The sequence below is a fragment of the Megascapheus bottae genome, chromosome X, assembly GCF_031878675.1.
Source record: "Megascapheus bottae isolate mThoBot1 chromosome X, mThoBot2.hap1, whole genome shotgun sequence".
NCBI classification, from domain to species: Eukaryota; Metazoa; Chordata; class Mammalia; order Rodentia; family Geomyidae; genus Megascapheus; species Megascapheus bottae.
In genome coordinates this window covers 50,953,745-51,025,833 of record NC_143547.1, presented here as the reverse complement: position 1 = coordinate 51,025,833, position 72,089 = coordinate 50,953,745, and the positions used below count along the sequence as shown (strand labels likewise).

The 72,089-nt window shown below is 35.7% G+C and overlaps 1 protein-coding gene across 1 annotated transcript; it reads left to right on the top strand.

Annotated features, from left to right (window-relative positions):
- The first annotated feature begins 42,443 nt into the window (after positions 1–42,443).
- On the top strand, positions 42,444–48,542 carry Itm2a (integral membrane protein 2A). Its single transcript, XM_090325616.1, has 6 exons — positions 42,444–42,685; positions 46,021–46,152; positions 46,421–46,618; positions 46,855–46,965; positions 47,482–47,632; positions 47,778–48,542. Exons 1-6 carry the CDS (start codon positions 42,575–42,577, stop codon positions 47,864–47,866), a joined length of 792 nt encoding a protein of 263 aa, XP_090181742.1. The 5' UTR covers positions 42,444–42,574; the 3' UTR covers positions 47,867–48,542.
- Positions 48,543–72,089: the final 23,547 nt, after the last annotated feature.

Genomic DNA, 72,089 nt, shown 5'->3' with positions numbered 1-72,089 from the left:
ACAAACATTAAATTTCTGATTCAAAGCAAACCTTGTTCCTTATTCATTTGAGTTTTCAAACACATTCTTTGTCAGTCCTGGGGTTTGAACTCAGGGTATGTGCACTGTCCTTGGGTTTTCTCAAGGCTAGTGCTGTACCACTTGAGCCACAGCAGCATTTCCAGCTTTTTCTATGTATGTGGTACTGAGGAATCAAACACAGGGCTTCCTGCCTGCTAGGCAAGCATTCTACCACTAAACCACATTCCCATCCCCTTCAAACAGATTTTTACCCCAAAACTACTCCCAACAAGATGACATTATATTGTAATGGCCAGACTGTCTTTCTGTTGGCAAGGATTGTGTGCTATGGTTTTGTCAGTAGGGCATTTAAGAAACATTTTTTTTTTTGCCAGTCCTGGGCTTGAGCTCAGGGCCTGAGCACTGTCCTTGGACTTTCTCAAGGCTAGAGCTCTACCACTTGAGCCTCAGCACCACTTCTGGCTTTTTTCTATGTATGTGGTACCGAGGAATCGAACCCGGGTCTTCATGCATGCTAGGCAAGCACTTTAACCACTAGGCCAAACTCCTGGCCCCAAGAAACATTTTAAAAGGGAATGAATGGTGAGTTAAAACAGTTATAACACTCAATATCCATATGTGAAAATGGAACAAAGAACTAGGAAGTTTACAAAGATGAGGATGGGGTAGATGAAGGAGAGATGGATAGCTCTGATCAGGTTACATTATATATACAGTTGGCTATGTTAAGCTGAATGTCCTTTGTTAAGACTACTTGAAGATGACATCATCAAAAGGAGAAAAAAAAACACAAAATGGAAAACTTAGAAATCAAATCTGTACAGACAGAAGACACTTACTAGGATAAACAGTTATCAAATTACATATTATCATCATAATGCAAAAATCTCACATAATAGACATATGGAACATATAATAAAGAAAACCTAAGACAACACTGATTTAGTAATAATGAAAGAAAAGAAAAGTTTTCTAATTGTAGCATAGCCATCACAGTCTAATTCCATTACCAGCTTCAGCAACTGAGTTTCAATTTTGTTCAGCCAATTTGGAAAGCAATTGACATTGTCTTGAGTAAAATTGAAATGTATGGATTTCCTACAATTACACTTCCAATATTTATTTATATAACTGCAATGTACGTAGATGATATATATAAAGGTGGTAATTTCAGCACCATTTCTAATGTCAAAAAATTATAAATAAAATTATCTAATAAAGTGGCAGCTAAAAAATGTGTTTATTTGATGGAATACTAAATAGTACCTTGTATATGAATGTACCAAGACAAGATCAAGATTCACAGTATAGTTTCTGCTGAGCACATCACTTTCCAAGCCACTGTAAAGGCAGAAAATGTAAATTGAATCATCATGACCCAAAGGGCATTTGCACATCAATATTATACAAGATCTATAAAACAGGGACAAAAACACATAAGGGGTATCAATTGGTGAGAAGTAATGCACCAATGTAACTGTAACCCCTGTATATGTTACCCCACAGTAAAAAAAAGAACTATAAAACATATATAAAGAAGATCCATTAAAATTTAAATTTAATATTCTCACACAAATTTATGTATCGTATGCACACAGGCATTTAGCCAAGTAATCAAATATGGTGTCACATTTAATTTCAGCAATTACTAAATAACAAAACATGCTATTTATGTTTACTATTATTTTAAAAAATAGTGTATTATTTTTGTATAAACACTAAAATGTGAAGTACATACAGCATTATAAACAAAATAAAAATAAATCTACATTTGTGACTTATTCTATTATTTTTAAAAACTGTTCATTTTCTTGGTAGATGTCGAAGATCCCATCATAGATTCGGTATTTGAAAAACAACTTCTTTTATGGAAAACATCACTAAAAGAATCAAGTTTTCTGAAACTCTATCATCCCTGAGTATTATTTACTAATACAGTAATATTATTTCCTATATCAGGTAACCCAGGCCCAAATTTTCCCATACCATCCTACTGTGTATTCTATTACACCTTGTATATCTGTGTCCATTGTTAAATGTGGTTTGGCACATTTGCATTCATTTATACACATAGCTTGATACAGATCTCCATATAGCTGATGATGCAGAACCAATGTTGATTTTTCAGAATATGTGCCCTCACTTGGCATAGCTGACTTTTGTACTCCTTACTGAACCTATGTGTGGAATCATTGTTCCCAGACTCAGAATCTGCTCCATTAATGCTGTTTGTACAAAAAATTTTTCCCTGTGTCATCACTTCAATATCTTCAATTCTGTATTACATGTAATTAATTCCTGCTTGTATTCTACCACCTTTCTCCCTTCTGTGTTTTTTTTGCCTCTATCTCCTACACATAAACTGCTTTGTTAAAAGGCAAAAATAAACACACACACACACACACACACACACACACACACACACACACACATATATATAAAACCAAAAATTAATATAAAGGGAAGGATGGGTTGGAAGGAGTGGGAGCGAATGTTGAAAGAAGTGACATTGATCATGATGCACTGTATTTATAAACTGCTTCAGTGAAGGGCAACTGCTTTGTACTACTACGTAAACATAATAAAAATACTCCCAAAACTTTATGAAACCCCTTACTATGTGGAATGAATATATGCCAATATAAGTTTAATATATGCAAATGCAAAAAGAAAAAAATCCCTAATAACTTGTCACTGTACCCTTTAGAACAAACTCTAGATAGGTATCTCACTTTGCCAAGTGTAACTGTTTTCTCTGGCATCTTACATAGATCTAAATACATATGTTGTCATTGTTCCAATTTTATCAAGAACCAAGAAGGAAAATATCAATTTCCCTTAATTGAGATTCTCTGTTGTGATTTTCACACCATAATCTTACTCTTGTTACAAATATATGTTCTTTGCTTTTTTGTTGTTAGAGCATGATCTCTTTCTGTAGCTCAAGTTGTCTTTACATTTAGAATCTTCCTGCCCCTTCCTCCCTCGTGCTGGAATTATGTGTGTAAGTGACTATGCCCAGTTTATTTTTGGTTTTCTTTAAAACTGTGAGAAAAATGCAAGAGTTTCTTATTTGTGCCATTCCTTAGGCTTGTACTCAAGGGCTAAGTGCTGTCCCTGAGGGGTTTTTTTGGGGGGGATTGTTTTGTTCTTTTTCTTTTTCTGTCAAAACGAGTGTACTCTCACTTGAGATATAGCTCCACTTCTTGGTAATTTAATGGAGATAAGAGCCTTATGCACTTTCCTGTCTGGGCTGGCTTCAAACATTGACCCTCAGATCTCAGTCTCCTGAGTAACTAGGATTACAAGCGTGAGCCACTGGTGCCCAGTTTCAGAGTTGTTTTTTATTAGAAAACTATTTCTTCCAGGCACTGGTGACTCACACTTATAATCCTAGCTTCTCAGGAGGCTAAGATGTAAGGATCATGATTCTAAGCCAGCCCAGGCTGGAAAGTCTTTGAGACTCATCAACAAATTTCCAAAAAGTCCAAAGCGAAGCTGTAGCTCAAGTGGTAGAACGATAGATTTGAGAGAAAGAAAAAAATAAAGAGAGAGAGACAGTGTCCAAATCCAGAGTTCAATACCAGGATCAATACAAAAACTACTGCTATTTATTTATCATAGTATACATATGTATGATAGTATACATTTACAAAATCAACTGAAGAAAATTTTAAAAATAGAGTTAAAAAATATTTTAAAAGTAAATATTTGCAGTAACCTAGAGTTTTCCATGCCTCTTCTGTATGACCACTAGGGGGCAAGAGGAGACCAAATACGAGGAAAAGCATGTATAAAAAAGGTCTTTGATTAAAAAAGAATTTACAGTTGTTTTTGAACTGTTTGAAAAGGTGATTTATTTCACCACGGGTCTATTTATTTTATAAAACACAGTTTCACTGAACATCAGAGTTGGCTAAATATTAAGTCATTCCATATTCTTCCCTGAATTTGGAGCTAAGAAAATGGCTGTGTTGTTTCCTAAACAGCTTGGTCCTCTTAATTTGTTGGATGAAGAATAAAAGCTAATAAGAACATGACTGCAACTGTCACTTTAACAGACCGGTATTTAAGAAGGGACAGGAATGCTTTGTAAAACTGAGTGTCTTAAGAAAACTGATGTGTGGGAGAGGTTTCTCACTTCAAAAAATTATAGTGCCTTTTCATAATTTATAAAACTACTTAAAATGTCTTTATGTAAAATAATTGCCCTTCAATTGATATTAAATAAATAATAACCGATTGTCATAATTATACATACATCATTCTTTTGCCACTCTTCCTGTCTCACAATTTCATGAATTAAATGAAACAAAACTTGCAGATCTCAATAGATAAATACATTCAGGCAAGACAAATGTAAACAAATAATCTTCTGAAAATAAATTCATGAGCTGTTACCTTTAAATATCAACACTATTTGCTACAATTTCTCACAGAGAGTTTTAATAGAGAAGAGGGCCAGGGAGGAGAGACAACCAAGCGAAACAGAAATTCAAAATGGAAAATCGTTTCAACAACTTTAAAAACAGATATTTCCCAAGTGAAATATGTTCCACTTGAAATATTATACAGGCCAAAATTCAAGCAAATGGTTTTCAACTTTAGGAGAAAGAAGTTGGAAACAAATTTAGACATTTATTTTATAATGCAGCCTGCTCGTATGGAAGTCAACAGTAATTCTTTTTGTAAGGGTTATGGGTAGCAAGAGCCAGAGAGAGATTTTGAGGAATCCACACAGAGAAATGATTTCTTAAATTAATATTTCAAACATCATATCGTTCACAGAAAGTTATGAAAAGTGTACAAGACACACAAATGTTCTCCTTTTTGTACTATTTTGTAATAAATTAAAGTTGGAATTATGACACTACATAAGAGAGTGAACATTGCTTATAAGGAGCCAGTGTAAATAGGAAATTACTTTCCCAAACTATCTGTTTTGTTGTATAAAGTGTATAGCTATATGCTCTATGGCTCTATGGACTTTTAAAGTATATTGGTTTATATTATCATCACTTCTAGGTCAATAACTTAGGAAATATTATCCTTTTGTTAAAAACTATCTCAGACTGAACTTTCTCATATATTTGATTCAGCCAAAACTTTATGGAGTATGAGCTCTGTTCAAGGCAGCTGTGCTTTGGGAAACAAATATAAAGAAATCTCCTGTGATCTCTGTGTGGAAGAAGTCTTTGCCTAGCTTGGGGAGGACAGAAGGAGCTAGGGGAGTTTAAGTTTCCATAAAAAAAAGAATTAGTGAGGAATGTTCCCAGAGATACTAACTGCAGAAGAGATGGAATGGAGAGATTAAGGAGCGGGTAACATAGATTGATACAGGGGAGGGACCTAAGAATTTCGCTTAACCAGGAATTTCTAAATAGATCAACAACAGTAGGCATTTGCAGAATGCCTTCATGACACAGGAGACATCAGTCTGCCAATGGAGATTTCATTGAGGGGTTGGAGAAGGGGACAATATGATTAAAATGACAAGTGACATTCAAGTTGTGAGTAATGGATGACACACTTTATTAGAAACTGGGATAACAAGAAACAATTTTGAACTGAGAAATGAAATAGTTAAAAAAAAGACCTGCAGGCAAGATAAAATTGATAGTACTTTACAAAGTAATTGATGTCTTACAATAATGCACAGGCCAAATTATATGGACTTAGATAAGAATGGTAATTCTGTACTTTGGATCTTATATTTCTCTGAAAATCACATTTTGGAGGCTTAGTCTCCAAGAACATGCTATTGGGAGTTCTATAGGTGACTGGTGATGGACAGTTGAATGGTCTGTGGGACTCTGGACCTTTCCTCTTCCTCATTTCCTGGCATGAGGTAAACAGCTAAACTGTACTGAATGTTCCAGCCACAATTTGCAGGCCTTTCCACAGGCCTAAAAACAATGGAGCCAATTGATCATGGACTAGAACCTGTGAAAATGTAAGCCAAAATAACCTTTTTATCTTTGTGAATTCATGATGTCAGGTATTTGTTACAGGAGTGGAAAGCTGTGGAACCCAAGTAGAAATGGAAACGATATCATTTGAGTTAACCATCCATTAGAAGAATGATATAGTTATTCCAGCCAAACCTTTCGTTTCTACTAGGGCAAGAGAATTGTCTTAAAATAAACATGCTAACAAGCCATTTCTTCTCATTAACAGCTCTCATCGCTCGATTTGCCTTATGGGATACTATGGGAACCAGGATCCGTTTTGTAATCACTCTTCTCTATAAATAAGCATGGAAATTTGTTGATTATTCAGGACAGGGAAACAAAACTAAGATCGAGTGTAGAGAAATTTGCTATGTTGGCAGATCTAGGTTTGATTCCAGATCCTGAGGATGTGTGATTTAGGGCTTCATTCTTAAACCCTTCAATACTCATTTCCTTCCTGTAAATAAGCAATTAATTTTACCTACATATTCTGTCTTAATGATTAATAAGGAAAGGCACCTACAATATCAAGATACATATGGAGCTCCGTACTGTGTAATTATTGTTTATATATAATAGATGGTTAATAATTCTTGCTGACCTAGAATTAAACATGCAAGATGAGTTTCAACTAATTTCTGTTTACTCAGTCTTAATTGCTTGAATGCAGAAAGCTGTACTAGAATACTTTTTAGTCCCTTCTAGTATAAAAATCTCAAATTCTACGTAATTAGAAGTTGTCGAATAGTCTTAGGAAGTGTCCAAAGATTATAGTTTAAACCAATATGACTATAGAGTTTAAAACTGTGAAGGTTACTCTAGAAAAAGAAAACTCAATAATCTATTAGGATTTTAAAATGTGTGCTATATAAACCTCTCTTGAATGATGGGGTTTTTATTAATCTAAGGGTTTATTTTAACAAAGGGCACATTTCCAAGACTATATGTAATAGGATCAGAGTGCTATTGACTATTGCGGGGTTTTGTTTAACATTATCATATAAAATAAAATTAGTCTTAATGTTGTTATGATTTTGATAATTTTCCATTTAATGCAGGAACATTACATGTTCTCAAAATGTTTAATAATTTAAAAGATAATTATACCTGTTAAGTGCTGTGGTGAGTTTGAAAAGTTCAGTTTAAATGGCACCCCAAAGGCCCATACATGTATATATTATATATTCTTCCTGAAAAGATTATTATCCATAAGTTGCTGCTGTTCTTCTATGATGTTAATACCAGATCACTTGCTTATATGAAATTACCATTTACTCATATCTGCTATTTGGGGACTTCGGATGGCTCCCAAATGTTTAATATTTCAACACTTGTAGCAGATAAAACTCTCATAGATGTATAGACTATAGTCTTCTATTTAGGCTTAATATTAACAACCAAATTACTCAAAATATAAAATATATAATTACTCAATATATATAATATATAATATTCTCAAGGGACTGCCATGTTCCAAGAAATTCTATAATCAGATTCTTCTGGAAGTCCCTCTGAAGACAAAATGAAATGCTTAAGAAAAATAATAATATCTGAGTTTCATGACTTATCATCTTGCAAAACAATAGAGAACATTCTAGAACTTGACCTGTGGGGATGCTGGAGGGAAGGTATGCATCGAACAACTTTTCAAGTGTTTCTAACCAAAGATTGGAAGCCTGAAAGATTTTAGAATTATAAAATGTATTATGAGTTGCCAGCCAGAGAATGAGGAATGACAGTACTGGAACAGCCAGTTTTTACTTATATCCAAACAGAAACACTGTCATTCCATTGACTCAGTGCTTTCTAAGTATGACCTTGATTAGATAGTTATGGTTTTCGCTTAGAGAAAATCAAGTGGCAACTCTTTGTTTCTGAACTTAGCATGTGACATGAGCACATGGCAAGAGAATCACAGACATAGCAGGTATCCTAGAAAAGGCAGACTCCAAAAACAAGCAAGTAACATAATCCTCAGGAGGCTGAGATGTGAGGATAATTATTCAAGGACAGCCAAAGCAGGAAATTTTGTGAGACTCTTATCTCCAATTAACCACCAAAATGGCCAGAAGTGGAGTTATAGCTGAAGTGGTAGAGCACCAGCTTTGACCCAAAAATCAAGTGAGAATTCAAGGTCCTGAGTTCAGCACATATACACATAAAAAGATTGAACTTCTGCAGTGTTATTTCTGAGGAGTAACAAAATGTGTTTGATGACTGCCTTCTTTTTTTTGTCATTCCTGGTGCTTGAATGCAGCGCTTGGGCACTGTCCTTGGGCTTTCTCAAGGCTAGCACACTACCACTTGAACCACAGAACCATTTCTGGCTTTTTCTGTGTATATGGCACCAATAAATTGAACTCAGGGCTTTGTGCTTACTAGACAAGCACTCAACCACTAGGTCAAACTCGCAGCTCATGATGGCTTCCTTTTTGATGTTTCATGATGTTTATATTTCATTTCTTTTTCATTGCCACATCAACGTCCAACTAGACTGAAAGCTTTTTGAAGATATGCTATGTCTTAAGCTTCTCAAAAGAGCAAGTTCAATTCATTTTTGCTTTTCCAGACAAAAGATTTTAATAAATGCTACAAGATATAAAGATAAATAGGAGTCCCTTACTCTTTTCTCATCACCAGAATTTAACGAGGAAAGCAAATAAATAATGACTAATACAGCAAAACAAGCCTTTGTTTTCCAATGAAGCCCAAGGAAAACACTGTTCCAGACGACAAAAGATTTGAATGAATTGGTAGCATTCAGAATTGGCTGGAATGATCCAGGTATTTTTTTTTTGGTTATTTTGCCTCCATGTTTTTATTTTCTGAGACTTGAGGGGAAACCCTCAACTGCAGGGCAGAAAATACTTCCTAATCCTGAAAGAGTAAGAAGTTAGAAAGATGGGTTCAATCAATGTTTTAATATAAATACAGAAAGAATGAACAATCTAAACAAGGAAGAAGAAACTAATGGAAACCGGGAAAACTGCTTCCTTTCGTTCTGAAATACTTTGGGACACCTTAGTCATGTTTTACTGAAATGATCTTAATAACATGAATAGCCTTAAATATCTCCAGCGTATTTGTGTAAAGGTTATATATTCATTTGCATTTTTTTGAATTGAGGCATTCAACCACACTAATATTTTCTCTTTAATAGGAATCAAAAGTTATGAATCAAAGATTGTCTTGGTGAACCAGTTAAATGACTCAGGCAAACATTAAGGCACTGGGTTGTGGGTGGAGTTGGAGGTACTTAAATTATGTGGAAATCAGTTCTCTAGTCAGAACAGATTACAGTTGAGAAAGTAGAAATGAAAAGTATTGATTTGCCAGCACTCACTGCATTGGGCTCTCTGCGTTGGCACTATTAACACTTAAGCTCAGATCCTGCTTTGCTGTAGGTACTGCCCTGTGTGTTGCAAAATGACTAGCAGCCTCTCTGACTTTCACCTCTAGGTACCAATAACATCTATCTTTCCAGTTCTGACAGCCAGAATTGTTGCTACACATTCCCAAAGGAACTCTGAATAACCACCACCTAAAAACTGTTGCTCTTAACCTAAAGGATTTTCCCCAAGACCTAAAATACTGCATTATCGATGTTATGTAGCTGGAAAGACCCTTAAAAACAATTCATGCCTCTCATTTATTAAAATTAAGGAGTCTGACAACTCAAAGAGGGCAAGTATTGGAAATTATACAGAGATAGAAATTTTATATTTAAATAGTATCTGCAAATCATCCCAATTAGCAGCAATGATTTGTATAAAACAAGTCCATATATGACTACAGGATATCGTGTCTCTACACGTGTGAGTGTGTGTTCGTGTGCCAGTATGACACTTGAACTCAGGGCCTGGGGCTGTCCGTTAGCTTTTCTGCTCAAGGCTAGAACTCAACCACTTGAGTCACAGCTTCATTTCTGTGGTTTTGGTGGTTGATTGGAGATAAGAATCTCAGGATCTTTCCAGAGGGTGGCTTTGAGCCACAATCCTCAGATCTCAGCCCCTTGATGAGCTAGGACTACTGGTGTGAGCCTCTGCATCGTGATGAGACACAGCCTGTCCATCCTTATCCTTATCCCTCCTCTTTCCGCTTCTTCCTCAACCTCATTGGAGTTTCCTTATTCCATTTTCACACATGTACATATATTATTATGACTCTATTTGTTATTCTACTCCCTCTCTCCAAATTGTTTGTCTAACCCCTCCCACTACTTTTCATATCGAAGGCCAGACATGTTTCAATTTCAAAATATTCTTTTTTTTTTTTCTGCTGGGCATGGGACTTTGACTCAGGGCCTGGGTGCTGTTTCTGATCTCTTAAGCCTAAGGCAAGTTCTCTACCACTTGAGCCACAGCATCACTTCCAGTTTTCAGGTGGTTGATTGGAGAAGAGTCTAAGGGATTTTGTGTTCAAGCCTTGATCCACAGATCTCAGCCTCTTGAGTAGCTAGGATTACAGATGTGAGCCACAGGCACTTGGCTAATTTCATAATATTCTTGAAGTCATTTGAAAATTGTCTTTTCTTCTCTTTGTCTTCACCTCCAGCCTTTTGATGCTCACTTATTCACTTTTACTTATATATTTCCTTATTGTAAGCATTTAATCATTTACTCATTCAGACAATCATTATGTCAGTCAGTCAGCCAGTCAGTCATCTTCATGTTCAAGTTTACTGTTTATCCCAGATTCTCTCTTGGATGACATCCTCAAGTCCCTGCCAGATTCTTTCAGCTGTGAGGTATGAATTCCAAGTGTCATGGAAGGGCAGCCAAGTAACTGCAACAAAACAACAGCAAAATACTCCACAAAATTCTAGCCAACCTGGTTACTTCACTTCATGGTAAAATGAGAGAAATGTATTTTCAATGTATTGATCATTAGTGAATTATTTTTAGAGATTTCTATATTTAATTACCATGATCAGTAATGGCTCATTAATTCTCCTTGTCATCCCTCAACTCCTGAAAGCTTTTAAATACTTTTTTTAACCATAAGTATTTAGCTAGCCAAACAAGTTCAATCAAAATGCTTTTCATTGTACTAAAGGAAGAAAAGAAAATTGTGAACAGTCATGTAGAGTTTAAAAAGCAAGTGTTAGAATCTGTAGTTTGCTAAAAGAAAAAAAGGAACGTAAGTGTTCATTTTAGAAAACACTATACAATTCTTACAAAATCCAACTTGGATAAGAATGAGAAAGATGCATGATAAGATGTAAAAGTATGTTGGATAATTAGAGAAGCTGTATTATAGTTAACATTTGGAAATACAAATTGTTCATAGTGTATCTTTTATGCAGAAAGATATGTAGAATCATAATTATCTCATATTTTAAAATTTGTGATAAAATAAAATGTTTTCCCACATTTTTTCTATTTCAATTTCTCATTTTATTTTATTAAATTTAATTTTATTGTCAAGATGGTACAGAGAGGGATTACAGTTTTATACGTAAGGTAATGAGTACATTTCTTTTCAAACATTTGTACCCCGTCCCTCGTTTATCTCCCACTTTGTCTCTGCCCCAATTCCCTACCCCCAAGTTGTAAAGTTCCTTTCCAACATACTGTCTTGTGAATGTCCCTGTTGGATTTGTTGAACGAGTTATACTTTAACATTGTCGTCTATGAATACAGTGTACCCTGATCAGACTTGTCTCCTCCATCACTCTCCTTCATTTTACCTGTGACTCTTAATAATTCAATCTCAACAGGCTTCACGTTACCCACTTTCACATTTGTGAATAAAGTATTTCAACCATATTCACGTTCCTTTACTTTTTCCTTTCAACCTCAACTCTCCCTCTAGTACCCACACCCAGAAAGACCTGTTCTACATTCCTGTCATTTGTTTTTGTTAAAATTGTTGTTACTGGTTCAATGGAGTTGCAAAATGCTATTTTACACATGTATAGACAGTGTTTTAATCAAATTGACCCCATGCCTTTCCCTATGCCAATTACCATTTATCCATTCAACATAGTTCAGTGGATTTCTCTATGCCATCATTGTTGGCAGATGTAAATATATTTGGGTATTATTTATCCTCTGATGTTCTTTTTTTGTGAGACTTTAAAGAGTCTCACAATTATAAACACATCACATAGATTAGGTAGACAGACAGACAGACAGACAGATGATTCTGCCTATACTAAATTGCATGTGTATCTTTCAGGTGTAGCACCCACATATGAGGGAGGAAAATAAATGACCTTTATTCTTCGGGGCCTGGATTACTAGATTTAATATAGTCATCTCTAGGTACATCCAATTCCATTCAAACACCATAATTTTTTAAAGCAATGTAATTTCATTCTTTTTGTCTAAAATAACACTTTGGATAAAAATAACACTTTGGATAAAGTTAAACTTACCATTAATTATCAATGCTGTAACTATTTTTATCTATTATTATTGGTCTTAGGCATGTCTAATATATGATTTTTATAAATATCCATTTTATTGGATGCTATCTTACTTTAAAGCAGTATTTAAAGTCCTGAGTAAATTGTGTTTTAGTATACACACTTTTACATGCATAATAATGCTAATGTTTGAAGGAAGATCCATTGCACCCTACTAATTAAAAGGCCATCTGTCTGTTGTTAGCTTCTAAATAGTTACAGTGCTCATTACTTTCACATCACTGTGATCAAATAAGTGAAAAAAGCCACCTAGGAGAAATAGCACATTTTTTGTAGGTTGTAAAGCTTGGACTCTGGGCCTAGGCATTGTCCCTGAGCTCTTCAGCTCAAGGCTACCACCCTACCCTTGAGCCACAGCACCACTTCCGGTTTTCTAGTGGTTAATTGGAGGTAAGAGTCTCATGGACTTTAGTACCCCAGCTGGCTTTGAACTGTGATCCTCACATCTCAGCCTCCTGAGTAGCTAGGATTACAGGTGTGAGCTACCATGCCAGGCTAGACAGCACTTTTAACTGAAGGATTCAGCGCATTCTCTACATAGTCATTTCACTCAGTGTTTCTGGGCCTGTTGTCAAGCTGTACATGAGACTGACAGTGAGAACACATGATGGAAATTGTTCTTCTCATGGTGAACAAAGGAAAGATAGTCAACCAGAGACGGAGAAATGGGCCAGAGGAAAATACAGTCTTCAAGGACAAAGTTCTGGGAAGCCTCCTCCTAAAGATTCTACCATTTCCCAAAATAGTGCTACAAACTGAGGACCAAACTCTCAGCACATGAGCCTGTGGGGGACATTTCATATTCAAACCTTAACAGTAGCTAACCCGATACTAAATTGTTTGTAGCTCTCCATCATAGCAGTTCCCTCCACACACACACACACACACACACACACACACACACACACACACACACCACTCTTTATTTCTGGGTAATCTTTTCTTTCCTTTTAGTTGGATTTTTTTTACCATTCCTGTGGCTTGAGCTCAGGGCCTGAGCACTGTCCTTGGATTTTCTCAAGGCTAGAGCTCTACCACTTGAGCCTCAGCACCACTTTAGGCTTTTTTCTATGTATGTGGTACCAAGGAATGGAACATGAGTCTTCATGTATGCTAGGCAAGCACTCTACCGCTAGGCAAAACTCCCAGCCCAAAATCGTTATCTTTTTATGACTGAAGAGAGATGCAAAGAAAATCCTAAAAGCAGGTGTATGCAGAATTATTTCTTTTCATGATTTAATTAGACTAAGTGTTCTAGTTCTGAATGTCCTGGTAATTTAATTTTGGTGCATAATGCTACCGTTATTTCAGAATCAGTTCTAGAGTTCACAGTGGTTCAATTAAACTTTTCTCATTTTTAATTCTATATCCATTTTAAAGAAATGAGGTATTTTTAGGAATGTGAAATTCTAAATATTTGTTCAAAGTTCATGCTAAAATGTAAAGAATTGCATAAAATTTATTACTTTACTGATAATTCTGCTATAAAATGTATGGCCTCTAAATATTAAATGACTTTTCTGCCTGATTCTTTCATTTTTAACACTTTCACTAAACTTTATTGATATCATGATATATTATTATCATATTTTCCACATTGAAGGAAAATCTTGAATATTTATCTAAGGATCACTGCTCTAAGATGTATCAATACCACGTAATATTGATTACTTGATTATCTATCAAATAAGAATTAATAAGGAATGGGCCGGGAGTTTAGCCTAGTGGTAGAGTGCTTGCCTAGCATGCACAAAGACCCGGGTTTGATTCCTCGGTACCACATACATAGAAAAAAGCCAGAAATGGTGTTGTGGTACAAGCAGCAGAGCTCTAGCCATGAGAAAGTCCAAGGACAGTGTTCAGGCCCTGAGTTCAAGGCCCAAGACTGGCAAAAAAAGTAGAAGAAATAATAAGGAACCTCTTGCTCTCTAAAACATATGAAGAATGAGAGTTGATAAAACAAAAAAAAGCTCTTTGAGTTTTTTGTGTCCAACAATATGAACAAAACTGTGGCTACATTACTTTACACCTTGTGAAGCTTAGTATATGACATCTGTAAAAAATAAAATGAAATTTCTACCTATAGTATTAAAATTGCTTATTTCCTTGAGCTAAGAGAAGAGATAAGAAAGAATAATTCAGTATATTGAGTTCAATACAAGATATATCTTTTGTATCACTTATCTATTTCAAGTGATCTATAGGCAACACTGAAAAAATATCCCTCTGTGGGCTATCCATTCCTTTACTGTCCTCACACAAAAGTAAGACAATTTCCAATAGAGTACACACAAATCTACAATATACTCTTGATATGTGTATTTTCCTTCTTTAAAACTTACTAACAGTGGGTGGTAGTGGCTCATACTTATAATCTTAGCTACTCAGGAGGCTGAGATCTAAGGATCACGGTTTGAAGACAGTCCAGGGATTAACTCTTAAAAAGCTAGAAGTGGAACTGAGACTTGTGTGGTAAACTATTAGACCTGAGCAGGAAAAAAAAGTGTTCAGGGATAGTGCCCAGGAGAGTTCAAGCTCCAAAACTGACAAAAACAAACAAACAAAAACTAACTGCATGAAATGACTATTGTTCTTTTAAAGATTCAATATTTTCTATGAACTAGAGAGTATAGAAATCTAAATATCACTAGAGTTACTTAAAAATATACATACCCAAGAATTGTATTAGTTATCAGTCTGAGCAATTGAATATAATATTTTGGGCAAGTAACATTTGAAGTCAGTCAATTTCACAGCACTTTCTTGGGTGTCTGCTTCCATTTGATTGCACATATTGTGCTTGCTTCCATTCTTTTATCTACCACTATCTCTGTATAGCTCATTACAAAACCAGTGAACAGATTTAAGATACCTTTCAAGTATGTTTTAACTACATACCAAATTAGCATCGCTTTTTCTGAAGTTTCCATACCTTAGACATATAAGCATGTCAGTCACTTCCTCCCATCACTTTTATCGAATGCGCTAACTTATTTCCTGTGCTGAATCCTACAAGAATGTGTGTGTGTGTGTGTGTGTGTGTGTGTGTGTGTGTGTTTCCACTTGTCAGACCAGATTCTCTGAAATTTACATAAGAAATTATAAAATCCCTACCCTCAGATCAACGATTTATTTTAACATATAAGGTGAGTTTATATGTATTTCTAGATTCTTTGGCTTTGGTCACTCTAATGCTTAAGCCAAACATGTGGAAAATCTATATAAATGTATAATATATATATGTATATATACTCGCCCATATTCATATCATTTTCAAACCAATAATAATAAACCCATTATAATACTTGAGGAATGAAATCATTAAAAGTTACATGCTTTATCAATCATCTAAAAAGTATCAGCTCACAGAACAGTCTAGAAATTAGACTGTATGATCATTAAGGGAACTTTCAACACAGCAATAGTCTTATTCAACATTACACTCCTCCTAGATAAAAAGCCACATACAAGGATGTGCTACGGCCGCCTATATAAAATACTCATGCCTATAATCCTATTTCAGAAACCTGAAGCTAGCAGGGGCAGGAAAGTTTGTAAGATTCTTATCTCCAATTAACCATCGAAAAACAAAAGCTGAAAGTGGGACTATAGCTCAAGTGGTAGAATGCCCTGAGTTCAAGACCCACAAATAAACACACACATATAAGACAAAAATTTAAATACCCTCTCACCTTTTCAAATATATTCTCTTATCATGCTTTATGCTTCAAGCCTGTTAACAGCTCAGCCCATCTAGTGTTAAATGCCTATTTTTTTAAGTCTGTAATCTATGACTAGGATCATGCTTTGTCATTTTTATGCTGTATTTACAGAACTCAGAAATATCCCTTTCACACAGTAAGTACTCAAGAAACATACATTGAATTAACAAATGATACATAATGGACTCTGATAATTCAGAAATATGGTAAACATGAAAAGATCTACATGTTTTGAATCAATTACAGTTAAGAATGAAAGGATTAGTTGGGCCTGTAGTCCTAGCTACTCAGTAGGCTGAGATCTGAGAATCCCGGTTCAAAGCCAATCCAGGCACAAAAAGACCTGAGACTCTTATCTCCAGTTAATTTCTAGAAAATGGTAAGTGGGGCTTGGCTTAAGGGTAGGACAGTAGCCTTGAGCTGAAGAGCTTAGGGACAGTGCCCAGGCCCAGGGGTACAGCATAAGCCTTGAGCTGAAGAACTCAAGGACAGCGCCCAGCCTGAGTTCAAGCCCCATGACCCACAAAAAAAAATTGAAAGGGCTATGATTAAAATAGTGATAAATGATTTAGTTATAACAGGACAAGCTTGTTCTAGACGGAATGAAACTTAAAAACAGCTAAAAGTTGTAATTTGTAAATAAATGTGATCTATTTATATATTGATGCAAGCAAACTAGCCCCAAGATAGTTTTAGATAATCAGAGAAATTTGAATAGGTATCACATACTAGATGGTATACTTTCTTTGTAGGTATGATAGGTTTTTTTTTTTTTTTCTGTTGGTCATGGGACTTGATCTCTGGGTATAAGCACTGTCCCTGAGCTCTTCAGCTCAAGGCTACTAACATACCCCTTGCACAGTGCCACCTATGGTTTTCTGGTGTTTAATTGAAGATGAGAGTCTCACGGACTTTAGTCCCTTGGTTGGCTTTGAACAGTGATCCTCAGATCTCAGCTTCCTGCGTAGCTAGGATTACAGATGTGAACCACCAGTGCCTGGCTATGATAGTTGTTTTGATACAAATGCCTTTTCAGGTTATTTGAAATTGGATAGGGAAGGGGAGAAAACAAGATGAGGAGTGGGGGTGGAGGGGAGAGAAATGGGGACCAAGACATGAGAAAGGGTATCAATGTATGTGAATTAATGCACCTTCTATCTGGCGAATATAATGTAACCCTTCTATTAATTACAACAAAATATATAAAAATGCCTTTTCATATCTTTCTGAGAAGAAACTCATGCTTTGGGGAAAATAACTACTTTTTAAATCATTTTAATGTAATCTAGTTTTTAACTTTCAATAGCTAGCAAACACATGAAATAAATCTGGCAAAGCCCAGATGTTTTCTGAACTTGAGTGATGAATTCATGGAATCGCATTGCATGTTTCCCTGCAAATTCTCCTTGTAAAGAAGTAAAAAAAAGAAAGCATTACTGGTGTTTCAGAAGTAAATGTACATTAGCAGAACAAATTTAATATAAGAAGTTCAGTTATTTCTTGGTCTCTTGTCCTTTCCATTCTGTGATTCAATTGCTACTTTTGGAAACAAATCAAGAAATAATATTTGTATTCGAATGCTCCTGTGGTTAAGTCTACCCAAAAGAATGTAGAGAATTGAGGAGTCTGGAGATAATTGGAACCAATCTTGGTAATGTAAGGCCACAAAACGTTTTTCCTTATTACATGACAAATTTTTATTTGCCCTTATCATCTGAAATTATAGATAATTGACTTGATGAATGTGCCACCATGAACAATGAATGCTTTTGATACTAATGTACCAAGCTCTCTTTACACTAAGAATAGTTGGAGATTTCTTTCCTTTGTAATTTTAAATTCATTTAAAAACTTAAAAGTATTATGAGATGTATTCTTACTAGACTCATATTAAAAGGAAAAAATAACATATTTTGTGACCATGAATTCTCTGAAATTAAGGGATAGCCTGTATGTATGGTTTTTGTTAAATCAAAATTATCTTATCTCTTCTCTGTAGTTGCTCTGCAACACACTATAGATTTGAAATCATATTCTTTTTATATTGTTCTAAGGAACCAATTTCTAATATAATCGGAGAGTCCAATGTTTCAACCAAGATTTTGATTTTGAGAAATAAGTAGCCATTATTCAGGATTATGCCCCATGAATAAGACAAATGGCCTAACTTGCTGATACAGACAGTAATCAAAGACCTGTGGGTCAAGTGGTAGTGTACTAGACTTGAACAAAAAGGCTCAGGCACAGTGCCAATATCTTGAGTTAAAATGAAACAAAACAAACTTATTCCTATGCTTTCTTTTCTAAAAAATACATAATTTTATCTCTTACATTGAGTTGTTATATCTAACTGAAGTTGTTTTGAGCATATTGATTTTGGACAAGCTCATTATTTTTTCATATGAATGCATATATATATATATATTTGTTCCACTACTGTTTGCTGAAAATGTTAATTTTCTCCATTAAGGGGCCTTGAATGTAGGTTGGAATCAATTAATAGTAAACATGAGTGCTAATTTCTAGATTAAATCTCTTCCATTGTTCCATTGATTTAGAAGTTTGTCCTTATACCAGCAGCACTCAATCCTTACCTTTAAATTTAGGAAATATAAACCATCTAACTTTGTTCTTTCCCCAAATAATTGGGAGACCTACTCAAGATCTTTTCCTTTTTTATATTTTAGGATTTATGTATCAATTTCTGTAAAATATCTATTTGGAATTTTGATATGAATCTGCAGATATATACAAAATTTGAAATTCCAGAATTATCTACAATTCTGATACAATCTTCTGACCCTTGCACATAACATATCATCTTATTTATATGCATATTTATATTATTTCAAATGATAGTTTGATATATATTACTAATAATAAAACATTTAGTCTGATACTTTGTAGCTGTAGCTTATACAGAATTTTTCCATACACACTACCCTCATTTTATATTGAAAGCAACTTGGCTAGTATACAGGACTAAAAAGCAAAGTAACTTCTAAAAAGCTACAAAAGGTTTTAAATCATAGAGAGCCTGACTGGATTCTTGACTGACTTCTCTAACTGCTTTTTCCTTTAGCATGACAATTCCAGCAAATCTATCATATTTCTTTCAATTTACATTTTCCCTTAGCATGTCAAACTCCACCACACAAAGGGAATAACTTGTCATGGTATTTTGAAAGCTCTACTTATTTAAACCATACAAATGCTTAAAAGTGAAGTTCAACTGTTTTGTACAGTTTTATAGCACATTTACATGGAATGATAAGATGATAAAACAGATTGCAAAGAGAAATACATTTAATGATTAATACCAGGCAAACCTCTCATTCCTTCCAATACTTAAATGTGACAGAGGTCCAAAAAGTCAGTCACATAATGACAATCCATCTGTCTACATTCAAAGATGAAAACACTAGGGTCTGAGGCAGCTTTACTAATATGGGATTATACCGAAATAGATTTCATTACTATTTATTTTTAAGTATTATTATATTTATTATTTTAATAGTGGTAATTTAAAAAAATTACCCTAGTTTTTACTCGTGACTCATAGTTCTTACTTTTAGTTACCTTTCTAAGCTATTATATGTCCTAAAAGGTTTATTTTATTTGGATTATTCTAAGTGATTCTTTAGAAATTTCTACAAGGCTATGTCTATGTTAGTATCTTTTTTGCCAAGTGATCTCTTTACGCTACTGAGGATATCTTCTGGAAAATTACCAACCCTTTGAGGGACTTCTGAACAATAAGTCACCACAGGGAACCCAAGTAGATGCTAAAGCATTTACTGTTAATTCAAACACTAACCATAGCCAAGTGGGAGAAAGTTCTTTGGGAAAAACAGGATGATATAAGGGAAAAGGTCACTGAGCATCGTGAAGAAGAAAGTTTATCCGAGTGCAGACAAATCAGACAACACAAACTTGTACAGTTTGTCTGATTTACCATGGCTTATCAACATAGCCACTGACACACAGCAGGGACCAGGAAATCCAGATCCCCACCGCAAGAGATATACCAAAAATATTAACTGACTCAAATACTCATTGAAGCAGCGGGCAGATACTTTATACAGAGAAGATACTTTTCGTTTGTCCTTTTTTTTCCAGTCCTGGGCCTTGAGCTCAGGGCCTGAGCACTGTCCTTGGGCTTTCTCAAGGCTAGAGCTCTACCACTTGAGCCACAGCATCACTTCTGCCTTTTTCTATGTATGTGGTGCCAAGGAATCAAACTCGGGTCCTTGTGCATGCTAGGCAAACTCATGGCCCAAGAAGAGATTTTTTTTAATTTGTCCTCATAGTCTTTTTTTAAATTTTTTTATTTTGCTAGTCTTGGGCCTTGAACTCAGGGCCTAAGCACAGTCCTTGGACTTTATTAAGGCTAAAGCTCTACCACTTGAGCCTCAGCATCACTTTTGGCATTTTTTTTCTATGTATGTTGTACAGAGGAATACAACCCGGGTTTTCGTGCATGCTGGGCAAGCACTCCACCACTAGGCCAAACTCTCGGCCCCTGTCTCATATTCTCAATTTTTTTTTGCCAATAACTTGGGCCTAAACTTGAGAACTGGATGCTCTCTCTTACCATTTTTTTTTGCTTAAAGCTTGTTATCACTTGAGTCAAACCTCCGCTTTCAGCATTTTGAGGGTTGGCTATTGGAGATAAGAATATCATGGACTCTTCTGCCCAGACTCGTTTCAAACTGCAAATTTTCAAACCTTAGCCTCCTGAGTAGCTGGGATTTTAGGTGTGAGCTACCTGGACATACAGTCATATTGTTGAGGTTGCCACTATGGAATTCCAAGACGTGCCAGGACATGTGTGCTTAGAGTGGAACAAATGTTGGCAATGAATAAAAGAGAAAACATATTTCAGAATGCATTGAAAAATGCCTTACCATTTTCCCTTTTATTTTTATTTGTGTGTCTGTCGAAGGCTTGAGATCTGGGTCTGGGTGTTGTTCCTGACTGACCTACCCCTGAGCCACAGCACCACTTCCCCATTTTCCCTTTTGATTTACTAAACATTTACTATTTTATTTTACAACATTTACTAATAAACATTTTAAGCGTTCCTTTACTGTAAGTCACCAAAATAGACAAAAGAACAGAACACATAATTCTAAACTTAATATGAATTTAAAATTGATGTGTTCACAAGGAATTCTACTAAAAAGGAGGATAATAATAAACTATGAGATTCACTTATGAAGTAAGATTTGGATTGAATCTTATCTTTAAGATTTTTTAACTCTGAAATTCTAATTCTCCAAATCACATTAGTAATCTAGGAAAACACTACATTATGGGAACACATAGAAAGAATGAGGTAATTTTAAGTCCATCAATCAATATTCAGGAAGTAAATGACAAAAATGTCATTTTATTTGGATCTTTAGCGGTCTAAGCATATAGTAAGTAGAGCAGGAAAAAATTGGGACTTTTCTAAGGTACAGAAACAAGATAAGCAAAACTTTAAGTCAAGAAAGATTCAAAAATTATCATTAATCATAAATAAAATCTGACATTTACAGCATATCCATTTTCATTGAATAGATAATTCTTCTTAGAGGTGCTGAATTTAATTTCCATTTTCTACCTCCACTAGTTATATTTTAAGTATTTTTGCTTAGTGTTGTGTTTTAATGCTTCCATAACACTACTGGTTTCTCAATGTATTCTATTCATAGTCCAAGAAAAGTTTGCCATTATGGCTCAAAACGAGTTTAAAGGTACATTATTTCAATGTCACTATCAATTGAACAAAGAATATGAAACTTCTAAAATAGATGAAAAGTAACTTCCAGAATTATAGAAGCACTAATAAAATATTTTAGCACTGAATCACATTAAGAGTTTAGACACATTCCCATGCATAACTCTGAGTGTCTGTATTATATGCATCTTCAGAAGATAGCAAGACTTAAGAAGTTCCTATCATGACCATCGAAGACTATTAATGAAACAAATTCCATGTACACAGGCTAATGTTATTCCCTTAGAATTTTAGTACATAGGGGCTTACTTGCCTGCCTGATTCCCTCCCTCCCTCCCTCCCTCTCTTCCTTGCTTCTCTCCTTCCTTCCCTTTTTCTTTCCATCTTTCTTTCCTTCCTTCCTTCCTTCCTTCCTTCCTTCCTTCCTTCCTTCCTTCCTTCCTTCCTTCCTTCCTTCCTCATTCTATCCTACCTTTCTCCCTCCCCCTTTCCCTCCCTCTCTCTTTTCCCCCTTTGTTTTCCTTTTATATTTTACTAATTAAAATGTTTCTCACTCATGTAAACATTTTCTTTAAAATTCTACTAATACTTCTGCTCATCTCCTTCTCTTGCATCATCAGCAACATTTTCAGGACAGTGCTATGATTTATTCCTACTCCAACGTATTACTCCTGACATTCTTCCTTTAAATTATCTTTAGGAATTTCACTTGTGACACACCTGTAATCCTAACCACTCAAGAGGCTGAGAGCTGAGGATGATGGTTCAAAGCCATTCAAGGAAGGAAAATCCATGAGACTGTCTCCAGAAAATGGGAAAGTGGTGCTGTAGCTCAAAGTGGTAGAGTACTAGTCTTGAGCAAAAGAGCTCAAAGACAGCACTTATGCCCTGAGTTTAAGCCTCATGACCAAGCAAAAATGAAAAATTCACTTCTTAAAAAATTAAGTAAATTGTTTCTATCACAGGTTCAAGTATAGATGGATTTAAGTATTTTCCTCTTTAATATGACTCACAGACATGATGAGAAATGCAATTGCTATAAGCAAAATTGAATTTAAAAGTGATCTACTTTAAATTTTTATTTTATTATCTCTACAAATATCTAAAACTGAATGCATTAAACCATTCTAAAAGACTGTGATCAGGTAGTGGTACTCCATATACATTATGGTGGGAAGGATCTATATAACTTGTGAGTATGGACCGAAGGGAAAAACTAGAAAAGAGCAAGGAAGTGATGACATTGTCCAAAAAGACATGTACTCATTATCTGACTTATGCAACTGTAACCCTTGTGTATATCACCTTTATAATAACAATGAAGAATAGTAACATAAAAAGACTGTGGTCAGCTCTTCAAGTTCATTAATTATGAGCACATTACTCTGTCTTCTCCTGTCCAGTTTAGATGCATAACACATGTATACTTTGTCAGGAAAAGAATTTGAAAGTAACATGAAATATTGTGTATGTGTGAATAGGTGAGTACAATTTGAATTCTGTACAAGTTTTATGAATCATGAATTCATACTTTATGGTGTCAAGTTTATGCATAAAGGTTTGCATTTTTTGGCTCTAACATTATCAATCCAGAGCTGTTTCATTTCTTTGTTTATTACCACAAATCTCCCATAACTGGAAAATTTCCAAAATGTTACCATTGCTAGTTTATGGGAGTATTTCTTTGTTTAAAGAGCAGGTTAAAACAAATGAGCTATAATGCCCTTTTGAGTTTTAAATACTGCTCCAAATTTACTTTTAGATTAACTTCATTTAGTAGATCATTCTTAAACATAGGTAATTTTCACTTTGTAACAGAAATAAAGTGATCATAACTTCCTCTTATTCTTTTATGCTTTATCCCCTGTTGTTACTGTATCTGACTTTAGTACCTGGTGTTTTGTATATACGTTTATTTGTTTATTTGAATTGGGGAAGAGAAGGGGGAAAACAAGATGATGAAACAGAGAACAAAGGGTGACCCAATGTAAAGGTGATATTCACAAGACTTTACATTGGAAATGAACTTTCCAACTACCGAGGGGGTGGGGAGAAGAAAAATGGGAGAAAAACATTTGAAGGAGTAACAATATGAAAGAAGTAATATACTCACTACCTTTTGAATATAACTATAACTCCTCTATACATCACCCTGACACTAAAATAAAATTTAAACAATTTCCTTTAAAAGGATTTGGCTTATGACTAAAAAATTAGACACCTAATATCAAAATTATCTGCTATAGGATTTTAACAATGACATAGCCAAGGATGATTCATTTTCAAAATCAAGCTAAAATCAAGATCTTATATTGAAGTAGAATATTTGTAATGTTTTATATGGATTATATCAATTGTACTAGAAAATTGAGAATAGTGGAGAGAATGAAAAAATGCACATAAAGTTTTATTATTTAATTTAAAAAAGTATTCTATGTGTATGAAACTATATATGTGATGTGGAATATAAACATAACACGTATATGATAACTGATCTATTTCATTTATTTTCTTATTTAGCAAACTCACCAATCTTGTGAAGTAAGAATTTTCTTTTTCCTACTTTCCACATGAGAAATGCTAAGTTCAAGGTCATAATGCACTTAAATTATAATACACTAATAATAAAAACCTGTGTATTCCATAATAGCAGGTTTTGGGTTTTTTTGTTGGTGTGTGTATGGTTGGTTGGTTTTTCAGATTTGGGACAGGGATTTTGAATTAGCATCCCTTCTCTTTCACTATCTCCATTCTCAAGAGTTTCTAGGATGAAAAATCCCAGATGGCCAAGAAGTAGAGTAGTTGAAGATTATTGACCAATTGAAAAATTGTTAAAGGAATTTAAAGAGAATGCAGTCACTTGAGGCATTGTGACTTAAAAAAGGCTTTTCAAACAAATAAATAAAACTGGAAAGGAACCAGGAAGCAGAGCACAGGGTGGGGGCAGGGAGGATAGAGGAAAAAGGGATACATTGACCGTCCCCAGAACAGTGTAATCAAAAGCATAACAGCCAAAATGGAGATTGCACGCTGTGTTTCAGGAATAGTTAATAAACCTGTTTGACTGGAAGGAAAGATATGGTGAGGGACAAATGAAAGTTAAAGCCAGACAAGGAAAGTTGGAGATCAGAGGAATTGAATTTTATGCCAAAGTTGTTACATTTTCTTTCCAGAAGCAATGAGAGACATTGAGGATATTTTCCTTTATTTCCCGTTTGATTTTTTAAAACAAGTTGTATTTTGGAAGAATGATGAGAGCCAAAGATGGACAAGAGCAAGTGGGTTGAACACTCGGGAGTTTTTCAAAGTATATCAAGGGTGAGCTGATAGGAGGCTGAAGTGACCGTGGAAGTCAGGGAATGGAAAGCAACAGATGCAAGAGATCTTGTCTGAGAGGACTTGGCAGAATATAGTGACTGATTTGATACGGGGGTGAGGAAGAGGGAAGGCATTGTTTGATTTCCTAACACTCCTTCCCACAACTCCATACAAATTCTAAATGCTCTTGGCTCCTACTTTCCCTTCAGATGATTACGAATTGATTTTTTCTACTGTATTTTCTTCTTCCCAATTATTTCACAATGCTTTCTGAGATAATTAGAAACCCACTAGGTGTGGCAAAAGGCAGTCAACATGCCAATTAAAAGATGATTAGTTCTAGTTCCCTATTAATGCCTATCAACTTGTAGCTAAACTCCAACATATGCAACAACTAGAGTTTAGTATCAAAAGAGAGAAAGTAATTTATATCAAATGAACATAGAGTCACAGCGTTATATCCTAGAAGGTTTTCTTTTTTCTTCTTAATAATGTTTTATTGTATTGTAAAGGTGATGTACAGAGGTGTTAGAGTTATATAAGTAAGGTAATGAGTGCATTTATTTGGTAACTGTATCACCCTTCCCTCCTCCCCACTCCTCATTCCCACCCAAGTTATAAAGTTTATTTGCAACATAGTGTCTTGTGGCTCTTGGGGTTCACACTTTGTCCTTTGTCTCACCAATTTGATATTCCCCTTCCCTTCCCAAAATCAGATTAATGTATATGCAAGACACAGAGTATCAGAATCAACTATGTTCGTTGCAATGTTGTTTACCATAGCTAAGATATGGAACAACCCAGATGCCCCTCAGTAAAGGAGTGGATCAAGAAAATATGGTACATATAAACAATGGAATTCTATGCTACCATCAAAATAATGACATTGTCCCATTTGGATGGAAATGGAAAGATTTGGAAAAAAATCATATTACATAAAGTAAGACAGACCCAAAGAAACATAGGCTCCATGGATTCCCTCATTTGTAAAAATTAGTCTATGTGTCAGATTTTCCTAGCAGAGGATCACAATAGCTCATTAGTGATGTACATACGACAATATAAAATGTTAATAAAAATGAATTCCAAGATATGGAAACAAAAGGGTTTTAATGTACTGTATTTCTTTTTTTCTTTCACCCCCCAACCTTTGGTTTTATCCCATGTTGTCACTATTTTTGATTTTGATATCTAAGGAGGGTTTCTGAACAAAGTGTTTGCAGCTTGAGTTTTTCCAGTATTCATGGTTTGGAAAATCTCATTTCTTTTTTTTTATAAAAGAATTTATTAACATTGATATTTACATCATATTTCAAATGACATATATACCAAACAAGTGTTCAAGAAGGGAATCTCTATATACAACCACTGGCACTTAGATTTTAGAACATAATTAAAATTAGGCTTAGTGTTTGTATGTCGTAGATACATATTAATCTATGTAATTAAACATTATGTTTATAGAGTTATAAATTTTTATGTTTATGTAGTTGTGTTTATATTTCCAAAACCATGCCCATAGCATTGAGTATGCAAATATTGAGTATTCATTCTTGTACTGTTTGGATCTAATAGCCACATATTAAGGATACCATGCGCCTTTTGTTCCCTTGGTGTTGACTTGCCTCACTCAACGTGATTCAATCTAGATTCATCCATTTCCTTGTAAATTCCATTATTTTATTTTATCTTGTCTGTTGGTTATGTAGAATTCAATTGTGTGTGTATATATATATATATGTATATATGTATATATATGTATATATATATCACATTTTTTTGTATCCATTCATCTGCAGTAGGGCATCTGGGTTGTTTCCATCACCTGGCTGTTGTGACTAGTGCAGAGATGAACATGGAAAATCTCATTTCTCATAGCACCAGTTTCCTCCAGAGTTTTCTCCCATTCTGAGTGGCAGTGACAATCTGCAAAGTGACTTGAGGGTGACAACTTCTTTAGCAAGCTGTTTATGACTTAACCAAGAAGTGTCTCTTATGATACATGAGCTCCTAGTTTCTACTAGCAACATTGCCACATAAGATGTCAGGTTTGCATCAAATGTTCTGAAACTTTTATAGTCTTTCCATTGAATGGACTGAGGCCCCTTGTCCCAAAACCTTTAAAAAATATGACCAGTGGGTACTGAAAAAGAATGACATAATGATTTGTAAAACCTCCTTCATGGCTTAGGCATAAAGCCAACTCGTGTAAACCAAAACATTTTTGTTTGTGAAAATTGCTGTTGTGACTCCATAATATGTAGGCACACCACTTTACAGTCATATATGTAAGTGAAATGACCAAAGAGTGTCCTATTAGCAAAACTTTGGAACACCCCTCAGGCCCAAGTGGTCATGATCAGGACACAATCAGCAAACTGCTAGCAGGCTTTAGCCTAAACATGGAAAGACAAGCTTCTGTGTGGAACAAGGGAGCAAAGATGAGTAGAAATGGGGAGGAAGGAAGCAGAAATAGTGAATAGACGACATTCAGCAGGAGAAAAAGAGAGACAAAATACTCAGATGTTTTCCAGTCATCATTATAGACAGAATAATATAAAATGGCCACTGGATGATGATGGCAGCACCTGTGCTCATTGTGACCCAGGGTAAATCATTGCAATATGACACTGGATTAGCCAGAAAGCCACACTGCACATTCCAATGACTTTTCCTCACATCTGTTCAATTCTTGTCTCCAGTCAGCCTCTGGGCAATTTTTAATTGTGTGTGTGTGTGTGTGTGTGTGTGTGTGTGTGTGTGTGTGTGTGTGTGTGTTTGCACAGCTATGGATGTCAGTCATGCCCAACCAAATGCTGTTAAATATAAAACAAAAAAGCCTTTCATACAGATTATAGACTCTATTGGATCCTGAACTCAAAGGGAATAAACAAAGTTAAAAAAAATCAATAACAAACTGTACCCAGAAAAAGTTCCTGAAATGAAACAGTGGTAATGAAATACAATAAAATAAAATTATAGAGCATTGACACAGTTAATGATTATTTTTTTCTTTGATTATCTGTCAAAGAGTTTGTGGAAGAAGAACAGAGTTCAATTATACTAACAGCTGGGCCAGAGGGAGCTACTCAACCCAGGAGGAGGCAGAGCGCAATAGAAAGAGCCCTATGTTGAGGCAGAGGAAATTGATGCTTCCAGGCTGCTTTTTCTCTTTAATTGGGAACTTCAAGCAAGATACTCCTAAGCTGCACAACCAGAAAGGGATTGAATCAAGTTCCTAAGGAACCTGCCAGCTGTGTCATTTTATGACTCTTTGAGGTCCCATTCTTTCTGTATTTATTTTTAATAAAGAAAATCCTTCAAACATAGCTATTTTGGTAGTGCTTTTCCTGAGGAGACACAGGTATACTCGTACCAATATTCTCCTTTTGTAGATGTTTAGAGATTCCTGGGCCTTCAGTTGAGGGTATGGAAACTTTCTGAGCAACTAGAAGCCAATAGAACTTCTTAAGCTTTTCAACTAAAATCTCTTTCCTCTAGGCCCAAAATACACACTCACACACCCATTTCAAGGAAATAATATTAATAAATTGTAGGGAGCCGGGACAAACGCCATTCTAAGATGGCGCCCGTTTCCTGACTCCTTAGAGGTAAACAACTCCATATAAGGCAATGCTGTGCTCGACTACGTGTCCTAAGTTATGCGCATGCGCGAATCACATGATGATCCCTGGCCAATCCCGCGGCACCTCGTTGTGGCAGTAGGGCGGCAGCCAATGGTGGAGCGACCCGTGTTCCTGTTCCCTATATAAGCAGCTGCTTTTGATGCCTTCCCCCCTTTCGCTTCCTGCTCCCCCTTCAATCAAAAGGCTCTCCAATAAAGTATGATTTGAGAAGAATCCTCGAGTGGTGGTCGTTCGTCCTCGCTGGTCGAGGAGCTCGCCGCAATAAATATCAGGTAGTCAGGAGGGTGGTAGAGAAACAAAGCAAAAGCATCTATTGTGGGTGTGTGGGTGGGGGGGTGGGGGGGTGGGGGGTGTTTTGCTCAGAATGGATCCCAGGACATCTCACATGCTAGGCAAGTATTCTGTCACTGAGTTACCCCCTTACTATTCATAATTTCTAGTAAAATGTTCATACTAGAAAGATTTCAACAATTCCACAATGCTAATAAAATACCCATTTAACAGGTGGAAAAGCCAACACATTGAGATCAGGTAGCTCTGCTTTTTCTTGCCATAACAGCAGAACACCGTATAAGGACTAAGAGAGGAGCCAAGAGCCTGACCTAGTGGTAGAGTGCTTGCCTTGCATGCACAAAGCCCTGGGTTCAAGTTCTCAGTACAACATACACATAAAAACCCGGAAGTGGTGCTGTGCTCAAGTGGTAGAATGCTAGCCTTGAGAAAACCCAAAGACAGTGCCTAGGCCCTGAGTTCAAACCCCAGGACTGGAAAAAAAAGCAATCAGACTAGCACCATCTTTTAACCATCCAGTATATGTTGGGAACAACTGACAAGTAAAAGTAACTCAAAAAACAGGAAGCCCCACAACTGGAGCTGGAAACAATGCAAATAGGCACTAGGACAGAGGCCTGCAGTCCTGTTAGGAGACCTTGGTGATTGAAAAGAAGTTTATGCAGTCATGAAGAAAATCTAATCCACATAATTTCCAGGCAAGCAGTGCACGGAAGAGAAAAGGAGCCAAGGAGAAGCGATCTGAAAAGAAAAACAACAACAACATGATTATTCCATGCGTTATGTCTGGAGAGAGGAAGAAAAAAAGGGAAACTGGGATTTTGTCGTCTCTTCAAACAAATTACTCCCTCCCCCAGAAAATGCATCTTATTTTCGAATAATATCAGTTAATAACCAAGACCTGTTAGGTTTTGTGCATAGTGATCTGCATAATGATAGATATCTAAATAGAGGGGAAACCACAACATTTCTGATAAAATAGAATTTTTGAGTGAGTCACAAGCAAAGGTAGAATTATTTTTCCATTTGATACTGAGGCTTCAAGGTCAAAAGGAAAATGACATTGTTGTGGTTCAGTGTGGCAAAACTTAATGAACTGAAAAGTTCTTTAGTTCCTTGGTCCTTCTATTGAACAATTTCTACCAGGAGATTGCAATAATTTCTCTGAATTTTTCAGGTCAATTTAGTAGCAAAAATCTGGTGAAAGAGTTGGTCAAGCTTTTTGTGAGCCCTGTGATATTTCTGTAGCTATTAATCCCATTACATGTGAGGACTGAAGTTTAGTCTTATTTTCCTACTCTTATCAATACACTAGCTCTATCAATAGATGCTGTAATATAAAAATCTAAGCAATTAATGCCTAATACTTAATCCAGTTGATTCTCAGATTCACCAATTGTGAACTAACAAAAACAGTTACTCCTGGTGAATAGATCTGAGACCTCTTTGATTCTGATCTCTGACTAGTCTGCTTCTGATTTTTCTTGGTTTTTAAATGCATTTTTTTGGTACTATGGTTTTGAACTCAAGGGTTTGTACTTGCTATTCACATCTTCACCCTCACACTTTTTTTACTTTGCTTTAAACAGGTTTTACATTTTTTTGCCCTCTCAGGCCCCAAACCACAATCCTCTTATGTTTGTCTCATTCATACCAGGGATTCAGGTACATACCACTTTAGCAGTGTGCCTGGCTTGTTAACATGTTTGTATGCTAGTCTTGAACCTCAATCCTCCTGATCTCTGCCTCTGGAATTATAGGGGAATCACGTGCTCAGTCTTACTGCTTTAATCTTCTAAGATTCTATTTATGGATTCTGACTTTCACTGTTTATCTTGAACTAGTCCAAAATCCACTTTCCTAAACCAGCAAGTTTGTGCATCAAAGGGAAGAGAGCAAAACTATTGCAAGGCACTCCTTTGATCAAGAAATGAGATATCACAATGATAGTCTACAACTGACCTTATAATAATAGTTCTTGCTCAGACTACCCGTTGCAGACTACGTTGTGTAAAGACATGAAATGTGTACTGAAATGACAATATCTGCTTTCAAAAGAAGCCCATAAATCTGAGCTCTTTATGTCACCTTGGCTCTCGCAGGTTCCAGCCATGTGCTTCCAAATTTATTAAATTGTAAAAGGATCCTGTTTCAATACTATTGTAGTTAAATGTCTACTTTAAGTGATCCTCCCCCCTTTGACAGCATGCATTTTGAATAGGAAGACTTTAAAAAAATCTCAACTAGATGACAGTCTTAGGGGCTTGGTTTTTTTCACTCAACCTATTTTCCCACTTTCTCTTACAGGCCAGGGAGGAGATACCACATAAGGATAATTAATTTGAGCCAGTCGTAGTAGCAACCTCTTTCCTAGGCTAAAGAACTAAACAGAAGCAGAAGCTGTTATCAATGTTATATGAAGAGAGTTGAAAGGGTAGCAACACTCTTGGTGGCTTCTCAACTTAAAGCCAAATCGAGCATTTTGTGTTTTAAATTCTGGTGGTGATAAGTAAAACACAATTCCTCCTCAGGGGGAGAGGAGACTCAGACAACAGAGCAAAGCAAGAAAATTTAATCCAAACTTTGTGTGGATAAGACCTTTTTTATAAAAAAAAGGAGACAGTACATTTAAAAAATGATATGATGCAGAATCCATTAATGTCCCCAATGCAATTGATGAACCCTAAGAGCAGAATGCTCAGTATTTTGCAACTTTATTATCTATAAACCTGAAAATTGGGATTCTTTTCTAAGGCCAAACACAACTGTATTTCCTCTTTCATTTATGTGAGAACCTGTATTTCTCATAACAATACTTAAAAGCAGTGAATTACAGAAAACCTATGAAATGAAGAACAAAAACAATTTTGTCTCAATTGAAACAAGTGCTGCTGTTAAAATGAGAAATGTTCCTATACAAAATAAAGAGAATCAAAACTAAGAGAAGGGGTTCTAGATAGTCCTCTTCTTTAACGCTTAAATTTGTAATAATTTATTAATAAATGCAATGCTCCATAGGATTTCATTGGAGATAATTACCCAGTCTCCCTTCCTTCCTTCTTTCCTTCCTTCTTTCCCTTTTTTCCTTCCTTCCTTCCTTTCTTCCTTTCTTTCTTTCTTCCTTTCTTCCTTTCTTTCTTTCTTTCTCTTCCTTGATTTCTTTTTCTCTTTCTTTCTTTCTTTCTTTTTTTCTTTCTTTCTTCCTTTCTTTCTTCCTCTTTCTCTCTTTCTTTCTTTCTCTCTTTCTCCTTCTGTCCTTTCCTTCCTTTCTTTTTCCTGCCCTCCCTGTCTCTTCCACCTGCCTTCCTTCCCTTAATTACATTCTGCTTTTTGCAAGCTGGAATTCTAGAGGCAATTTATGGATATCATCCCCCTTCTTCATAGTAATAGGAAGCCAATTTTTGTTTATTCCATAGAAAATTTTTTTCTCAGACTCCAAAGTATGAATGAATAGGCAAAGTCATATGTGAGAATTCTATTTCCTGAGCTAATGATTGATATATGAATGAATGTATAATGCTTTTCAGGTCACCTAAGTACCAAGAAAGTTTGCTGGGAAAATGCTAGGAAAGATCCCAGAATCAATTCATACTAGCATTAGTTTAGATTATTTAAACACCAAGAGAGAGGAAACCCTGATGGAACCCTCCACTATAACTGCTTTCACTCTTGATAAATCCAGCAAGGCCACAATTTTCTCTTTATTGAAACCAAGGAACATGTGCTTGACCACTAGGCTATGTGAAGCTATGCTGTGATGAAAAGTAACATGTCCTGATGACCGCGTGTGAGATTTCTCTTAGGAAACTTTCTCATGGTGTGGTTTAGAAATTTTTATGGTGTTCGTATTGGTTTACATAAAATCCTTTAGTGAGATAGAGGTCTCAAATGGCAAGCACTAGAGGTCATATTTTCAGACTGCTACTGACGATACATGATACTGGTGGTGAAAGGCAGGAGACACCTGTTATACCAAGAAACTGTGTGGTGTGGTGGACAGAATACCATACTTGGAGTTAAGGGATCAGTGTTACAGCCCACATTCTGTCACATCCAAGTTGCATGGCTGTCGGCAAGTCTGAACTCCTGGGAATCCCAAGATTTGGGGTTTATTTTTAATCTGTCAAATGAAGCTGATGAACTTTGCCCAAATGAATGTAGAATGCATATACAATCAAGAAAATGAACCTTGCAAAACTAATATTATTTTATATAGACGTAAGATATTATGATTCAATTGCAGAAGACTTTAAATAGCTTTAGGAAACACAATATGTTTTATATTTCTGCATTTTCTACAAAACAGACCTGGAAACATAAAATAAGTTGCTGGATTAAAGGAGTAAAATAGCTTATTGCCATTCAGTTTCATAGTTATTTTTCTTTTTACGTACAAGAAATAACTAATTATCAATAATTAATTGTTTAAGTTCAATTCAACAATTTTGTTGGGGCTTTTTTTATATAACAGGCAATGATCTAAATACTACCAAGTCTTCAATGGCATTGACTATAACGAAAGATACTACTTAAAACAGTGCCACCATACAAACATACTTTATTATTTCAGGACAAAAGTGAGACTCAGAATCTCTCTAATCATTGCAGAAGTGAAGGACATTTAATTTGTATGTCCAAAATGGTTTTATTTGCAGTTGCTGGTGGAATATGCTGGGGGAATTTGTCCCTAGAAAACTGGAATTGGTACTGTGGCTCAAACTGGTAGTGTATTAGCCTTGATCTAAAGAAACTCAGGGCCAATCCCTGAATTCAAGTCTCATGACCAACAAAAACAGTGCTTTTTCCCATCTTAACCAGACAAGCAAAAACAACAAATTTAGCAGACACTGTTAAACATGAAAAAAAAAGCCAGCTGGAAGTTTAGCCTAGTGGTAGAGTGTTTGCCTAGCATGCACGAGGACCAGGGTTCGATTCCTCAGTACCACACACACAGAAAAAAAGCCAGAAATGGTGCTGTGGTTCAAGTGGTAGAGCTCTAGCCTTGAGAAAGCCCAAGGACAGTGCTCAAGTCCTGAGCTCAAGGCCCAGGACTGGCAAAAACCAGAACTGGAGATAATACTAATGAAAACTAAGAACAATAACATTTTTTAGTTTGAAGTGTCAGATATGATAGAACATTTATTATATATCATATATATCATGCAATCAATACACAAAGTATAATAGATGGGTCTTCGAAGATGTCAGATAAAAAATTCTTTGGATGTTCCTGATAGTATGATTTAGAGAAAACACACTCAAGGCAATCTATTTATAAACAGGATGTCAGGAGACAGAGACTGAGACAGATGTAGAGAGGAAAATGAGGTGGGGAAGAAACAGAGAGAGTGGGAGAGAAAAAAGAAAACAGGCAGATAGTGATAATAAATTGAATGCTTATTAATTTGATGTGCTGAAGTTTGGACTGTAAAGGCTTGGTAGCCAGAGTGTTGCACTATTGGGAGATTGTATGACCTCTAGGAGTTGTGGGTCTAGCCAAAGCAAATTGAATTAAGAGAATATACTCTTGAGGAGAATATTGGAATCCTATCCCTTCCTCCTCTTCTCTTTCTGGGATTCTCTGTTGTAACATACCATGCGACTGCAGGCCTGAAACAACATGGCCAACCAGTATGGACTGAAATTTCTGAAGCCTTGAGCCAAAATAAAACTTTCTTTTCTCCACATTGATTATCTTAGGTATTTCATTACAGTACTGCAAAGTTGACTAATGCAACAGGATACATTTTTGTTTTTTTTCGAATTTCTTATGTGAATACTTTCTTATATGAATAATTTTATCTTACCTTGGGAATGCTAGGAAGAATTCTAGTTGTATTAAAGGGCACAGATTTTGGGATTCTAATTTTTTCCTTCCAGAGTTGCCTTTGGAAGAAATTGCTGTGTGGATTTCAGTGTCATACTCCTCTTATAGTCTCTGTACATTCATCATAGTATGTGTTTAATATTCTTCTTAATCAGCTATCATATCCTCTTCTGAGTCTCACCAAGTTTCACAATTCCATAGAAAATTAGTTGTTTGCTGAATGAATTGATTTGGGGGAGGGACATTTCTAAATATATATGCATTGTTCTTTCCTATGTATGTTTTAGTGCTCAGTACCAATTCCTACTATGAGTTGATAATTGGTTTATTCTCCACCTCTTCCTAAATAAATGAGCAAATAAGACACCAATGCCAGCCTTTAAACTGTTTCAACTCAAGAAGATCATGTTGAAAGGATAATGGGCACAGGTGGCTCACACACATAAAACTGGCTGGCTAGTCAAGAGGCTGAAATCTGTGGATCATGGTTCAAAGCCAGCCTAGGCAGGAAAGTCCATGGAACTCTTATCTCCATTTAAATACTTCAAAAACTGAAAGTGGAGCTGTGGCTCAAATGGTAGAGCTCTAGCTTTGAGCAACAAAGCTCATGGACAGTGCTTAAGCCCTGTGTTCAAGCCCCAGGATAAGCAACAAAAGAATGCTAAAAGGAGTCTGAGATCCCAGCGGAAGGATGATCTACTCTTTAGCTTCCTTGGAAGGTTTACAAGAGAGATAAACATTTCCAAATCAAAGTTAGTAAAGGAACAGGAGGAATAACATCGGAGTGTAAAAGGAAAAATTACCATTATTTTCAATGAGCAGTGGCATTGTGTAATAGATCTTTGTTTATAACATCCATTACTCAAATTCTCCTTATTTACAAGCATCTTTTAAATCTCAAATCCCATTGCTAACTGTGAGAAAAGAAGTCACTTGTTCTCTGTTAACTACAAATTAAACTGAACAAAATATTGTCCAAGGTATATGGATAATATTCTTCTATAGAATTTTTTTCAGTATGATTAATATATTATGAACGTCAGCTTCTTAAACAAAAACTTAAAATTCTGAGATAATTTCCTTAACTTGAAAGTCAAGAAGTATAGTTGCTGTGTTGGTGGAAACAGCACAGAAACAACAGAGTATTTTTTTTGCAGTATACGGAAACATGCCTTTTGTACTATATAGAAACATGAAAAACAACCTGATATGTAAGCAAAACTACGGTTGAGTTTAAAGTCTGAGTGAAGTGATTCTCAGGCAGTGTTCCAATAATGATCTGCTTTGATTTGTTAGGAATAACAAGAAAAATTGAAGTATATACCATCCACCTGACTTCAAAATTACAACATTACTTTGTTATGACTTTTCTTCTGGCCTCCATATGCCAAAGATGCCATCAATATTTGAGATTAACTTCAGAGAAAATATTAGCAAAGCAAAAATGAAGAACAAAGTTACATTTCAAAAATAAAGTGAATCGTGACAAAACAATTCAGGGTTTAATATTCATTGAGGCTAAATTAGGAACATAATATCTTGAATCATCAACAAAACTAAAGAAGGTTAAAATGGATTTGACTTAATCATGAACAGACATCTGATTATCACTTGGTACTAACTTCTGGAGAAAACAAAAATATTCAACATTCTCAAAAGCATTCCTAGTTTTGAGTTTCTCAGGACTAAAACTTCTGTAAAATTTCATCTGTTACAATGACATACAGGTGCTGATTTAAATCTGTATTTTAAAATCTCTCCAAGGATAGTCAAAAAGGAGAGAGGATTTTTTTACACAATTTAGTGAATGTGGGTTGAAACATTTTTATGCAGAAGGAGAATTCAGAAAAGTAACTTGTAAATTAGAGCATAGCTTCCTACTAAGCTAAATAAAACGGTCATATCATTGTAAAATGATGATAGAATCCACTCTTATATTAAGGAAATGTATCTACCTATAATTTTAGCTCAATAGAAAATCTTAAATGGAGTAGAAAAATAAGTATTTACTCCAGAAATCATGTTTCCTCTGCTACCTTGAGTGGGAAGGTCTAGTTCTGCTCCCAGGGTTTAGCTAAACATGCATAAAATTTGAGAATCTAGAAAATGGCCTGGCTCTTTAAAGATCTAAACCAAACTCCTGGAATTAGACTCTGAAACAGATGGCTGGCCAGCTTTGCTTTTAGCTTTCCCTTAGCTCCTCTGCTGACAGAAGCAACTACACAATACAGAAGAAATGTGCTTTAGGACAAGTAGTCTAGAGTTGTGAGTAGGCCAGGAAAGTTTATAAATGATTCCAAGTGAAGTTACTACCGAATAAATCCTCAGCAGGAATCCCTGTTTGCAATATAAGCAAGTGATTTGCCCTTCATTGCCTTATAGAATGTCTTGACTTTTTTTTATGCCACTTTCGGGCCAGCTCCTTCCTTGATTTTCCTCTTATTTTTAGTGACAGAAAGATACATGGTGTTTAGGAATATCAATAATTAAAATAGGCCAGATAAATTAGAATTTAACTCTGGTTCGTTATCTGCTTCTCCAAAAAAATCAGTTTCCTTATCTGTGAAAAGAAGCATATGATAATGCTTCCCATGGTTTTGGTAGCATGAATAACCTAATCAATCGAAAGGACTTAGCATACAGCTTTTTCTAAGTTTAATAAATGCTCAGATTTTTCATATATTTTTATTGTAATAGAAGGGTTACATTATATTCACCAGATAGAAGGTGCATTACTTCACATACATTGATACCCTTTCTCATGTCTTGGTCCCCATTTCCCTCCCCCAACTCCTCCCCTCATCTTATTTTCCTCGCTTCCCTATCCAACTTCAAATAAACAAATACACATACATACAATATATCAGATAACCAGGTGAAATACTGTAACAATATGAGATAACCAAGAGACTGCGAAAGAGATGAAAGATAACATAGTACATTAAGGACAATAATCACTTGTGATATGGCTTTTGTTTCTATATCCTGGAGGTCCTTTCATTTAGTGTCATTCTGTATGGCCTTATGTATCTAGGTTTTGTTCTATTGCACATCTCTGCTGGGAGAGCCCAAGGTTTCTACTGATTATGACAAATGAGGGAAACCATTGAGCCTATGTTCCTTTGAGTCTGGCTTACTTCAATTAATATGATTTTTTCTAAGTCTTTCCATTTCCTTACAAATGGGGCGATGTCGTTTTTTTCTGACAGCAGCATAGAATTCCATTGTGTATAAATACCACATCAGGTTGATCCACTCATCAACTGAAGGGCATCTGGGTTGGGTCCATATCTTTGCTATGGTAAATAGTGCTGCAATGATAGTATGTCCTTGTTTCTGGACGATTGGGTAAATCATGATCAGTTTTAATACCAAGGGTGCCATCAATTATTTTTGTCTCTGATACCTAGACATTCCAAATGGTAACAATTTTCGTAGTTTGGCTCCTTTTTATGACTTATGCATCAATAGACCTTTGTAGGTGTAACTCCCACAGCTACTCAGGAGGAAGAGTTCAGGAGGAACACAATTGGAGGTCAGCCTGGGCAAAATGTTTGAAAGTTACTATTTCAATTAAAAAGCCAGGCAAAGTTATGATTGGCTGTGGCTCACAACTGTTCCTTGTAGTTATGCAGGAGACTGAGATCTGAAGGATCACTGTTCATCATGGCAGGAAATTCCATGAAACTCCATCCCCAAATAACCAGCAAAAAGCCAGATTGTAGGTATTGCTCAAGAAGACAAGTGCTAGCTGTGCAATCATGAGGCCCTGAGTTCAAAGCTGAAGTACTGAGAATGGGGGTGGGGGCCGCCAGGCATGTTGGCATGTATCTGTGATCCCAGCAATATGGGAAAACCACAGAAAACAGGATTGTGGTCTGAGGCCAATCCAGAGTGAGAATCTTCCTGAAAAATAAACTAAAAAAGAACTAAGGGCATGGCTCAAGGGATAGGGTATCCTCTTAGTAAGCCTGAGTTCCTGAGCTCAAACACCCATACTGCTGAAGAAGAAAAATATGCTGCTAAACATTGAAAGTTATTCCTTTATTTTCAGTATCTCAATAATGGATGTGATCTCTCACATGGAATATGTAAGGATCCTTTGTAATTGGCCTCTCAATATTTCTGTCAGAATTATTTTCTTAGCATTCTCAGTGTGAAGTCATTGTAGGAAAGCAATGGATTTAAGTATTGAATGGCAACACTGACTATAGATGAAACTACTTAATTAGTTTGTAGAATTTCTCTCCACAGGGTAGGGAGTTTGGCGAAATTGTAAGAGTGTTGCCTAGCATGCATGAAGACCCAGGTTCAATTTCTCTGTACCACATCTACAGAAAAAGGCTGTAAGTGGTGCTATGGCTCAAGTGTCAGAGTTCTAGCCTTGAGAAAAGCCCAAGGACAGCATTCAGGCCCTGAGTTCAAACCCCAGGACAGGCAAAAACAACCCAATTTCTCTCCACTAATTTATAAGTATAAAGTCATTCTTCCCACCACCAGTTCTGAAGAATCTGTGAAATGTATGTGATGTGTTTTCAACGGGCATCTGAATGTGTTCATCGTTGTATTCTTAAAGTGCTAAAGAGTACAGGGCACATACTTCATCCTCAGTGACTATTTCATGAGTGCATAAATGCTCTGACAGAGTTGGCATCTTACAGATGTTCCTAAGGACTTTAGATTTCGGTGATTGAATTTTTTATTATTTCAGATGATCATTCAAAGAGAGTTGACATTGTTGTCTGGCATCCATTTGCATGCCATGTTCTATTCAGCTCAAATTGTGATCATTTAGTTATCGTGTGGCATTCGAGAACAGGGAAGTCATTTAGAAACTTGAATGGTGTGCATTCAGACGTGGTTAACAATGTGAGCTGGGATGTGCATGACAAGCCAGATCCCCCATGGTTTCCAAAGACAAGAAAGTGAGAGAAACTGAGTGGAAGAAACAAGTTGTTGCTGGGTAGGAGAAAGTGCAAGAAAAAGCTTGGGCAAGAATCATTTTTAGTAGATGGAAATATGTTCTCTACTGTTTTAATTCAATGAACAAGTAGTAGCTTATATTTTGAAATTGAAAAGACACACAGAGACTATTTGTCATTTCAGAAATGCATCTTAACACTGCATATTGCTGTTACTCTGTCACACACAATACAGATATACTCTGTGTGTTTATATTATGTGTATATGAATTGGAATAGTGATATATATATATATGAGAAATCTGACAACTTGAGACCGTGTTTGAATTACATGTGTACAATAAGTATAAAGATCTTTACTGAGTGTTGGTGTCATTCTGAGACAGGGACATGGGGTTAACGAATAGGAAAGAGTTTAATTCTTCAAAAGACAAAATGGACGTTAGATGTGTATGTGACTGTGCGTGGGAAGTTGGCATTTTCAAAGATCTATATTCAGACACAGAGGGATTTTGCACTTTTAGAAGCTGAAATATGTTAAAGGTTAAAAATCAGGTGATTTCTATGAGCCTGAAATATAACTATGTTTAGGCAAAAACAATCCTTACGTAAGCAAACGTTTCCTAATACTTTTCAAGGTATTTCCTACAGCATTCTCACTCATGACTCTTGTAGCAGCATAACATGGAAGAAGAAAGTGAAGCCTGAGGAGATGAGATGAGATGACTTGCTCAACTTCACATACCCAGCAACTGATTATCTACTCCTTTGGTTTCCATGAGACTTTGAGTCTATTCTTCTGAGGAGAAAATGGAAATAATGAAAACAATTTCTGCTCCTCCTGCCTGACCACATTTCGGTACTATCTGAAGTATGTATTCCCATCTGACCCAGCCCCTTTTGTTGGAGGTGAACTACTGTTCAGCTATCCAGGTGGTAGGGATTATGAGGCCTGACTAGCGCAGATCCTAGCTGACCTTGATAAAGGTGATAGCAAACAGGAGAAGGGAGATATAAAGAGAACCATTGTATGAAGCGGAGAATTCTTCTGCCTAAATGAAAGGTTGCCTGACACTAAATTATAAGAGCCAGACATGAACAAGAATAAGTAGAAGAGCATAACATGCCAATGTTTCTAAGCAAACTCAAACATCCTGCTTTATAAGGTTCTGGCCCTGGGTAAAGCACAGGCTCCTCACTGTTCCCCCCACCATTCACCTTCCCATCTGTGGCCTATCTGAGAAAATGAAGGTTGTCTTCACAAAGCTCCCACAGTAGAGACAGGAGCGGGCTTCAGAGTAAAGGAAATCTCAGTGGGCAAAAAGTCCAAACTGGAATTTCTTGGACAGAGGAATAGGAACGCTTAGCCTATTCAAGTCTGTTTTAGTTAAGTAAATGAGGAATCCTCTAGCAAAATTTGTCTTGTGTCCTGTTGGGCTTTTGTTTTATGCTGTTGCTTTCACACAACAGACCCTTCTGTTTTTGACAGCAGGGCTATTTATATACTCTGTACTACTAAATCTCCATCATTAACTTCTGCAGCTTAAGTTTCACTGATGGTGTTCTCTGGGAGAACTGAGTGAAGTTGAATTATAGTAGGTGCCCACGTAAAGGTTCCAAGTAAGGATTTTTCAGCCCCCCCCCCCACTAGAGCTGCATTAGCATGTGGCAATATTTTATATCTCCCTCCTCTGTAAGCGAACACACACACATACACGCACGCACGCACACACACACACACACACACACACACACACACACACACTCACCCCTCTGCTTTTATTTTCTTTCTGAAGGTTTCATAGCTGGTGCCTGAACAGAGACATGCTCTGGGTTCATAGTTAACTGTGGCTGTTCTGAGCAGGGAGAATGAATAGATCTGGATTTTTTCACAGGTTCATTAGGAATGTATTTTCTCCACTCTGCTGTATCTCATCATGTCTTATCTACAAAATGGGATGCGTAGGAAACACAGAAGGCCCATCTTTCAGATGAAACATTTAATTTTAGTTTACCAAAGAAAAAGGTATACAGGGAAAGCGCCATCAACGTGAGGAAAATGTTGAGAGTGAAGCATGTCACTATAAACTATTTTCTAGGTGTTCTTTCAATGGTGGGTCTTATTATAAAGATTTAGAACAGTCATGGGACTGTGCTTTCAGGGCCTGGGTGGGTGTAAGAGCTGAGGAAGCTTGGATTGGTGCCAAGTTACAATCCTGGGCCCCTGTAGGGGGCCAAGCACAAGTTTGGGAAAACAGTGTCAGAGTGGGGGGGGGGGTGGCTATTGTGGTCTGGATAGTGGCAGAAAGACACGGCAGGCAGGCTTCCTTCCTGCTTGGCTCTTATCTGAGGGTGCAGAGAGTGGGTGGGAGCATGCCTGGGGTGCAGGTGAGACACGTCTAGCCTGAGCCGGCCTCGGGCTCCACCCCCCCCTCCAGCCAGCCCTTCTTCCCCACTGGTAACTCCCCACCCCCAGCCCCTGCACTCCAGCCCTTGGGCCCCTCCTGCTCCTCCCTCGGCACCTCCCCGGGCCCGCCCACGGTCTCCCACCCAGCTTAGGACTGCGTCATAAGTATCCCCAGACCTGGGCTTTGCAGCAGCCTTAGGCAGACAGGGAGAAAGTAGGTATTGCTTAGACTAGCGGGATCCCTTTCTCTTCCAACCTGCAGCCCAGGACGCTGATTCGAGCCGCGCCTTACCGCGCTGCCCGAAGATTCACCATGGTCAAAATCGCCTTCAACACCCCCACGGCGGTGCAAAAGGAGGAGGCAAGGCAAGACGTGGAGGCCCTCGTGAGCCGCACGGTTCGAGCTCAGATTCTCACCGGCAAGGTAGCTGTCCCCATTCTGTCCCCCATCTGCCTGCTACAATCTACAAGTGGGGTGGTCAAAGTGAAGGGAAGGAAACGGACAGGTGGGAAGGACGAAATGCAGGCTCGCTCTCAGTCCGTGCGTCCTGAGCTAGTCGTCTGTCCCATTCCTTGGGCATCAGTCCCGGGTCTGTGTACCCACAGCAGCCCATTCCTCTCTGACTCCCCGCCGTGTTCTCTCACTTCTAATCCAAGCCACCTATCCCAGAGGGAGTTTGGAGGGATTTTTTTCAGGCGATCCCTTGAGACTTGATATCATCCTATCTTGGGGACATGGATTGAGGGCTGGGGATCAAGGGACACTCAACTGTGTTCCCAGCTCAAGAATAGCCTGTCGCCTCCACAGGGGCGGAGCAGACAAGCAGGGTGAGCAAGAGCAAGCGATCACTGTATTTTCCTTTTGACGTGGGGGAAATTAAATGAATCTGCATCTTTCTAGGATTGCTGATCGACACGGTAGGATGGAGGCAAATTGCATCCCCATTTTCAGTTTCTCCCAGAAACTGTGGTGTCAAGCTTTCGCTAAAGAAGCTGTCAACATTTTGTTTGGTTTGAATTTGAGTTTGGGGTATTCACTGTGCCCTCTTACTGCAGGAGGTTTTTTTCCTCCCCTTTCTATAAATGTTTTCAGGGTCTTTAAAGTAAAAACACTTCTGTAAAAATAAATGTTTGCATACACTTTCATTCTTTTAGTTCTTTTTGAATAATATCCAACTTCGCCCATATAAGGATCAGGAACAGGTCCAATGTCAATTTTAACATTAACTTTGCAAGGAGCTGCAGAAGTCTTTCCCCAAAATGTTAAGGCTTTATGTATTTAGTACAATTTCTATTTCCTTTAAGAATTTGCCATGCTTTCAACCTTAGTAAGACACGCATCAGTATTCTGTAAAATTTCACTTTTAGAAGGCAGTTGTATTTATTTTCTTCTGCATTTCCGAAATCTACAGTGTTGGAGCTTGAAGACCTGTCCTAACTTGTCCCGTTGTCTTTTTAAAATTGTAACTATTGTGTTCAAAATACAGATTTGAAAAGTGCTTTGTAGGAAATGAGAATACATCTAGTGAAAGTTGATTATGCACACAATTTGAAAGGCTAATACACTTATTCAGAAGTTTTGTCATGAAAAGTTTTGATATTTTACACAACAATAAAACTATCTTTTCTATGGCATGCAGTTTAAAACTCAAAAGTAACATATGGTTGTGTTGTTCAGGTTTTAATTAAATGACAAAATATCAAATATGGCATCATCCACCTTTAAATTGCAAGGGGAACATAGCCAGATTTTCGGGGGGGGGGGAGTCTAATTAGATATCAGAGTTAAATATAGTCACATAATCTCCACCTCCCCCTTTTTGATTCACCACCAAACACTTCATGACTTGTAGACACATTTAATTAATATGCAAAAATATTTCTGCCAGTGTGATGACGATATACAAAATTGAACATTTCCACTTTGATGATCCTTCTTTGTTAGGTTTTGCATAAACTTTCACAGTATCCTGATCTGGCCACTACAGGAGACAGTACTTGATACACTACATCCTGATCTATTGATCAATTATACCAGCAGAGATTATACACTATAGAATAATATCACAAAGATTCTGCAACAAAGCTTGAAGGTATTATTTAGAGTAAAATGTTTGGGATTCCATCAGATTTAAAGGAAAAATATTCCAACTAATAGTATTATCTTATGAATCGAGACTCTCATATTCAGACCTCGCTAAATAATACGTTTTCTCAATTTGGGGGAAAATAAATGAAATAATGATGTAAATTGTTCTTTTCATGTCTTAGTAGAAAGAAAATAAGAAGTTCATTCCTCTGATAATTTCCAATTAAGCCTTTACATGTGTTACAACAATCTATTTTATCTTTCTGTACCTAAATTTAATTAACTTACATATGATTTTTAAGCCTCCAGATCTAGATTATAGTAATTCCCAATTAAAATGTGACGTTACATCTTTGTAGGGCCAATCTTATATTTTTCAAGTAAAAATATTTATTTCTGAAAATGATTGGAACTCCAAAAAGACTTCAAGCATAGTGCACGAAAGGTGGGATTTAAGTAATATTAGCTAAGAAAATAGGAATCTCAAATTTTGACCATTGAAGAAAAAACTATTCTAAAACATTATCGAATAATTTCTTGTGTTTTCTTTGTCTACACTAACTTCAAATGAATGTATTTATTAAAAAATTAATTAAGGTTACTTAAGTCTCACAATCATTGTAGTAGTTTCATGAAAGAATACTGGCTGAAAAACTGAACAATTCTATTTGCACACGAACATTAATGCTTCCCTTGGATTACCAGCATGTAGATTTGCTGTGTTATTTCGTCTACCCTTATGTGGTAAAGCTGCGTTTGGGAAATATGGAATGAAGGCGGTACACATTACATTTACCTGCTCTACAAGGGTGTGGCTCATCAATGTTTTTTTGCTTTGCATATTTCTTATTCCAATTCCTATGCAAATTATTGCGCTAACAAATCTTGCAAGTCACTGTTACCCATAGCCTTTATGTCTAGCAAATATTATTTTTAAAAATCTAGTATTTTACCCTGGATTTGGAAACTATTATTTCATTCATGCAATACAAAGCTTTAGAATATTAGGCAAGATTGGAAAGTACCATATTTTTGATAAAATTAGGAATATTAGGACATTTATCTCTGCTTGTATTTTAATTTATAAAATAAAGGAAAATTGTGCATATCTGCCTCACAGATATCTTTTTTAAAATTTAGTTTTCACAACAGCTTTTTGAAAATTACTCACTCAAAATACTAATTCTCCTTTAAGTTGGCAAATAAGTGTATTTATAAACAAAATAGTGAGCTAATCACTATCTCTATGTATTTCAAATGCATAGTCTAAAGGTCAGCTGCACTAGGGCTGTCATTAAGAATATTGAATCGTGCATGGAAATTTTATTAGGAAAGTATTTGCCATATTTTAAAAAATTAAGAAAAACATCTCAAAATTTCATAAGTGAATTCTTATTTTAGTATGATTCTAGAAGCAAAAAATGGGAGGAAAAACCATAAAACCAATATATCTATCTGAATTTGGAAATGGCAGTGGAGGTTTCATATAGTTAGAGATATTTCCATCAATCAGGTATCAGGAATTATCTTGAAACAATTTTAACCTAGGACAACTTTATATAACTTTTCTAAATAACTTGTATTTCAAAGGAGGTAAATTTTACACAAAAGCAATTGTCTAAAAGTGCTATCTGGGCTCTTTTTTTTTAATTTGCGTTTTTAACAAATAGGAGCTCCGCGTTGCCACCCAGGAAAAAGAGAGCAACTCGGGAAGATGCATGCTTACCCTGTTAGGCCTTTCTTTCATCTTGGCTGGACTTATTGTTGGTGGAGCCTGCATTTACAAGTACTTCATGCCTAAGGTAATTACAATCATAATTCACATATTTTGAATTACTAATTGCTGAACATTTCGTATCAATCGAAATGTTTTATGAGGGTCAGCATAGAAATGAAGACTGAAGAGAAGTTTTATTATGAACTGTCAGTCCATAAAATTGATTAATATTCATGCTGATAACAATATATCAAGAAGCCCATCACACAGTAAATTGATATGAGTGTAAAACATGATTCAATTATCATAGTTCCTCCTATTAGATGATTTTGATTTCCCTTTTCATCTTTTAGAGCACCATTTACCGTGGAGAGATGTGCTTCTTCGATTCTGAGGACCCTGTGAATTCCCTTCGTGGAGGAGAGCCATACTTCCTGCCCGTGACAGAGGAGGCTGATATTCGTGAGGATGACAACATTGCAATCATTGACGTACCCGTTCCCAGTTTTTCTGATAGTGACCCGGCCGCAATCATCCACGATTTTGAAAAGGTGTGTTTCTGAGGCTTAGAAGCTATTCACAATGTTCTTTTTCCTAGTTCATCAACGAACCACATCTTTTCGTAAATTCACATCTCTCTCTCTTTTTTTTAAGTAAAGCCTTTTCATTCTTTTTGTATTGAATATGTACTTGCTTTGATTTGAAAAAAAATGTAGCTGTTTGCTCTAATGGTACTTGAAAAAGTGATACTGTTCATATTTTACCTAATGTTTCCCCTTTTCAACAGGGAATGACTGCTTACCTGGACCTGCTTCTGGGGAACTGCTATCTGATGCCCCTCAACACCTCCATTGTTATGCCTCCAAAAAATCTCGTGGAGCTCTTTGGCAAACTGGCGGTATGTATTTTGGAAACCAAAGTTTTCTAGAAACATTTCCAAGTAAGTTTTTTTTTAACTTCCTAATTCTACAAAATTAGTGAATGGGGCCAAACCATTCCATTTCATTGAAATTATTTTTGAATTAAAATGGAATCTATGGCTTCACATGGTTAAGAAAAATATGCTAGAACGGCAACTTACTCATGTTCTTGCTCATAAATGGCAAGTCAACCTGAACACAGAAGAGTGATTAGCAGATGTTGAGTAGGGTGTATGTGGGAAGGTGTATTGTATTTGATCAGGGCATGCCGTGTGCATATGTGCAACTATCACACTGAATCCCATTAATATATGTATTTAATATATGCTAATAAAGTAATACCATTATAATGGATGTTGCAAACCTAAAAGTGCCCTAAAATGAGGTCAATTTAAATGAAGTTAAATTTACAAAATTTAAAATTGGTGATATAAATGGGGATCCAAATACTATGTTTAAGAATTCCTGATTTCAATACTTGGTTCCATTTTCAGAGTGGCAAATATTTGCCTCACACTTATGTGGTTCGTGAAGACCTGGTTGCTGTGGAGGAAATTCGTGATGTTAGTAACCTTGGCATCTTTATCTACCAACTTTGCAACAACAGAAAATCCTTTCGCCTTCGTCGCAGAGACCTCTTGTTGGGTAGGCGATATTTTGCTTCATACATCCTGTGTGACTGGGTTCAGGGAATACTGAGAGACTAAAGGGCAGTGGAAAGGAGAGAGCAAATCTAAATATCTTTTCTCATATGCGGAGCATTCAAATCCATTTGTTTATTTCCTCACAGGTTTCAACAAACGTGCCATTGATAAGTGCTGGAAGATTAGACACTTCCCCAATGAATTTATTGTTGAGACCAAGATCTGTCAAGAGTGAGAAAGAGCAGACAGAGTATCCTTGGTAATACAAAGTCAGAGATTTACAATATGACTTTGACATTCAAGTTAATGGGATACTCAAGATATTTACTCATGCATTTACTCTCTTGCTTATACTGAAAAAGGAAAGAAAAAGTACTAACCACTGCAAGCAATTGTCAAATTTTAGTTTTGTTGGCATTGCTTGCTGTTTGAAACTGAAATGAAATCATTATTATCTTCTTTCTTTTGAATTTATAGGGTTTAGATTTCTGAAAACAACATGAATGTGTCAGCTAACATCTTGACAATCAATTCCATCCTGTTTTTTATCTAAAGCAAGCTCTTCATACAATCATATATTAGAGCATGCTTTCAGTTTAACATATTTTAAATTGTTTTGATGTTTTTGTGTAAAGCATGTCAAATCTCTGAACATTGTTTTACTTTGTTTCTCATTTTGTTCAGCTTTCCTGAATTTAGAAACTACATCTTCGCATTTCCGTTAGGTGCTTTGTAATGAATCTGATTTATATGTGAACAATTTTCATGAGAAAGTCATTTTTCACTAATGTAATGATTCTTTCTCAGTGATACCCATATTGTGAAATCCACAAAACTGTACAGGTGCTGAATGCTGTAAGGAGTTTTGGTTGTATGAATTCTACAACCCTATAATAAATTTTGACTGTATTCTAAAATTGCTTACTGTTTTTTAATTTAATTCTGTTATTATTTGAGGGATGCATGACAGGTAAATTATTATGCATTTAAGCTTTGCATAAATGTAACAAATCTAAAATTATGAGCTCAATTCTGCCTCCATTCCCACCTCCACATATTGATTATCTTTTATTTCCTCCTTTTTGATACCATGTACATATTTTTATGATTATCCCATAATTTGATTTTCATGTAAATTCAACTACATAAATACACAGTGAGAGCCTTCAGCCCCTAGCAATTTAAAGCTTCTTGGTGTTTTGCCTTTTATATTAAAAAATAAGCAACCATATATAGTTATAAAAGGTGACCTAAAGACTAACTTCAGATAAAATTTTGATGCTTTTGAATATGACACATTGTATATCAAATAATATTGAAAGAAATGGTTAAACAAAAGTAAGTCCTGGGACCGGTGGTAAGTGGGCAAGAGGTAGAGTGGCCTAGTGGTGCTTACCTAGCATGCATAAAGCCCTGGATTCGATTCCTCGGTACCATATGCACAGAAAAAGCCATGAGTGGAGCTGTGGCTCAAGTGGTAGAGATCTAGCCTTGAGAAAAGCCCAAGGACAGTGCTCGGGACCTGAGTTCAAGCCCCAGGATGGGCAAAAACATTACATATGATTAACAGCCCTTCAAGTACATGCTTTCCTAAATTTCCACAACAAGAAATACTTTTAAAAATTGAAAACAAAGCACTAAAAGTATAGGTGAAGGTTAACCTGTTGATGTAATCTGTGAGTGTTTATATGTGACAAACATTAACTCTGATTATCTATCCAGTTACTCAAAACTCAGAATTTCTATCAATCAGAACATTGAGCAGTCATCTATCTAAGCCATATTCTCCATAACTAGTGCCAACTTTCCTTCCAATCCATTTAACTTCCCTGCAACCTGACCTGATTATTTACAATCAAGTATTGGGCTTAGTACTGGAGATATATACTGGTGTGAGATAAACATCTATTTACTGCCACTGTTGGGTATATATTCTTCTGGAGGGACTCTTCTTTAAGCAATTGCAAACTCTTATAAAGAAAATATAATGGAATCTTTTTGAAGGACTATAAATAAGGAGCAATTCTGAATCATTGGTGATGTCTTATTGAGAATGTGAAACTTGAGCTGAAAGATAAGTAATATAGTAAGGTGAATAAAGAAAGAGCATTTTAGGTAGAAGAATGTGGGAGCTTGCTTCCCTAAAGCAGAAAGGAGTGGGATAGCAGAAAGAAGAAAGAAAGTGGAAAAAAGAAGGTTTGAAGTATGCTGAATGAAGAGGGCCGTTTGGGCAGGTGTTAGGAAAATAGGCAGATCCAGATCATGTAGAATCCTTTAAACTATGTGAAAATATGTTTGAAAATATGTTAAAACAATTGGAAATCATTGCAGAGTTGAAAGTTTGGTCACAAATTGAGGCAAAATTTTATTCATTAATGTTTGCTTTGAGTATAATGAAGGATACCTATTATGAAGCCATAAAAGGATGACATTCTAGTAATAAGAAGAAAAAATAATATATTGGACCACAAAAAATGGAAATGATGAGAAAAAAGAAACAGAAGAACTCAAGATGCACAGGGATATAGAATGAATGAAAAGTAATTAAGGATCAGCTATGTTGAATGAGGAATGTCAGATTTTGTTCCTAGTGACTCCCAGTAATAAATTTGGGAGAAAAATAATATGAAGAGCCCCATAGATCTCAGAATGTTATCACAATAAGTAAGGGAAAATTATGTTTAATGTATTCCCCAGTGCAATTGCAGAAAATAGATTGCACCCTCATCTTGGACAATGATGGGAAATGTATAAAAGAACAAACTGTAAGATATAGGAAGGGTAAATAAAAGACAGGAAGTTTCTGTGAAGCTCAATGGAAAGAGCAATAATGGTGACTCTTTGGGTCCTCTAGCCTTAAAACATGACAGAATAATTTCCAGAAAATGGCAGGAGATGTTGCCTTGGATAGAGAACACAGCCAATGTGTTTTTTAATTTCCTACTTGTATTTTTCATTAGCCAAACTTGAAAAGTCAAAGGGAAAGTCATTACATTGATGTCATCCACAAAGGTCAGTGTCTTGGATATAAGCAGAATGTCTGAATGAAGATTGGCTCTGCAGAACCAGGCTAAGAATATCTATCATAGCATACCCTTTCTCTTCGGAATATACTCTTGTTGCATATCCAGACAAATATTCATACATGCAATATAGGAAACATACAACATTCCATGGTATACAATCTAGTTGCATAGTGATACCAATTCCATTCTTGTTCCTGAAACAAAGACAATAGCCACCATCATTACTCTATTAAAAAAAATATGCGCTGGGTGCCAGTGGCTCACACCTGTAATCCTAGTTACTCAGGAGGCTGAGATCTGAGGATCACAGTTCAAAGCCAGCCCAGGCATGAAAGTGGCACTGTAGCTCAAGCAGTAGACCACCAGCCTTGAGCTGAACAGCTCAGGGACAGTGCCCAGGCCCATAGTTCAAGCCCCATGACAAAAAAAAAAGAAGAAAAAAGAAAAGAAAAGGCTAATGAAGTCCGATGACTGACAGTTTTCAGAAGAAATACAAAAAGCTAATATAGGAAGAAATGTTCACTACCCTTACCTATAAAGGAAATGCAAATCAAAGCCCCACTAATATTGCATCTCATCCTAGTCAGAATCACAAATATATTTTAAAAAACCAGATAATGGTGACGATGTGGGGATAAAGGAACACCCATTTTCTGTTGGTGGGAATGCAAAGTAGCCCAACCACTATGGAAATTAGTATACAGAGTCCTCAAAAAATTACAAATAGGGGGTCAGGATTGTGGCCTAGTGGTATATTGCTTGTCTTGCGTGCATGAAGGCCTAGGTTTGATTTCTTGATACCACACACACAGATAAAGCCAGTGGTTCAAGCAGTAGATAGCTAGCCATGAGAAAGCTCAAGCCCTGAGTTCAAACCTCAAGGCTGGTAAAAAAGAAATTAGAAACAGACCTGCCTTATGATTGCACCATACCACACTTGATATATATCTAAAAGAGAGTAAATCAGTATACCAGAAAGATACATGAATATCCATGTTTATTGCAGCTCTATTCACAACAGCCAAGCTATAAAATCACCTGACGTGCCCAAATACCATTGAATGGATCAATAAAATATGGAATATATATATAATGGACTATTACTCAACCATTAAGAGAAGTAAAATTATATCATTTGCATGGAGTTGGAAATCATCCAATTGAATGAGATAAGTCAAGCTCTAAAAACTAAACCAAATGTGTGTAATGCATTTCTAAACTGATGTTGAACATGATGATTACAATAATTGTAATGGGCTACAAATGCAAAATAAATATAGATGAGAGAAGCAGTGCAAAATATACATCCTGACAGCATAGTGAAAACTACAAAACAGTGTTTTTAAAAAAGATGGAGAAATACGGGTGAGGGGTGTGGGGGGGGGAGGGAAATGGGTACCAAGACATTGAAAGGGTATCAATATACGTGAATTAATGCACCTTCTATCTGGCAAATATCATGTAACCCTTTTACTAATTACAATAAAAAATGCAAAAAAAAAAAAAAGGATGGAGAAACCAAGCTGGTGCCTCATTCCTGTAATCCTACCTTCTCAGGAAGCTGACATCTGAGGATTCCAGTTTGAAGCCAATACAGACAGGAAACTAAGAAACTCTGTCTTCAATTAACTAGCAAGAAATCCAGATTGGAGGTGTAGTTCAAATGGTAGACTGCCAGCAATTATCAAAGAAGCAACATGAACATGGAATATTAAATTCAAATATTGTGCTGCACAAAATAATAATTTTATGTTTTAATTTAATTTTATTTTATAAAGGAAGGAAGATGAAAAAGAGAACTGGGAACATTATGAAGGGGGTGAATATATTCAAGTGTACTATGCACAAATGTACACTAATTCAAAACAATAAGCAATTGCCCAAAGTGGTGCTATAGCTCAAATGGTAGAACTCTAGCCTGGGACAGTGCTTGGGCCGTGAGTTCAAGCCCCAGGACTGGCCAAAAACAAACAAACCAAAAACAATAGACAGTAAGATGAGAGAAGAGAAACAGCAGCAAAGTAAATAATATATGCTTCACTCTATGATTTCTTTTCACTCTTTTATGTCCTATGATGATAACCATAATTTTCTAATTTCGCAACCAGTTTCTTTCCTTTCTTTGCCTGATACAATATCTTGAATAATCTCTTTCCCCTAGTTTAATAACCCAAACCTCTACAACTTCAAGATCTGAATTTAAGTAGGGCTAAATTTGATAATTTTTCATCCATATGGCTATTTAGAAAGTGAGTGAAAGAGCTATGTCAGTGACTCCTGCAAGTTTCTGTAGCAGTATTAATTTGTAGGGACAACCAAAGTTTCCTTGATAATCAGAATCTGTAATCCCAGCCAGCACACCAATTCTTGGCCTTTTGGTTTGTGAGAATCCCTAATTGCCTAAGACTCGGTCTCAATTTCCAGTTTAGAAGAATCAGGACTCTATTTCCTGGATAGAAGTGATCAAACTTGACCAAAGATTGTGGGAAAAGGAAGTTAAAATGTCTTAATTTTATTGTTAGAAGTAATAATAATAATATTTTACATCTGGGTATGGCTAGCTTCAAATTGCAGTTCTCATATCTCAGTCTCCTGAGTAGTTATGATTATAGGCATGAGTCCCCAGTGCCTGACGAGAATGCTACTTCAGATATCTCTTGATGATATCAGTGAGGAATATTCACTACCAGAAGCTCTATTTATTGCATTCAATGAATGTATGACCTCCAGAATAGAAACTGGAATTAGGCTCATGCGCTGATTTAGTTTTCGATAATCCAGCTATTTCCAAAACACACTGGACTTTTCCCCACAACTAAATAAAATTAAATGCCTATATAGGAGGAAATACCAGTTTTGAGTTGTTGAGATATTTGATGATAATAATACTAACTTATGCACTTACTTCCCTTTTGGCTCCCTGATCTGACAGAGAGGGAAGAGAGTTACGATAAGATTTCTGGTGACACCTTGACTTTCCCTACTTCAGTGACTTTCCCTATTTCAGTGGACTTCACCCATTGCACCAGCATGGAGCTTCTAGTTGGTTACTAGGTTTTCTCTTATTAAATATTGTGGGGCTTGTAAAATTGTCATTTCACTCAGTCTACAGTGTGACATATCTGGGCTAAGATTTATCACTTGAATTTAACTTTTCCATGCCCACACTGTGATTTGTGGATGGGATATGATGGGTTCTCAAGTCCACAGGATTCAGTAAAATTTCAAAACTAATGTCTAATAACTTCCATATATCTGCATTTTTTCTTTTGCATTCAAAATCCTGGCAAATATATTTGAATCCTTTTGAACAGAGATTGGATGAATGATAAAATTAGTCAACTCTGGCTTCATTTCATGATAATTCAGATAAAGAGCCCAGAGCTTTTCAAGGAAAGATATCCAATTCTTTGAACATCTTTGGGCATACCCACTTGGTATGAGGCTAAACATTCTACTGTGGTCAAGTCAAGTTTCTGTTAAACAGACTTCAAAATTCTCTACTTAACTGCATTAAACAGCACCTTAATAGGCTGTTTATTTCATGCCTAAAGGTGCCATAGTATATTAGCCAATATTCTCCAAGTATTTGGTTAACATATTTGTTCCCCTCAACTTGTATTTGGGACTGGTGACTCCACCACTCATTAATTTTAGTGGCTTGGTAAGGAATATGAATAAACATTGTGCATAATATGACCATTCAAACATTTGAATCTCTTTGATCCCTCAGAATCCATCCTTACAGTATGCAGAGAAAATGGTGACATTTCACTAGAGAGTAAGTTTCAATTAAGTAAACTTAATGCAGAGTTTCTTTGGTGCTTGATCCAACATAGCACACACTAAAATTCAGATGAATGTATGAATTTGGCCTGATCAAATATTGTATTATGTCTTTCTTGTTCTAAGCCTTAGAATGCATTCTCAGAGATGTACCATATTTCTGGTAATAGGTATAGTCAAGAACCACAGTATTTTAAATTCAGACTATTATATCAATTTTTTTACACAGGAAGTAAAGTGTCTATATATCATCAGGCTATACTGGAGTATGACCCAGTTCATTTGTGCTCTTCAATGAGAATACCACAGACCATTAGTAAATCAAGAACACAAATATATTTTTTTCTCCCAGTTTTGGAATATAATATGTTCAGAACCAAAGCCCTAGAACATTTGATGTCTGGTTGGGACCAGTCTCCACTTCCAAGATGGCTCTTTATTACCATATCCTCTGTAGTGCAAAAATGCCATATCTTTACAAGACATAAAAGATACATTTGGGGCAGGGAGTTTGGCCTAGTGGTAGAGTGCTTGCCTAGCATGCATGAATACCCGGGTTCTATTCCTTGGTACCACACTCATAGAAAAAAGCCGGAACTGGTGCTTTTAAAACCCATTTAAATTCATCTCTTTGCCCCTATTTAATGGAGAATATGATTCATTCAGATTAGAATAATTCCTGATACAAATATTATTACCCCTTATTATTGATTTGTTTTGAGGATGTCTTATACCATTTTTCCTTCATATGTTTTTATTGTAATTAATAGAGTTATATTCACCAGATAGAAGGTGCATTACATCACACACATTGATACCCCTTCTTATGTTTTAGTCCCCATTTCCCTCCCCCTTAATCCCTCCCCTCATCTTGTTTTTCTCCTTCCATTTCCTATTTCAAATAAACAAACGTATCTTACAGCATTTTGTACTTTGTAACTAAGCTATTTTGCTTTGTTTTGTTTACTCCTGATCCCAGAATTTGAACTCATTGTCTTGCTTTCTGTGCTTTCAACCCATGAATCTAGCTCTGCTTTTTGTTGGTGATTTTGAAGATAGAGTCCTAGGCATTTTGAGGTTCCTTCATAGTATCTCAGAACTTATGTAGGCTTTGATCACAATCTTTCTTTTTCCTTTTGCTACTTAGATGTGATCATGTTAATTACCTTCTAATTTAATGAATCCATTGTTTAACTTCTCAACCTTCTGTTTATTCTGTCTTGTAATATTTTTTCTTAATCACTTAGTCTGCCCTAGAACTTTTATACAATCCTTTTATAGCTTTTGTATTTTGTTGATTAGTGTTCTCATTGTGCTTATACAATGAATTCCTTTCAGTTTTTCTATTTTTGCTGTAATATACATTGTTAGTTTTGTAAATGTATGTATATTAGTTGTTTCTGTTTTGTTTTGTTTTGGGCAGTATTGTGATTTGAACTAAAAGCAATGCTATTGTTAGGCAAGTGCTCTACCACATGAGCTTTTACATAGTAGGCTATTTTTCACGTTGTATCTCATACTTTTTGTGCAAATTGGCTTCAAACTACATTTTTTTTAAATCTCAGCTTTACGAATAGCCAAAGCGCAACCTAATAGTATTGTTTTAATGTCTTTTCTGAAGTTCTGCGACTTGACTTCCTTTGGGCTAATGCTTGTCCATTTATACTATTGTCTTCTGCTATGATTTCCTATTTTTGTATGCATCATGATTTTTCTGTGAAAATTGAGTTTTAGTCATTATAATATGGCATGTACTGAAATACAATTCTCTCCCTTCCCAGGGTGTGATTTTTTATATTGTTAAAGGATATAGTGGACCATTTGTTGAGACTATAAAAATATTTTTGGAAAGACAATTTCCTCCCATGTGCGATCACCAAAGTCTCTGTTCTTTTAGCTCATTTTCAGCTAATGTTTTGACAGAAATTTCCTGGATTGCCAGGAGCTCTCTCTGTATCTGAGAATAGTCTCTGTCCTTTGATACTCCTAAAACTTATTTAGATTTGCTGTGAGCCCAGCAATCAACCCAACTGGAAATTATGTGTTTTAAATTTGTGTCTGAATGAGGTTTGGTGTCATTCTTGGGCATATCCATGTTTTACTATTGTGTACATGATTACTTGAGGGAGTCTTAATTTCCTCAATATTTTCTTTTGTATATATGGGTTTATTTACTGGTACTTATAATTTTAAAAATAAAGGCAGACATTTAAAATATTAAAATATTTAAATATAATTGCAAATATATTACATATTAAGATGAGTGATAGTTTATGAGAAGTTGCTATATTCAAGAAAATAATGAAAGATAATGCTATTCTTTTTATATCCTTGTAAATCTCTTTTAAGTGTCTGTCCCAATAGGATACAACCAAACTATCATGTCTGAGTTTACATTTAGTCTGCTTTGTTATCACATGTGACCTGTAAGACTATCTCTGTTCCTTCATGATAGAAGCAAGAATGTAAAAGATAAAAAAAAAATTACTCCGATCATAATTTTGTCTGAGGCCCGAGAAAGGTATCAGGAAGCTCCAAGGGGTTCTCTAAGCCTACCTTGAGAACCACTTGAACAATCAGAAATGCCTAGGAATATAGAGAAAATCGAGTCTGGTGCCAGTAGCTACCACCTGTAAGCCTAGCTATTCAGGAGGCTGAGATCTGAGGACTGCAGCTCACAGCCAGCCCCAGCATGAAAGTCCATGAGACTCTTTTCTTTTTATTGTATTTTATTGTCTGGGTAATGGATAGAGGGATTACATTTATAGTCATCAGGTAGTGGGTAACATTACTTCTCGAACATTGATACCGACTTTCCCTCCTCCTACCCCCTTCTAGTCATCTTGTTTTTCCCCTTCTCTTCCCTATTTCAAATAAACAAATAAGCATATATACAATATATAAGGCACCAAAGTTACATAAAGTAACAACATGAGATAAAATGTAAGGGGAATAAGAGAAAAATAACCTCACATAGTACATTAAGAACAACAATCACCAGGCCAGGAATTTGGCCTAGTGGTAGCATGCTTGCCTAGCATGCATGAAAACCTGGGTTCAATTCCTCGGTGTCACATACATAAAAAAGCCAGAAGTGGTACTGTGGCTCAGGTGGTAGAGCTCTAGCCTTGAGAAAGCCCAAGGACAGTGCTCAGGCCCTGAGTTCAAGGCACAGGACTGGCAAAAAAAAGAACAACAATCACAAAGGTAAACCTCTTGTTTCCATACCCTGGAGTTCATTTCGCTTAGCCTCATCCTATATGACCATATTTACATAGCTTTTGAACTATTGTGATCCTCTGATAGGAGAATCCTAGATGTACACTAATTATTACAAATTTTCCTCAATATTTTCTCCCCAGGGTTTTCTTCTGGACTATTGATTTCATCCATAAAATCTTACTGTAAAAATCTGTGAGACTGTGTTTGCTTCACAACATTAACAGACAGAGCCTCCTTATAGCCCATCTAACTTTGAAGTTAAGAGAAAGATAAATGTGTGCTTTCCTACAACCTTCCTGGAATCCTTTAGAAAGTGAGGGCAGATGTACATTCTGCTCTACTGGATTTGTTTTGGGACTTTACAACTTGTCTTACAGGTTTTAAACTTAACAATGACAAAATTTTACTCAAAAACTGCATCTGATTGAGAAAGATATATAATATCTTTAGGATTTGGGAGTTTGATATATGATAATAGGTAATAAATGACAACATTGAAAATAAGAAATAGAATGAAACAAATATGGCTACAAAACAGAATGTACATATTAAAGCATTTTGAAACAGAGAAGTTAAATGTGGAACATATATTTTAAAATAATTTAATTATCTTTAAGTAATTGTTTGTTCAAAGGAGTTGCAAAAATTTATAAAAATTGACAATCATAGTCTCATATCCTAATTTATCCTATGGGCTTAAACAAGGTTGGTAGTTGGCTGCAATGTGTGCAAAAGGAAAAATAAAAATGAGATACTTAACCTTGTCACTGCTCAGTAGAAAACCTTCCATGTTATAGCTTAATAAGGAAATACAACTTTGTATATTTTAATTTTCTATTTCTTTAGTTTTGCAAATGAAGTAGGCATTTTTCAATTATTGAAACTTGGGGATTAAACTATGTACTGTATTTACGTCCATTCTTCATGAACTATTCATATAAGGATGTAGATTACATGTTTATCTTACTCTTTTGTGTATAGCCATAAGTGATAACAACTTTTTCAAGTGTAAGTGGAACACATTCACTAACACTATAATATCTCAAAGAAAACCCCTTATTAAAATATTTTTTGTAGTCTATGATAAAATGGCATTAAAAACTAGAGACTAAGCTGATTAAGCCAAGGACTGATGGTTCACTTCTACAATTCCAAGTACTCAGGAGGCTGAAATCTGAGGATCACAGCATGAAGCCAGACTGGGCAGGAAAGTCTGTGATACTGTTTTCTCCAAATAAGCACCAAAAAAAAAAAAAAACAAAAACAAAAAAAAACCCCACAAGTTCAGCTTTGATCAAGTAGTAGAGCAGAGCTTCAAGCAAAAATGCTCAGGGACAATACCGAGGCCCTGAATTCAAACACCAGGATACATACACACGGACACACATGCACACACACACACACATACACACACACGCGCGTGCATGCACGCACGCACGCACACACACACAATTTTGTGTTATTACATCAAATGAAAAGCTAAAACTGTAATAATCAGATAAACAATAAGAGCACTACTGCGTTTTTAAGACCAAAGGAAGAAAGTAAAGTCATAATAACAGAAAATAAGAAAAATCAAAAGATTATAACAAAATAGAAACCCATGCCAAGTAATGTACAAAGGTGAAAATAATAAAAAAATAAGCAAATCAAAGATTAAGAAGATATAAAATAAGAAAGCAGGTAAGTAATTTCAAGAGCTGATTTGTTAAAAACACTAAGTGAAATCGACAACTATTTGGGAACTCAAATAGCAATAAAAACAAAAGTTAGAAAATAAAAGAAAAAGGGAACAAATTTGTACACACACTAAAAAAGAGAAGTGGATATAAATTCAAATACAGAGGAGATTGGAAAAGATATTGTGGAATTATGTACTGAGGAGTATTGATGAAATAAACAATTTTTGAGGAAAAATAAAAATTATTGTTAATGAAAACCATTCAAATTTGTATAACAGAAATGGAAAAATCTGAAAAATATGATCAAAACTACAAACTTAGCTAACAAGAGTGAGGTAAAAGTCACATATTACTATATTAGTGGTATAAATTAAATTGCAAATACAAATAAGCTTTCCAAGAGGTTGTAGCAGTTTTATGAATGTTTACAACCTTTAACCCAGTAATCTCAGTTCTGCAAGAGTATCTTAAATATTTTCATCTAAAGAAGATAATAGGGAAAGTTATAGAAGGTTTTATGGAAAAGAAATTATAGTCCATGTTTTCTATATGAGAAATATTATTATTTACATATAATGGAAAATGAAAGGAAATATCAGATCATCTTCACCACCACAGGAAGATAACTTAAATCAAGTAAAACTGGAGGCAAAATAAAGAACTCAAGCAGAGCAAAGATTGAATAGAAAAGTCGCAAAGCATAAACATTTGTAATAGTAAAAAGTTAATGTTTAAAAGTGAATGTGATTATGAAACTTCATGTTAATATTAAAAATAAATCTGAAAAGACATGAAATAAGAGCAAAATGATGATACATCCTCATCATATAAAGTCTGTCAAAAGCTTCTATTTTATCCTTGACATTGATAAATAAAAGATCATATTTTCAATTATCTTCTAGAAGAATGAGTAAAATGACTTTCAACTTCTACAAAATAATAAATATTCTGGGTGTTTGTGGCTCATGCCTTTAATCCTACTCCAGAGGCGGAGATCTGGGGATAGAGATTAAAAGCCAGTCTATACAGACTTGGATCTCTAACTACCAAAAAGCCAGAAGCAGATCTGTGGCTCAGGTGATAGAGTGCCAGCCATGAGCAAACTCAGGCTAAGGGAAAAATGGCCAGGCCCTCAGTTCAAGTCCAAGGACCAGTACAAAAATAAAAAGTTCCTATAAACAACACATAAGAAAAACAAAACAACTTACATCCTAGTTTTAGCCCAAATTCCTCAGAGCATCAACTCCATGGCATTGAAATAAATTCTCATTATTTTTATTAGTAATCTAGTTAGCAAGAATAGATAACACACTCCTCTAGTGTCCAGTAGGATATGTGGGATAATAGAGATTGTAAAAAAGAAAAAAGATTTTCAGTAGGCATTTTAGAGAAAAGAAGAAAATTAAGAATCCTCCTGGCCCTTTTATTTTAGCCACATGGAAGGAAAAAGGGTAAGAAAAATGACTCCACTAATAAATGTGACCTTGTAATATAAAATATCTTGGAAGAGGACAAAATTTATATTTCCACCATTTGGGGAGGATCAAGGAGGAATGTGGGAAGGGAGTGGTATTCTCTCTTCCTCTCTGATTTAAAACTTCGAAAACAGTGTTTATTTGGAAGGAGCTAGACCTAGGAAACTTATGTTTTACAGTTGGCAAGTTTCCCATGAAATTTTCATGTTCATCTGTGAGCTTGTATTACTGCTTTTATAATCTAAATAGAAATTAAATATTAAAGAAAATTAGTATTTTTGCTTCAAAAAGTTTCAGGTTTATAAGATTAACTTTAAAAGTCTACAATAAAGTTACATCTCTACAAGTAAAATATGAACTTAATCTCCATTTGCTCCTTTTACCATTTCATTTTTCTGCTTTCAAATTGAATATCTCAATGTAGATATATTTTAGAGTAAATAATATTGAGCAAATAGAATTTAAGAAAATCAACTGTTTCTGTTTCTAGATATTTCAACTTAGCAAGTTCTTAGCAAAATACCATGGTCAATTTCCATATATATATGACCGAATAAAATTCTTTGATTACCAGAACTAGTAATTGAAAGTTAGGGTGCATAATTATACCTTTACCTATATGATACTTTTTTCTTGCAGTAGTAAAGATCTTTCCAAAAGTGTGTTTTAAATATATTAATTAAATATTATATATTGTTAGGTGAATTGCATAGCAACATTTTTTTTTGCTGGTCCTGGAGCTTGAACTCTGGGACTGATAACTATCCCTGAGCTTCTTTTGCTCAGGCTAGCATTCTACCACTTAAGCTACAGCACCATTTCCAGCTTTTTTTTCTTGGTAATTTATTAGAGAATAATAAATTTCTCGGACTGTTTCTCGGACTATCCTGGCTGGGTTGGATTTGAATCATGATCCTCAGATCTCTGTGTCTGGAGAAGCTAGGATTTTAGGCATGAGATCCTCTAGTCCTGTAGTCTTTATTTCATTTTTGAATTTTACTTATTTTTCTTTATTTTAATTTTAAAATATTTTATTTTACATTGTGTGTGTGTGTGTGTGCGCGCGCGCGCGCGCGCGCGCGTGTGTGTGTGTGTGTGTGTGTGTGTGTGTGTGTGTGTGTGTGTTGTGGAGCTTGAAAAAGATCCTGGGTGCTATCCCTGAGCTTTTGCGCTCAAGACTTCACATCTGAATTTGTCATGGCTAGCTGGAGTTAAGAGTTTCATGGACTTTCCTGCTGGGTCTGGTTTCAAATTTAGATCTTAAGATCTCAGTATCCTGAGTAGCTAAGATGATATAAGCCACTAGCACCTGGCTATTTAACTATTTACTTTATTGTATTAGCTTTCATTACCTAAACAAGGGGTAATAGTGTTTATTATGTGCAATAGCATTATGGACATAAAATTGAATTAAACATGGTCAATGAGTATATGAATTTTGGATGTCAAAATAATTCTGTCATTACCAATTTATGCCACCAATTTAATTTCTTCATTACCATTTTATGTAAACCAAAGTGTCTGTAACAGTGAAGCCACAGACTAGGAGAAGAAATTGTAGGTTAATATTTATCTGACCTTGACATTGAAAAGTACCTTTTGACATAAAAGCTGTGTGTGTTGTTGAGATGTGAAAAGATGTGGTAGAGACACAAATCTAACCAGTGGGTAGGTGTAATAACAACATAGTTGAAATGACCCTATGAAAAAACGCAGTATAAAGTCAAAAGCAAACAACATGCCAGCTAAGTATGTACAAAACATTTGCACACAAATGAATAATATACTGATATATAGCTCTTAGAAATACCTATGAGGTCAAGCCCAATTACTTAAAATGGATCATTATGTGAACACACAAGACCTAGCAAAGCATGTCCAACTAAATTGCTTGCAGCTGTAAATGACCTTGTTCTTTGCTTCTTATATGTGTTTCCTGAATGTTCGCTTTTACTTTTTTTTAAAGGAGGTTTAAAAGCTCTGAAAAAAATACCCTTGTGAAAAGCAATATAAAGAACAGCACTGAAAGAAGAATTTTTCGTGTTGAAATCTTTCAGTTATTAAGCTGAGACTACAAGCTACTAAGCCAAGATAGTAGGTCCCACAAAAATGGGGAACTAGCAAAACCGGCGCGTTTACACTGGTACTGGCTAGAAAAGAAAGGAAATAGAAAACTATAGGTATTGAATGTTTATCTTTAGCCCACTAAAATTCTGAAGTCTTGTATTTTTTCCTAATATACCTTCTATGTCACAATGTAAGAGACATGCAAAAACTTCAGAAGAAAGAGTTCTGTGAGTACACTTAAATCAATGTTGAATGGCAAGGAACTTCTTCGAAAAGTTCTTCAGTAGTCTACCCATCTACCGAGTTTAAACACAGACAACCTGGTTTGTACTGGGACAAACTTAATATATTGACATAATATGTCCCTTCGAGATTTAATCACTACTACGTATGATGGATATGCATGTGTGTGTGTTATTTGGATTAATATTAACTAAGTCAGTATCTTACAGATATTGTCATAATGCATTGCTACATGCTAAAATAATTCTATCATTATGAAGCATATGACCAAGCTTGTTTTTGCAGGCATCCATAAAGTCTAGAAAACAAAATGGCAAAAAAACATAAGAAGAAAGCCAGGGGCCAATGGCTTATGGCTATAATCTGAGCTACTCAGGAGGCAGAGATCTGAGGATTGTGGTTCAAAGCCAGCCCAGGCAAGCAAGTCCAGTGAAGCTTTTATCTCCAATTAATCACCAGAAAACTAGAAACAAAGTTTCACTTCCTGTTTCCCTGTTTGGATCCCCTTTATGCTTGTTTCTTGCCTTATTGCTCTGGCTAGGAATTCTAATACTATATTAAAGAGGAATGGAGAGAGTGGGCATCCTTGTCTGGTTCCTGATTTTAGAGGGAATGACTTTAGCTTTTCACCATTAATTAGAGTGAAGTAAGCCAGACTCAAAGGAACATAGGCTCAATGGTTTCCCTCATTTGTCATAATCAGTATAAGACTTGGGCTTTCCTAACAGATATTTACAAGAGATTAAAACCTAGATACATAACGCCATATAGTATGACGCTAAATGAAAGGACCTCCAGGATATAGAAACAAAAGCCATATAATGTGTGATTGTTCTCCTTAATGTACTATGTTTTCTCTCATCTCTTTTGGTGTCCCTTGGTTACCTCATATTGTTACAGCATTTTACCTTGTTATCTGATATATTGTATATATGTTTATTTGGTTATTTGAAATAGGATAGGGAAGGGGGAAAACAAGATGATGGGCAGGGGTGGGGGAGGGAAATTGGGACTAAGACATGAGAAAGCATATCAATGTTTGTGAAGTAATGCACCTTCTATCTGGTGAATATAATGTAAACCTTCTATTAATTACAATTAAAAATATATGAAAAAAATAAAACTAGAAGCAGTGCTGTGGCTCAAATTGGTACAGCTCTGAAGAGCTCAGGGACAGCACCCAGGCCCAGAGTTCAAGTCCCACAACTCACTGGAACAAAAAGTTCATTCCATTTTACCTAGTGCAATGTTCAATACAATATATATTTAATAAATAAATAATTTGTAGGCAAGAAAAAGTAAATTATATAACCTTCAATTAAAAAAAACAAGTATATTATTTTGTTGTAGAGAGTATTATGCCCTTTTTCTTTTCTGGCCTCCTCCACTTTCTTTTTTATCTTTCCTCCTTCCTTTCCTATCTACATTAACAAATTTTTAACAGAGTTTTTGTAGAATGAAAGCTTAAATTAAGAAAAAATACTAAAATTGTATGTGTAACAAAATAAATAGATTTACTTAGGTATTTAAGTTTATTAGCAGAGAATGACTAACTTTTTTTTTCTTGGTCAGTGGTGGGGCAGGGCCTGAACTCTAGGCCTGGGCACTGGCCCTGAGCTCTTCACCTGCATCAGGCTACAACTAATCATATACTGCTAATCATGCTTTTTTTTTTTAACGATTTATGCCTATTAACAGACAAATCTGGAATAAATACTGAGTTACTTAGTCTGAAAGATTAGGTTCTGCATGTCTACAATATGCTGAAAAGGAATAACATTCTATATATTTGTCATATGTTCAAATGTGTGTCCATATTGTACACATGTGTATACACATGTGAGTGTTTATCAGTACCATCATTTTTGTACTTTCGTCCAATGTATTGTTACCTTTTGATTTATTAGTTTCCGTTCTCTCTTCTTAGGTATATCAGAAGACACCTGAAAACTGAGAAGTTTCGCTCAATTTACAGTAGAAAAATTTCCATATTCTTGGAAAGTCAATAATGATTTATCACCATCTAGATAGATACAATTTATAAGTATTTTCCACTTGGGATTGGTGGCTTATGCCTGTGATCCTAACTACTCAGGTGGTAGAGAAGTGAGAACCACAGCTCACAGTCAACTGTGGAAGAAAGGTTCATGAGACTCGTATCTTCAATTAACCACCAGAAAACAGGAAGTGGAGCTGTGGCTCAAAGTGATAGAGAACTAGCCTTAAGCAAAAAAAGTCCAGGGACAGAGCCCAAGCCCTGAATTTAAGCTTCATGATCAACAAAAAAGAAAAATGTATATTTCCCAAGATCTTACTGATTTGTTTCACATATTTAAATATTTTTCTATGTATAGAAAGGAAAGTGGCATGCCACAATCTGACCTGTATGCCATTCAGTCTTTGAGTTGTTTCCTAACAATAACAGTAAAATGTTACAAATAACCAAAGCAATAAAACAGTGAGGAGGGAGTAACAGATCACCTAACTAGCAAGCTTGAGGCCTACATTGAAACCCCACTATAAGCAAAATAATAATAAAAAATATTGAAATTTTGTTATATGTGTGATTGTGTCTCTATTGCATTATACTTAGAAGGTTCTCAATAATCTTGTATGAATGAATATGAATGGATGAACAGGTAATATATTTCATTCTATTATGATTTTTATCAAATCATTATTTTTTCTTCTAAATTTTTCAACCTCTTGTTATTTCACTTTTTGTTTATATCACTGTGACCAGGATTTTTAAAACCTTAGGGCCTTTTCCCCTTCTGTGATATCCATATTTTCTACCTCTACTTTCATGATGAGCCTAAACTTTTATCATTCTTTAGCTCCTAAGTGTCATTTCTACCGGAAGGATTCTGGATTCATGAGCCTTTCGCTTATTTTTTACGAAGACATTGTTTTTTCAAACTAATCACTATAGTTTCCAATTTAATTATTTTTATTTTCCAATTGTTATTTTCTGTCACTAGACTGTACATCCATAAGACCAAGGATCTTAGTTTATTTCTGCCTCATCATTGTTCAGAACAGTATCTAACTCAACAAATGTTGAAACGATGTTCTAAAAATAAAGAAGAGAATGATCAGGGATGGGGAACCGAGTTCAGCCGCCAGCTCAAGACTAATGTTTCATAGATGTTAACTTAACCTATCATGCCTTAGGCATTCTTACCGAAATTTTATATCTCCATAAATGAGCACATTGTTTCTTTCTGGTTTCTTGCTTTTATTTATTATTTTTCTACTATGATTAAGAAATCTTAGAAAACAAGGTAGAACAGTAGGCTGCTGAAAAGTTCTGATCATTAAACTTTGAGAATACATTTTTAATCCTGAAGCAATGAAGAGAGGTGCTAAAGAAAATATCAAGGAAATGATTCAAATTATCCAAGAAACAGAAACAGTCATTGATTTAGAATGACTGGAAGGCAAGATTTCTAAAAGTCAGAGGAGGAAGGAGGTAAGTGCATGGCACAGAGGCAGTCTTGCCCCAGGGAGAGACTACACAGAAGCTTCATTATAGAGGGAAGAAGTGATGCCTGCCAAATAGGACGCCTAGGACTCAGACTCTAATATATGAATGTCAAACATACAAACATTTGGTCCTTAATAATCATAAATGATCAAATGAAAGATTCTACCTGTGTTAGGCATTCCCTTATAGATTATAAAGTGGAATCTCTGAACACTTTTGTAGAATTTTAAGGATAGAAGGTAGAAACATGGTCAGGATACAAGGATCAGTTCTTCCGAAATGAGGCATAGAAAGGAGGTCTGACTTTCATTTTGCACCAAATGCCTTTATAAATAAATATTTTAGCATTAAATTTTAATTGTATGCTTTGTACTCCCTGATTGTAGCTATCCTAGAAATCCTAGTTAATCTTGCCAAACTTTTGATGAATGATTCTATTGGCTCCAGTGCAAAATCCAACCAGGAGGTGGCTCTTTTAGCAAATACAAACAGCTTTCAAGAAATGAACACTGCTCTTCTATGGTAACTTTACTGCTTTGCTTTTATGAAAAGGTTTTATATGAAGTAAATATATATTAAAAAGTACCAGTTACTCTATTGTAAATTTTAAAGCCAGCTAGCAATGAACACTGCAGCACAGAAATGATGCCAATCTAATAAAGACAGGCAGGAAATACTTACTTTGGCTAGTTGTGAGTTCTGCTTAGCTAGGAAGTTTCATTACTCTCTATGATATGCAGTTCAATCCCAGAAGCACAAATATGAAGAGATCTCAGGACTTTGGGGATAATAATGGAAAGTCCTTGTCTCCTGAGAAAGTTTGAAAGAGGTCGAATTTGCTTTACTGTTCCAAAGTAAAACTCTAATAGGTTAACAAATGAGAATTCAAATAAGGTAATAATCAGAGAACAAGAAGACACAAGTGAATATTATAATGAGTTTAAACATTTTATGACCATACTTTGTACTCTCGGTCTAATTATATTGAAGAAAATGGAGTGAAATACTTTATGGGGACTGTGAAAATGGAACAATGAAGCTTATTAAGATTGTTGCTTATTAAGCAACAGTGAGGGATAGTAATAGAGGGGATGATCAAATTACATTGTATATATAGACATATCAAAATGAAGCCTCCTTATGCAACTGATCAATGATAAAGAAATATGAAAGAAAAAGTTTATAAAATTAAAAACAAATGTTTTCTCCCTCATTAGCCAGAATGCAGAATGCAGAAAATAAAGCTCCAATTTAAACTAATTTTTAAAATAATTTTTATTGTGATTAATAGAAGGGTTACATTATATTCACAAGATAGAGGTGCATAACTTCACAAACACTGATACCCTTTCTCATGATATGGTCCCCATTTCCCTCCCACCCTCCCCCTACTTGTCTTGATTTCCCCCCTTCTCTATCCAATTTAAAATAACCAATTAAGCACATATAAAATATATCAGATAACAAGGTGAAATATTGTAACAATATGAGATAACCAAGGGATGGCAAAAGAGATGAGTGATAACATAGTACATTAAGGACAACGGTCACTCATTATATGGCTTTTGTTTCCTTATCCTTGTGGTCCTTACATTTAGTGCCATACTGTTTGGCCTAATGTCTCTAGATTTTGTTCTATTGTAAATCTCCGCTAGGAGAGCCCAAAGTTTCTACTGATTATGACGAATGAGGGAGACTATTGGGCCTATATTCCTTTGAGTCTGGATTATTTCACTTAATATGATTTTTTTTCTAAGTCTTTCCATTTCCTTACAAATGGGATGATACCATTCTTTCTGAAAGCAGCATAGAATTCCATTGTGTATAAATACCACATCTTGTTGATCCACTCATCAACTGAGTGACATCTGGGTTGGTTCCATATCTTTGCTATAGTAAATAGTGATGCAATGAACATTATGCTGGTGGATTTAGTATGCCCTTGTTTCTGGATGGTTGGGTAAATGCCAAGTAGTGGAAATGACAGTCTTGCCAAGGGCTAACTACAAATTCAACGCAACAAAGGAAGCTTCCAATGGGATTAAGCCACAAAACTAAACTAACAAATGGGGTGATGTCGTTCTTTCTCACAGCAGCATAGAATCCCATTGTGTATAAATACCACATCTTGTTGATCCACTCATCAACTGAGGGACATCTGGGTTGGTTCCATATCTTTGCTATGGTAAATAGTGCTGCAATGAACACTGTTGTGCTAGTGGATTTAGTATGCCCTAGTTTCTGGATATTTGGGTAAATGCCAAGTAGTGGAATTGCTGGGTCATAGGGGAACTCTATGTTTAGTCTTTTGAGGAACTGCCATACTGCTTTCCGAAGTGGTTGAACGAGTTTGCACTCCCACCAACAGTGTAGTAGTGATCCCTCCTGGCCACATCCCCTCCAGTATCTGTTGTTATTAGTTTTCTTGATCCTGGCCATTCTAACTGGAGGGGGTTGGAATCTTAGAGTTGTTTTGATTTGCATTTTTTTTATGACCAGAGATGTTGAGCATTTCTTCATGTTTCTGTAGGCCATTTTTTTTCTTCTTCAGAGAACACTCTCTTTAAGTCTTTGGCCCATCTTTTAATGGGATGGTTGTTACTTTGGAGATTAATTTTGGAGTGATTAAGTTTTTTGAGCTGTTGATACATTTTTAGATATGAGGCCTTTTTCTGTTGTATGGTTAGGTTTCCTAATTATTTTACTAGCTATGTCCTTTGCCATACAGAAGCTCTGCAGTTTAATGCAGTCCCGCTTATCTAGCCTTTCTCTGATTTGTTGTGTTTCTTGGTCCTTATTGAGAAAGTTTCGACTTGTGCCAAGGAGGCCTAGTTCCTTCTTGCAAAGTGTGTCGGCTTTTACCTAGAGGTCTTTGATCCATTTGGAGTTAATTCTAGTGGAGGGTGACAAATACAGATCCAACTTTAGTTTTCTGCAGGCGCTTAACCATAAACTAATTTTTTTGCCAGTCCCAGGGCTTGAACTCAGGCTCTAAGCACTGTCCTTGAACTTTTTCAAAGCTAGAGCTCTACCACTTGAGCCACAGTACCATTTCCAGATTTTTTTTTCTATGTGTGTAGACCAAGGAATTGAACTCAGGTCTTTGTGCACGCTAGGAAAGTACTCTGCCACTAGGCCAAACTCCCCGCCCAATTATTTATTTTACTATACAGAAACATTTTAACTTGGATGTAATCTTTTCCAGTGCATTGCCCATGCTTTTTTGTAATTGATTTAAACTTTCAAGTTCTCCTTAGGGATTTTTTAAATTGTATTTTATTTGCTCGATAATGTAGAGAGGGTTTATAGTTACATTCAGGAGGTAATGGGTACAATGCTTCTCAAATCTTGATACCCCTTCTCATGTTTTTGTCCTCCTTTCCATTCCCCCAACCCCACCAAATCATCTTGTTTTCCCCCTTCCCTTTCCTATTTCAAATAAACAAATAAACGGATATACAATATATCAGGTAACAATGTCAGATACAGCAGCCACATGAGATTAACCATAAGTGGAAAAAAAGAGATAACAAAGAACTTTTCATAGTACATTAAGAACAGCAATCACAGATTCAACAAGGTGAGACATACGAGTCTAGTTTCTGTCTTCCACATGTTGATAACCAGTTGTTAAATAAGCTGTCTTTTTTCCCTGTATGTTTTGACTCATTGCCAAAAAATAGGTGAATATAGCTTCCTTTCTCTTGCATTGGTCTTTAGGTCTGTTTTTGTGCCAGACCATCTTGCTTTTGTTATTATGGCTTGGCAGTATAATTCAAAGGCACATATTGTGGTTTCTTCACTGTTGCTCTTTTCATTCAGAATTATTATTCAGAATTATTTATGATATTGGGATTCTTTTTTGCTTCCTTATGAATTTTTAGCTTGATTTTTCTATTTGTGAGAGGAATGACTTTGGGATTTCATGATAGGTATTTCATTGACCATGTGTATTCCTACTAGCATTGTTGTCATTTTCATGATATTAATTAAATCCATAAGTGTGGAAAGTCCTTCCATCTTCTGATATTTTCAATTTTTCAAGTTTTTATAATATACGTTATAAAGGTATTTCATTTCCTTGATTAATATCTAGCTATTTTATTGTTTGTGAGGTTACTTTGAATACAATTGATATCCTGATTTCTTTCTTAGCCTGTTCATTACTGTTATATAGAAAGGCTCTTAATTTTTGTGTTGATATGATATTCTACTACATTTCAAAACATGTTTATCAGATCTGGAATTTGTTATTTTTAATGAAATCAGTAGACTCTGTTAAATACAGGATTGTAAAAATTGGGATAATTTGACTTCTTTCCTTGTTTGAATCCTTTTTATTATTTTCTCCTGTCTTATTGCTCTGGCTAGCAGTTCTAGTACTATAGTAAATAAGAGTTGGAGGAATGGACACCCTTTTCTCATTCCTGATGTTAGGTGAATAATTTAATTTAATCTATTTAATATGATGTAGGCAGGTTTGTCACACATAAGTATTATTAACTATTATAGCCACTATAGTATGGAATTGAATCAAAAACTAAATATAGACTTACTTTATCACCCCACTAAACTACTGCTGAGCATATATAGATATAGATATATAAGGGAGTCTAAATAAATATACAAAAAAGATACATGAATATTTATTTCTATTGCAGTTCTGTTCATATTAGCTAGGCTGTCGAATTTACTGAGATGCTTACAGGAATGGTAACAGAAAATGTAGTATATACAAATTACAGACTATTACACAGCTCTAAAGGAACTGAAATAATGTTATTTGCAGGAAAATGGGTACAATTAAAGAACATCACATCACACAAGATAAACCAAGCTCAAAAAGCCAAACTCTCTGTTTTTGCTCATTTGTAGTAATGATGTATATATTCATGGATATTTGCAATTTATATATGTATATACAATATATTGTATACAGACATGTATATCTGTTTGCATGTATATGTGTATATTCACAATATGTCTTCTGTATATATATACATATAGAAAATGTGATTCTAACTATTGAACTATGGGATGGACAGTGAGGAAGGGAAAGGGTAGAAGAAAGAAGGTGAATAAATGGGCCTGGAGTTTGGCCTAGTGGTTAAAGTGCTTGCCTAGCATGCATGAAGACCCGGGTTCGATTCCTTGGTACCACATATATAGAAAAAAAGCCGGAAGTGTTGCTGAGGCTCAAGTGGTAGAGCTCTAGCCTTGAGAAAGTCCAAGGACAGTGCTCAGGCCCTGAACTCAAGCCCAGGACTGGCAAAAAAAAGAAGGTGAATAATTTCATAATACAGTGCAAATATGTACCAACTATGTATCCAGGTGGCATATAAAATCTCAGTGAAAGCTATTGATCAATAGAGGATTAGAAGTGTAGAAAGAGAAAGTAATAGGATTATTCTGAATAAACAATCTATGAACATGAAATATCACAGTCAATTCCCTTAGTAAAATTAATTCA

Bases quoted from the DNA above. Each gene is read 5' to 3' on its own strand.
- Itm2a (XM_090325616.1), top strand. From the start codon at position 42,575: ATGGTCAAAATCGCCTTCAACACCCCCACGGCGGTGCAAAAGGAGGAG. The intron at 46,153-46,420 runs GTAATTACAATC...TTCATCTTTTAG, and splicing joins ACAAGTACTTCATGCCTAAG to AGCACCATTTACCGTGGAGA. The intron at 46,619-46,854 runs GTGTGTTTCTGA...CCTTTTCAACAG, and splicing joins TCATCCACGATTTTGAAAAG to GGAATGACTGCTTACCTGGA.